Consider the following 72089-nt stretch of genomic DNA (forward strand, 5'->3'; position numbering starts at 1 on the left):
AGTTTATGTCTGTTTGCCAGCAAAGAGACATTAGCGCGCTTGGCCTCCCCTATACCGGTCCCTCAAAGGAACAGTGGAAGAGGCAGGATGTAGCAAGAGCGGTGCTTTTATTTGGGCAGTGATGTCACAGGAAGTCCCCATTTATCCCGTTTCCTCCTTGTGCTGGAAGTCGGTTAAATGCAATTTATTTTGAAAGTTCCAGAAAAGTTTGTATGTTGAAATCCATGGCTGTGGGTCCCAACAGTCAGAAGGCGCAAAGGGTATGCTTATGCATTTTATTTTGTATGAAAGTTTTAATGTGGTTGTAAATGTTAATTAGCTAACATGTGTTTATATTGTGTATTCAGTATAGTTTTTCACGTTGTTTGCTGGCAAAAGAAGATTAAAGCTGGTTAAACATCAGTTGGAGCGTGGCTTTATTCTGCACCAGACAAAAAACCCTTGGGAGCAGTTATAGTGAAAAACGTAGCCTGTTAACGAGCGAGCTGTTTAAACCCTGCACGCCATGCTTCGAGGTCGGCAGCCCGGACCGAAGAAGGAGGCAAGGCTATGGCGTCACATTCCTGCCAAAAATCAGAGGAGCGTATTACGCAGCACATCTTTTAATCGAGAGAGCGCATAGCTCTGATCGCGGGCATGCACCTTTATTCGAGAGCCTTTGAACGCAGCACGGCGAGCAGTAAAGCACGCCTCTGCACCCATCTGTTCGTTCTCGCGGAAGAACTACGCTCTCTCGCTCGGTTAAGTATTTGTCAGTTGGGGGCAGAAACTCTTCTGATTGATCTGATTGGCCGGATTTTCACCTCATATCCGGTCGCAGCCAGCACAGGACATTGCCTTATAGGAGAAGGAGAAGAGCAGGGAACGTGACGTGAATAAATAAGAAGGTAAGGAAAGGAAAAGCTGGTTGTTGATTGCAACACTTTTTTACCGGTGACATTTGTTTTATTTATATTTTTCAAGGGTGTCCTCTAAGGATGCTTATTTTTCTTTTTCTATGTGTTTTCTAAGTGTTTTAAATTTCTGACTGTATCCCATGTTGCATTCTGAGCCGGATGTCTCAGCAAAATTTTATTATGGTCTCATAATGACAGTAAAGATTCTTTAATGATTATTGATTACTTTATTAGCAATCAGTTAGTTGTGGATATGTTAAATTAATTAGCCTGAGACAGTTTCTAATTGTAGATGTCAAAATCTCAACACTAATAGTATGTCTCTGAGAGGAGGTTTTCTCTAAACTCTGGATGCTGATTATAATAACCGTTTTATTAACATTGTTTGATACAGTTGAGGACAGCATTGAAGAGTTCATTTTGTGAGATGTCAGAGGAAGTGAGTCTCACACCACTCTTAACATCTGTAAGAATCTTGATTTTTTTTTGTATAAATGTTACTGGTAAAAAAACCAATTAAAAACCAACTTTTCCTTTCCTTACCTTCTTATTTATTCCTCGATTTCTTCAACGCTTTGAATAACGCCATTGAAGAGACTTACCCAGACTATCGATCTCCTTCCTGGTACGTCTCCCCCTAGGGGACGTCTCTATTCTTTGTCTGGGCCCAAACAGCAAGCCATGAAAAAGTATGTAGAAGACTCCCTTAAAGCTGGGATTATCCGAACCTCTTCCTCTCCAGCTGGGGCCGGTTTATTTTTTGTGGGGAAAAAGGATGGGTCCCTAAGACAGTGTATTGACTACAGGGGTTTAAATGACATCACTGTAAAGAATCGTTACCCCCTTCCTCTCATGAATACAGCTTTTGACCACATACAGGGTGCCAATATTTTCACTAAATTAGATTTGAGTGGAAGACTGCTTTTAACACCCCACTGGTCACTATGAATATCAAGTCATGCCTTTTGGATTGACCAATGCACCTGCTGTTTTCCAGTCTTTGGTGAATGATGTGCTGAGGGACATGGTGGGACAGTTTGTTTTCATTTACCTCGATGACATCCTGATCTATTCCCAAGATCTAGGAACCCATAGGAGTCATGTCCGAGCCGTCCTCCTCCGCCTCCTCCAAAACCACTTCTTTGTCAAAGCGGAGAAGTGTGAATTTCACACTACCCCTACTTCGTTTCTCGGGTTCATCATCTCCCCTAACCAAGTAATCGTGGATCCCTCCAAAGTTAAAGCTGTTGTGGAGTGGCCCTCTCCTGCAGACCGTAAGCAGTTACAGAGATTTGTGGGGTTTGCAAGTTTCTATCGGCGCTTTATCCGGAACTATAGCCAAGTTGCAGCTCCTCTTAACGCTTCACATCTTCCAGAGTAAGGTTTGTCTGGGATGAGGTGGCCGAGAAAGCCTTCACCAGGCTCAAGACTATGTTTACTTCTGCTCCAGTTCTACGGTCCCCCGACCCCGATAGACAATTTATTGTGGAGGTTGACACCTCTAGCATGGGGATCGGTGCTGTCCTGAGCCAGAGGAGCCCCGAGGGTCGTGTTCACCCTTGTGCCTTTTGTTCCAAGACATTATCACAGGTGGAGCGCCACTATGATGTGGGGGACTGAGAACTCCTGGCCGTCAAGATGGCCCTAGAGGAGTGGAGGCACTGGCTGGAGGGGGACCGTTTCTTGGAACCGTTTCTTGTCTGGACGGATCATAAGAACCTGGAGTATCTGAAGTCGGCTAAACGCCTTAACCCCCGGCAGGCCAGGTGGGCTCTGTTTTTTGGACGGTTTAATTTCACACTGTCTTTCAGGCCTGGAACCAAGAATGGCAAACTGTATGCCCTGTCCAGGATGCAGGAGCCTTCTGAGTCTGTGACCAATGGCGAGGATGAGTTTATTCTCCCGGAGTCCGTCAGGCTGTCCTTAACTATGTTGGAGTTTGAAGGAGAGGTTAGAGATGCCACCAAGGATCTTCCTGCCCCGGCTTCATGTCCCCCCGACTGGTGCTTTGTCCCGGAGCGCCTCGTGCCCAAGGTACTAGGGTTCTGTCATAACTCTCGCCTTGTTTGTCACCCTGGAGTCAGCAGGACGCTGAGGCTGGTTCGGGCCCACTTCTGGTGCTCCTCTTTGACCAAAGACGTTACGGATTACGTCACCACCTGTTCCCAATGCTGCCAGGCTAAGTCGTCATGCCGCTCGTCCGCTGGGTTGTTGCTGCCTTTGCCAATCCCATCATCCTTGGTCTCACATTGCCATGGATTTTGTGACAGGTTTGCCTACCTCTAGTGGTTTCATGGTCCTGCTGTTATCGACAGGTTCTACAAGATGGTCCATCTGGTCCCCCTGAAGAAGATGCCTTTGGCTAAGGAGATGGGGGAGGTCTTGGCATGAGAGGTCTTTTGTCTCCATGGGCTGCCCACGGACATAGTGTCCAACAGAGGACCACAGTTTGTTTCTCGTTTCTGGAAGGAAGTCTGCTCCATGCTGGGGATTTACATTAGTTTGTCCTCCGGATTTCATCCGCAGTCCGATGGCCAGACCGAAAGAGCTAATCAAGAAGTGGAGACCAAACTTCGCATTCTTTGTAAGTCTGACCCCACTACCTGGTCTCACAATTTACCTCGGGTTGAACATGCCATTAATACCCTTCTGTCTAGTGCTACTGGTCTTTCCCCTTTCCATGTTGTGTTTGGGTTTCAGCCACCGTTGTTCACCATCCAGGAAAAGGATGCAGAAGTACCCTCGGCTCATGCTGCGGCCTTAAGGTGCCAGCGGGTCTGGAGGAAGGCTAGGAGGTCCTTAATCAGGATGTCGGAGGTGCAGTCCTAGACGGCCAACTGCAGGCGAACTCCTGCACCGGACTAACAGGTGGGCCAAAAGGTTTGGCTGTCTTATAAAGACCTTCCCCTACAGGTGGAGTACCGCAAGTTGGCACCTCGTTTTGTTGTTCCTTTTCCCATCTCCAAGGTTATAAACCCAGTCGCTGTTCGCCTCCAGTTACCTCGATCCATGAGGGTTCACCCTACCTTTCACGTGTCTCGGATCAAGCCCTATGTGATGTCCCGTCTTGGGCCCGCCTCCAGGCCCCCGCCTGGTTCCTGGCTGGGGATCCTGTCTACACTGTCCGCTGTATTCTCCGGTCTAGGCGACAGGGACATGGTTTTCACTACCTGGTGGACTGGGAGAGCTACGGTCTCGAGGAGCGGTCCTGGATTCCGGAACGCTTCATCTTGGACAGGACCCTCATCCGGGATTTTCACCGCCTCCATCCTGATCAGCCTCGGGGTCCGTCTGGAGCCTTACTTTAAAGGGGGGGGACTGTTATGATCCTGGCTCGTCTGCCTGCTCTGCTCCGCTCTGCCCTGCTCTCCTGCATGTAATCAACTCATCTGCTTTACCGGTATGCCGCTGCGCTGCAGCGTAATCACTGTCATGCCACACACCTGTTGAACTGCAGTTAAATACAGCCTCTGACAGGCAGACAGTGCCAGATTTTTGAAAGGTTCACATTGAGTAGATATCCAGCGTTATTTCCTGCCTGATCTCGTTTCCTGACCAAGTCTTGTTTCTCGAATTTCTCCCTCCTGCCTGCCCCTTTACGGACGTCTCTAGCCCTGGATTTCGACTCTGTTTCTGCCCCTGGATTTATGCTTCTGCCCAGCCCGCGGATCGGTCTGCCTGAGCCTGTCTGCCTCTCCTTTTTGCCTGAAGTCTTAGTTTTGGATCAGTTGGCAGTCCGACATCAAACAGCTGCCCGCCACACACGGACATTATGTGTGACGGGGAGTGGCTTTTCCCACTGAGAAGCCACTTCCTTGTCCCCGTTCTCACACAGGATCCGAGAAGGTTAGTGGCTTTGCTGATTTTCAGATTTATCTGAATTCTTTCTAGCCTCTAATTCACTTCTCTGTTCCTATTGATTCCTGGAAGCTTATTGGTGGTTACCGGTGCGATTGTTTCCTGGATAAAAATAAATCTTTAACTTTTACCTGTGTCTGGCTGAAATTTTGGGTCCTCAGTCCTGGTTATAATATCCACTCAGAACAGAGGGCAAATTGAATGCATCTGCTGTAAGCAAGGACATTTCATCTATAAATGTGAGAGGTTTATAGCAAAGCCTCTTGAAGAAATTAAACAGTTCATTAAGGAACACAACATGTGCTTTGCTTGTCTTAGAGTTGGTTACATTTCCAAAAACTGTTGACAAAGCGTAACATGCAATGTGTGCAAACAAAAGAACCCTTCACCTCTCCATGAAGATGGTTCAGAGGGAGACAAGTCTGAAATCCCACAGGAGGAAAATGCAGCCACCCTCTCGTGTAGTGTGAAAATGGGAAACCGTGATCACACCTCAATGATTGTCCCAGTGTGGCTTTTATGTGCAACATCGAAGGAAGTGGAGATGTTGGATTATGCTTTGCTAGACACCCAGAGCAGTAACACTTTTATTGATCAAGACACATGAAAAAATGCAAGCAATTACAGAACCAGTTCAGTTAAAACTAACAACAATGACTGACAGAGGTTCAATCATGCCTAGTCAAAGGGTAAATTGACTAAGAGTAAGAGGGTACCAATCGCAAGAGTATATTGAGCTGCCACCTACATATACTCGAGAATACATTCCTCTGGAGAAAATAATATTCCAACACGAAAGACAGCAAATAAGTAGCCCCATCTTCTCAGCATTGCAAATGAGATGCTAGATCTCTTGGACTGTCCTGTAGCTCTCCTAATTGGTTATGACTGTGCAAGAGCTTTAAAACCAAGAGAAGTCATACCAGGGAATAATTATGATCCATATGCAATTGAAACGGACTTGAGGTGGAGTATTGTGCGATCTACTAAGCCCTGGACAAGTTCGATAGAGGTAGTGGGGATCTGCAATCGTATCACAGTGAAATAATTGCCATCAATCACACCTGCTTCTGTGATTAAAGCACTTGAAACTGATTTTCTGGACACAAATCCTAAAGAAGGAAACATATCTCAAGAGGACATTCAGTTTCTAGAGATGTTGAGGGAGGACATTCACTACAATGAAAAGGGTCATTTGGAAATGCCCCTACTTTTCAGACAACGTCCACAGCTACCAAATAACAAGCAGCTTGCAACAGCTCAACGAAAACATTTGAAAAGGAAAATGGATAAAAATCCCAAGTACAAAGATAATTACATAAAGTTTATGGAGAATGTTTTAAGGATGGTGATGCAGAAGAAGCAGATGGTCCACCAAAAGATGGTAATACATGGTACATTCCGCACCATGGTGTGTATCATCCCAGGAGGCCTGACAAAATTAAGAGTTGTTTTCAACTGCTAAACATGAAGGCACCTCCTTAAACTATCACTTTCTCACAACCCCAGACTTGACTAATACTCCGGCAGGGGTATTGTGTAGATTTCGAGAGCATCAAATTGCGATTATGTACGATGTTGAAAAAATGTTTCATCGGTACCATGTCAGCCCAAAGGATCAAGACTTCCTAATATTCCTGTGGTGGAATGACGGGAATACTAATACTGAGCCCAAGGAATATTGCATGCAAGTGCACATTTTTGGAGCAGCATCGTCACCAGGATGTGCTAACTACGGCATGAAATATCTTGCGAGTGAACATGAGAAAGACTACCCTTTGACAGCCAGCTTTATTCACAAAAATGTCTATGTGGATGATGGGCTAACCAGCATTAATTCAGTCAACAAAGCAAAGCAGCTGGTCTGTGAAGCACAAGAAGTGTGTGCTAAAAGGAAACTGTGCTTGCACAAATTTGTGTGCAACAATAAAGAGGTTTTGAGTGTTATCCCAGTAAAGGAACGAGTCACAAATGTGAAAGATGTAAACTTGAACAACTCTGAAATTCCAATACAGAGTGTATTGGGAGTAAAATGGAATGCTGAGATTGACGTGCTCTCATTCAGTGTAGCCCTTAAAGAAAGGCCAGCCACACGTCGAGGAATCCTGGCAACAGTTGCAAGTGTGTATGATCCGTTAGAATTTCTTTCACCCTACACTTTAACTGGTAAACAATTACTCCAGCAAATGTGCAAACATGGAGTAGGATGGGATGAACCTATTCCGCCGACATTGAAGACAAAATGGGAAGCATGGCTCCGTGAAGCGGAAAATCTACAAAGGGTTCAGATACCAAGATGCCTCATTCCTGAGAACCTCGGCGAAATCAAAAAAATTGAACTGCATCATTTCTCAGATGCTAGCAGCAGTGGCTATGGACAATGTTCATACATCAGGGTTGTTACTGATGAACAAGTGCACTGTGCACTAGTCATGGTAAAGCCAGAGTGGCTCCCACAAGAATAATTACTATTCCACGCCTTGAACTCACTGCAGCCTCTGTTTCTGTTAGTGTAAGCAACTTCCTCAAAGCAGAACTAGAGCTAAAAATTGACAAGGAGTTCCTCTGGACAGATTCTCAGGTGATACTTGGGTACATAAAAACTGAGGCTTGACGCTTTCAAGTTTTTGTCGCTAATCGAGTACAGAAAATAAGAGATATGACTGATCCAAAACAATGGTTTCATGTGGAAACTGATCAAAATCCAGCGGATCATGCGTCTAGGGGTCTCATGTTAGCAGATCTGATAGACTGAAACTGGCTCACTGGACCTCAATTCCTATGGGAAAGAGAAATTATCACAAATCAACATTAACCAGAGCGACTTGTTGGTGACCCAGAAGTAAAGGTCCTTAAAACAGATGCCACTGAGTCATAGCTTTCTTGAGAGGTTTTGAAGATTCTCTGATTGGAACACCGCCCTTAAAGTTGTAGCAAGGATCAAATGACTTGCAAGGAGAAACACGTCAGAGCTCATTAGTGTAGAGGAGAGACAAATGACTGCTTTTGCACTCAGTCAGGCTTCACAGAAGGAAGTTTTTAAAGAAGAGCTCAAATTGTTCAGTCAAAACTCAGCTAAACTTCCAAAAACTCATAAAATGTACCAACTTGATCCTTTCCTTGTGAAGGACCTGCTTAGAATTGGAGGATGGTTGAGAAAGTCATCAGCATCATTGGAACTAAGACATCCAATATTCCTTCCAAAGGAAGGCGTAGTCACAAAACTAATCCTTGACCGTTGTCATAAGAAAAGACAACATCAAGGCCGAGACCAAACTCTAAACGAACTCAGGGCCAATGGTTATTGGATAATAGGAGCCAGTAAGGTAGTGGCCAAGTATATTAAAGGGTGTGTCACTTGTAGAAAGGTGTGAAGACCAACTGAAGAACAGCGTATGGCTGATTTGCCATTTGATAGAGTAGATCCTTCACCACCTTTCACTTATACTGGACTTGATGTTTTTGGACCCTTCTATACGAAGCAAGGTCGAAAGGAATGTAAGAGATATGGCTTATTGTTGACATGTCTAAGCTCAAGAGCTATACACATTGAGATGTTGGAGGATCTCACCACTGACGCATTTATAAATGCATTGAGATGTTTCATTGTAATCAGGGGTACAGTAAGACAGATTCGTTCTGACCAAGGCACAAACTTTGTTGGAGCTAAGAACGAGTTTGAAAGGAGTTTACAGGAGCTGGATAAAGACAGAATTTCTACCTATCTAGCTAAAAACCAATGTGATTTCCAAACAAACATTCCTCAAGCTAGTCACAGGGGAGATGTTTGGGAACGCCAAATCCGGACAGTTAGGTATGTCATGAATACAGTCCTAGTACAAGCCACAGGATGATTGGATGACACCTCATTAAGAACTTTCTTTTATGAGGCTATGTCAATTGTGAACAATTGTCCACTGACTACAGATACAATCAATGATCCCAAAAGTGCTGAACCTTTGACGCCTAATCATTTGCTCACAATGAAAGAGTCAGTGCCACTCCCGCCTCTTGGTAGATTCATTAGAGAAGATTTGTATGCCAGGAAGAGGTGGCGTAAAGTGCAATATTTGACAGAGCAGTTCTGGAGCAGGGGTGCAAAGAATAATTAACCAACATCAGCTTAAGACAACAGTGGCATACAGCTAAAAGAAATGTACAGGCTGGGGATGTAGTGATTGTAAAAGAGGACAATATTCCTAGAAATTAATGGAAATTGGCAAAGGTAGTTGAAGCAAGTAAAGACGATGCTTTAGTGCGAAAGGTTAAAATCCAAGTAGGACAAACAGATTTGGGATGGAAAGGTGAACGTTTCAAACAACTATCTTTTCTTGAGAGACCAGTTCAGAAACTAGTGGTATTAGTTGAAAATGAGTAAAAGGTTAAAATGTTAACTCAAACATACAGGGGTTGGACAATGAAACTGAAACACCTGGTTTTAGACCACAATAATTTATTTAATATGGTGTAGTGCCTCATTTTGCGGCCAATACAGCGTCAATTTGTCTTGGGAATGACATATACAAGTCCTGCACAGTGGTCAGAGGGATTTTAAGCCTTTCTTCTTGCAGGATAGTGGCCAGGTCACTACGTGATACTGGTGGAGGAAAACGTTTCCTGACGGGAAGGGCCAGGACAGCGAAAAGGGAACCGGTCGGCGGAGTGAGAAACTTCGATCTGAAAACGTTGGTCTACTAAGAACCCCACAGTGGTAGAAATTATTTACTTTTGGAAGTGGCAGTAAAAGGCATAAACTGGTATGTGAATGGTTCAGAATGGATACACAGGAGGACAATATGGACTTTGATGAATGGACGCCAGTAAGTAGAGGGAGAGGACGCGGAAGAGGTAAAGCAGAAGAAGGGAAATTGTTAGACAGCCAAAGGAGTAAAAGAGAGCTGGAAGAAAACAGTTCTGAAGAAGAGAGAGTAGTTAGGAGGAAAATCGGAAGGGAAGAATGTAAAATAATATTAAAGATAAAAAATGAAGAAGAAAAAGAGAACCTGAGTCCTATTTCACTATCTAGAGAAATAAAAAAAAAGATAGGAGATGTTGAAATGGTGAAGGTCTTGAGAGATGGAAATATACTGGTGTTGTGTAAAACCGAAGAACAAAGAAGAAAGGCTTTACAAGTTGAAAACATTTGCAAGAAAACGGTGACAGAGAGGAAGATTATAGGAGAAGATAAAATCATTCGGGGGGTAATTTATGGCATTCCTCTGGAGGAAGATATAGACAAGTTAAAAAAAAGCATTGTTGGTGCAAAGGTAAAAAATCTCAAAAGACTGACAAAAAATGTAAATGGAGAAAGAGTAGGAAGCCTGTCAATTTTAATAGACTTTGAAGAAAAAGTGTTGCCGCAAAATGTTAAAATAGGATATTTGAGTTTTTCTGTGAGGCCCTTCATTCCTCCACCACTAAGATGTTTTAAATATCAGAGATATGGTCATATAGCAGCTGTCTGCAAAGGAAAACAAAGATGTCCAAAGTGTGGAGAAGATCACAGAATTGAAGATTGTGGGGAAGAAGTGCAGGAAAAATGTTGCAATTGTGGAGGGCAACATAGAGTCACATTCGGGGGATGTGAGGTAAGGAAGAAAGCAAAAGAAATCCAACAAATTAAAATGACTAAAAACATAAGCTATGCCGAAGCAGTCAAAAATGTACAGAAAGAAAGATCAAGGGATGAAGGTCAAATTAGGATTCCAGATTATCAACAAAGAAAAGTAGAATCAGAGGAAAATGTTACAATGTCTGTGGAAAAACTGATATTATTCATAGCTTATGTCATTAACTGCACTGAACAGGCTAAACACAAAACAGAAAAGATTAAAATAATAGTCAGAGGAGCAGAAAAGTTCTTAGGGTTTAAAGAAGGATCTTGGGAAAACATTAATAAAAAGTTGGAAACAGATGGAAGGCAAGGAGGAACCCCAGCTGATAGAAACATATTATAATATTACAGTGGAATGCAAGAAGTTTAATCGCTAATGGACAGGAATTTAAAGGGTATATAGATGGAATTGAAGAAAAACCAGAAATTATATGTATACAGGAGACGTGGTTAAAGCCAAACCTAGATTTTGTGTTTAAAGGGTACAATAGTATCAGAAGGGATAGACAAGAGGGAAGTGGAGGAGGATGTGGAATATTTATAAAAGAAGGGATACAATATCAGATATTAGGAAAAGGCAAAGAGTTAGAATACATAGTAGTTGAAATTTACAATAAAAAAGTAAAATGTAAAATAATAAATTTTTATAATCCATGTAAAATATTATCATTTGAGTTGATGGATGAATTAATGAGGTATTTAGAAGGAAAAGTAATCTGGTGTGGAGATTTCAATGCTAACAGCACATTATGGGGAAAATGTAATGATAAAAAATGGACATGTTATTGAAGAAATAATGGAAATAAAAAATTTGGTATGTATAAATGATGGAAGAGGAACAAGAATTAATGTAAAAACAGGTACAGAGTCTGTGATTGATTTAACATTTATATCAAATTGTTTAGCTAATAACTGTGAGTGGGACATTGACAAAGATACAACAGTAGGCAGTGATCATTACCCCATTAAAATCATAACAGGAATATTAATAAATAACAGGAATACAGGATTATATAAAAGATGGAACTTTAATAAGGCTGATTGGGAAAAATTTAAATATTTAAGTCAAAAGAAATTGGAAGAAATAGATGAGTCAATTGATATAAATAGTTTAAATATAAATATCTGTAAAACAATTTTACAGGCTGCAGAAGAATCAATAAAAAAAGGAGGAAGAAAGAACGATAAAAAAATTGTGCCATGGTGGACAAAAGATTGTAGTGAAGTAATAAAATTAAGAAATAAAGCATTTAAAATGTTAAAAAGTAACCCAATTTATCAGAATCTAATTGATTACAAAAGAAAGCAGGCAAAGGTAAGAAAGACCATTAAACATGCAAAAAGAGAATATTGGAGAAACTTTTGTAATACCGTAGGGAGAGAAACAAAAATTGATCAAATTTGGAAAACGATTAAAAGAATGAAGGGTATTAGAAAAGAATATGGATATCCTATATTAAAAATAGATAATATAACTATAACGGAAGATAAAGAAAAAGCAGAAATACTAGCTAAAACATTTAGTAAAATTCATAGTTCAAATAATATTAGTGAAGAGGGAAAGAAAGGTAGGGAAATCACAAAGATGAAATATAAAGAATTAATGCAAAATAATGTAGATACAAATAAATTAATAAATGAACCATTTACACAAGGAGAATTGAACTTTGTAACCAGGAAAACAAAAAATACATCACCTGGAAAAGATCAAATGTACTATATGATGATAAAACATCTTAATGACAAAGCAAAAGACAAAATATTAGAATTATACAATAAAGTCTGGGAGGAGGGAGAGCTGCCACAGAGCTGGAAGGAAGCAATAATTATTCCAATAGCTAAACCAGGAAAAGATAACACAAAACCAGAAAATTATAGACCGATCGCATTAACATCAAATATTTGTAAAATAATGGAAAAAATGATTAATAATAGATTAACATATTATTTAAATATTAATGGATATATATCTAGAAATCAAAATTGGTTTAGAAAAGGGAGAAGCACAAATGACTCTGCATTATGTTTAGAATATGAAATTAGGAGAGCACAAATAAACAAAGAAAATGTAGTAGCTGTATTTTTCGACATAGAAAAAGCATATGACATGATGTGGGTTGAAGGATTATTAATTAAATTACATAAAATGGGTATTACTGGAAAAATGTTTAACTGGATTAAAGATTTTTTATCAAATAGAACAATACAAGTAAGAATTGGTCAAGAATTGTCAGATAAATATATAATAGATAATGGTACTCCTCAAGGAAGTATTATAAGTCCGTTATTGTTTTCTATAATGATAAATGATGTATTTAAAAATATTGGTAAGGACATCGGTTGCTCACTATTTGCAGATGATGGAGCTACATGGAAAAGGGGTCGTAATATCAAATTTATTGAAAAGAAAATACAGGATGAGATTATTAGAATAGAACAATGGGCAAATCAATGGGGATTTAAGTTCTCAGTGGAAAAAACAAAAGTAATGGTGTTTACACGGAAAAGGAAAAGAGAAAATATAAAACTAAAATTATACAATCAAGTTTTAGAACAAGTAAAAAATATAAAATTTTTAGGTATATGGTTTGATGAAAAAATTATATGGAAAGTACATATAGAAAAAATCATAGATAAATGCAAAAAAATATTAAACATTATGAGATGTATGGCTGGTATTGATTGGGGAGCAGATCGAACATCATTAAAAATAATTTATACAGGATTAATTAGATCAAATATTGATTATGGAAGTATAATTTATGGATCAGCAGCAAACACTCATCTTATAAAATTAGACAATATACAACATCAAGCTTTAAGAATTTGTACAGGAGCAATCAAAACCAGTCCAATAGCAGCACTTCAGGTAGAGATGGGAGAGATGCCATTAGATCTAAGAAGGAAACAGTTAGCAATAAATTACTGGATAAACTTACAAAGCAATAATCCGGATCATCCCACACGTGATATTTTAAAACCATGCTGGGAAAAAAAACAAGTTAAGAGTTTTGGTTGGATTATCAATAATATAGCAGAAGAATTTCAAATATATGAAAAAGAAATAAGTTTAATGTTGCCTTTGTCAGTGCCACCGTGGCTGTTACCAGAAGCAGTGGTAGATATGGCATTGATGGAAAAGAAAAAGGATCCAAAATGTATTTTAGATTCAAGTATGATACAAGAATATATAAACAATTACCATTAATATGTTCAGATTTACACAGACGCATCAAAAACAGATGAACAAATAGGAGTAGCATTTGTAATACCAGAATTTAAAATAAAAGTAGGAAAAAGAATTACAGATGGATTATCAGTATATTCAGGAGAATTATTAGCCATATTGTTAGCAGTGCAGTGGGTGGAGGATATAAAACCATTAAAAACAATAATTTGTTCAGATTCAAATTCAGCATTATTAAGTTTAAAACATAATCATTCAGAGGGTAGACCAGACATTTTGTTGGAAATAAAACATACTTTATTTAGACTACAAAGAATGGGATTAATATTAGTGTTTTTATGGGTACCAGCACATGTAGGAGTTGGAGGGAATGAGAAGGCGGACAGGATAGCAAAGAAGGCAACACAAAACAACATTAGCTTTAAAATAAATATTAGTAGGTCAGAGGCAAGAAATATAATTAAACAGAGAATCAGGAAAGAGTGGCGAAAAAGGTGGGATGAAGAAAAGAAAGGAAGATGGTTTTACAGAATCAACAAGATAGTAGGAGAAGTAAGAACAGGAAGAAGGAGTAGAAAAGAGGAAAGATTAATTACAAGATTAAGAATAGGACATACAGGACTTAATTCTACATTGTTCAAGATAAAGAAACATAATACAGGAAAATGTGATTATTGTGGAGAGGAGGAAACAATAGAACATGTAATATTGAAGTGTCAGAAATATGAACAAGAAAGAACAATTTTAAGGAGAGAATTTGTAGGTATTAAAGAAAATTTTATTTTGAGAGATACTTTGCAAAGAAGTTTAGGTAGCAAACATATTCAAATTATAATTAGATTTTTCAAAAGCACTAAATTAATAAATAGAATTTGATTGTTGTAATAGTAAATAAGATTTAAAACCATGAAGAACCACACTCCATACCAGTCGGTGGCGGTAATGCACATCTTCAAGTTATTTGCCAACTGCCAAAAAATAACACAGAAGAAGAAGAAGAAGAACGTTTCCTGACTCGCTCCTCCAAAACACCCCAAAGTGGCTCAATAATATTTAGATCTGGTGACATGGGAGATGTTCAACTTCACTTTCATGTTCATCAAACCAATCTTTCACCAGTCTTGCTGTGTGTATTGGTACGTTGTCATCCTGATACACAGCACCGCCTTCAGGAAACAATGTTTGGATCATTGGATGCACATGGTCCTCAAGAATGGTTCGGTAGTCCTTGGCAGTGACGCGCCCATCTAGCACAAGTATTGGGCCAAGGGAATGCCATGATATGGCAGCCCAAACCATCACTGATCCACCCCCATGCTTCACTCTGGTCATGCAACAGTCTGGGTGGTACGCTTCTTTGGGGCTTCTCCACACCGTAACTCTCCCGGATGTGGGGAAAACAGTAAAGGTGGACTCATCAGAGAACAATACATGTTTCACATTGTCCACAGCCCAAGATTTGCGCTCCTTGCACCATTGAAACCGATGTTTGGCATTGGCAAGAGTGACCAAAGGTATGGCTATAGCAGCCCAGCTGTGTATATTGACCCTGTGGAGCTCCCGACAGACAGTTTTGGTGGAAACAGGAGAGTTGAGGTGCACATTTAATTCTGCCGTGATTTGGGCAGCTGTGGTTTCATGTTTTTTGGATATAATCCGGGTTAGCACCCAAATATCCCTTTCAGACAGCTTCCTCTTGCGTCCACAGTTAATCCTGTTGGATGTGGTTTGTCCTTCTTGGTGGTATGCTAACATTACCCTGGATACCGTGGCTCTTGATACATCACAAAGACTTGCTGTCTTGGTCACAGATGCACCAGCAAGACGTGCACCAACAATTTGTCCTCTTTTGAACTCTGGTATGTCACCCATAATGTTGTGTGCATTTCAATATTTTGACCAAAACTGTGCTCTTACCCTGCTAATTGAACCTTCACACTCTGCTCTTACTGGTGCAATGTGCAATCAATGAAGACTGGCTACCAGGCTGGTCCAATTTAGCCATGAAACCTCCCACACTAAAATGACAGGTGTTTCAGTTTCATTGTCCAACCCCTGTATATGTGAGATCTTTAAGATTAAAAGTTAGCAATTTTATTTTGTGATACAGTATAAAGGTTGATTGTCATTTTGGAAAATTACTAGATTTAATTTCATCCTGTATATTGTGAATATAAATCTATTGTTATTTTGGTGGCAGTGTAGCTGTGGCAGAAAGAAATTGTGCTTGTTTGTTTAGATGTGATTTAATTTCCTTGGTAAATACTAAGAAATCACTTTAACTTGTGTCGTATTGCTGACATCTGTTGGTGAAATTGTGTATTTTACCAAGACATGATTACGCGCTGAGCACATGACCAGTAGAGAGATGCATTTTGCTGGTAGATACCGAAGACACTCAGAAAACAAGTTACTTTGGACTTTTTTTTTTTTGGCTTAAAACAGAAGAAATGGACAATTACATCTCCTAAATGTTTGGTCAGAAGGCACACACGGTATGCTTATGCATTTTATTTTGTATATAAGTTTTAATCTGGTTGTAAATGTTAATTAGCTAACACGTGTTTATATTGTGTATTCAATATAGTTTTTTCACATTGTTTGCTGGCAAAAGAAGATTAAAGCTGGTTAAACATCAGTTGGAGCGTGGCTTTATTCTGCACCAGACGAAAAACCCTTGGGAGCAGTTATACTGCAGTAAGCGCATCCTGACAACTGGCTTCGCTGTAACTCCAAGTGTATTTATGGCCCTATTCTGTGGTAACAGATACTGAGACGAATTGATCTGACACTGCTGTTTTTAACCATCTCAGTGCTGAACTATTTTTAGGTGAAAACTTGGGGGTGGACTTCACATGCAAACCTTTGACTGCCCGTTACTGCCTGGTTGGCTTATAGAGATTTATATATTTATATTTTTTTCAACACCCTTTTATTAAACATATCTTATTTTAGTCTCAAACCGAGGGTTAACAGCAACTGAGAGTCTCCACCAGCTGACCAAATAGAACAGGAGAATGCTGCCGTTGAACCGATAACTTTCTCATCACAAGTACTCTACCCACCGTTCCACAGCCGAGATGAAAGTGTCTTGTTGCAAAATGCGGTATTCAGTTCCTGAACAAATGCAAAAGACCTTGTGAAGATGTTAGCTAAAGTTCATAAGGGAGTATCATTATCCACAGGGAAAACTGACTTGTTTACCAATATTGACCACAGTTACATTTAGAGGAAAAAGAGGGAAGCTTGCAAGCCTGTGAACACCATCCCGACTGCGAAGTATGGAGGGTGGCAGTATCATGCTGTGTGGGTGTTTTGCTGCAGGTAGGACTGGTGCACTTAATAGTGTTATGATTATGAATATATTATTTAATATGAATACTTTTAATATTTTATTAAATAATATTTTGGTCTGTTAAGGGTTGTCCTGTGAGTACCAGCCCAATAAGGCGGTGGTATTAGGACAAAATTGAAAGGGATGAGCCAAGCTCTGGCATTATTGAACACCAAAACTCTGCACAGAATGAATTCACACAATTTCTTAAAATACAAGAATTTATTGACAAAAATAAGTCAACTCAAAGTCAAACATATTTCAATCAACAAACTCTTTACTATGCTAAAACAACCCAACTAAACTACCAAGCGCAATGAAAGAATAATGAAGACTAATGGGCTATGTAAACAAGTGAATCAAAGATGGTTGAAAACCATGACCAAAAGAGTGATGCAACATTACCATGCAATTTTATTAATGTTTGAGAACCAAGGATTATCTTGAAGAATCTAGAAATGAATTAAAGTTAGTCTTGGAACCAACTTAGGCTATAATTGGTATACCTTTAAACAATCATTCACAATGCACGATCAGATAAAACATTATTTTAATACAATAACATTTTGAAGAATGCTTTGCTGAATAAAACCAACCTTCTGGATGACCAATTCTCAATGGTGTATAATTAGTTGCCTTTATTTATTAAAGTAATATTTAACAAAACATTATTAAGGAAAGATCTCAGTGCTGCATTTGATGCAGTCGACCATAATATTCTCTTAGAAAGGCTGAAATATGCTGTAGGGATCAGGGGAACAACGCTAGGCTGGTTTAAATTTTATCTGTCTGACAGATTCCAGTTTGTTCATGTAAATGATAAATCATCTTTAAACTCCAGGGTTAATTGTGGAGTACCACAGGGTTCAGTACTTGGGCCAATTCTCTTTACTATATATATGCTTCCAATAGGTCAAATTATCAGGCAGCATAGGATAAATTTTCACTGTTACGCTGATGATACTCAGCTTTACTTATCCATAAATCCTGATGAACCCAACCAGTTAGATACACTACAAGCATGTCTTGAAGACATAAAAACTTGGATGACTTTAAATTTTTTGCTTCTAAATTCAGACAAGATAGAAGTTGTCGTCTTTGGACCGGAGTCTTTAAAAAAGAAACTGCTTAGTCAATCACTTAACCTGGATGGCATTAAATTGACCTCCGGTAATAAAGTAAAAAACCTTGGTGTTACTTTTGACCAGGACATGTCATTTAATTCCCACATTAAACAGGTTTCTAGGATTTCCTTCTTTCACCTCCGGAACATTGCCAAAATTAGAAATATCTTGTCCAGGAGTGACGCTGAAAAACTAGTCCATGCATTTGTTACTTCAAGCCTGGACTATTGTAATTCTTTACTATCAGGATGTCCGCAAAATGCAGTTAAAAGTCTTCAGCTGATTCAAAATACTGCAGCAAGAGTTCTAATGAAAATTAAAAAGAGAGATCATATTTCTTCTATTTTAGCTTCCCTTCATTGGCTCCCTGTTAAATCCAGAATAGAATTTAAAATTATCTTCCTCACATATAAAGCCCTTAATGATTTAGCTCCATCATACATCAGAGATCTGATTGTTCCATATATTCCTAACAGAGCACTTCGTTCTCAGACTGCAGGCTTACTGGTGGTTCCTAGAGTCTCTAGAAGTAGAATGGGAGGCAGATCCTTTAGTTATCAGGCTCCTCTCCTGTGGAACCAGCTCCCGGTTTTGGTCCGTGAGGCAGACACTCTGTCTACTTTTAAGGCTAGGCTTAAAACTTTTCTTTTTGATAAAGCTTATAGTTAGAGTGGCTTAGGTTATCATGGAGGGAGCCTTCCTCCCTCCCTGTTGGATGGAGTAAGGGGGAGTCAGGTTTAGCCTAAACCGGCTCAGTTATGGTTGAGGTGCAAACACACCCTCCATTTCTGCTAGCTGTATGACCCCTTCTCTTTTCCAATGGTTATAATCAGTCTGACAGAGGGAGGTATCCCAAGCCTTGTGGTTTTTAGTATAACAATGACCATCAGTAGGACCCTTTGTGGGGTTCCTTAAGACGACATTGTTGAAAATGAGCGCCGTTTAACTAAATCATCTGAACTGAAACTTTCTGTGTAGTTATGCTGCTATAGGCTAAGGCTGCTGAAGGACATAATGACCACTTTCACCCTGTTCGCTACATTCTCATACTACTCTCCAATTTTGCATTATTTGCTGTTATTTCAGCTTTTAACTTTGTTCTCTCTTTTCTCTTCCTAGAAGCTACACCTGGCCTGGCTCTATGTCTACCTGTGACACCTTTCTGGAGAGGGGCATTGTCCGAGCTTTTGCTGGCAACAACTTAATGCTCACCCTCTACCGATGATCCACATGGACCTGTCTTTCAGTGTTTAACCCTTTCTCTCTCCTAGACATGGCTATTGACTGAGCTTTACTGTGACTAACTCTATGTGCTCTCTTTCAGACTCTAACCTTGAAAACTGGCTGAGTTTATCTGTTCTTTCTTTCTAGATGAAACGACTAAAGGAGCTACATCCACTAACATTTACTTTTCCTTCCCATAGAAAGTACTCCTGGATCAGTGCTTCTTTGTTCTCTTTGTGTCTCTGCTCTGTTCGCTCAAACCACCAGTTGGTCGTGGCAGATGGCCGCTCACACTGAGCCTGGTTCTGCTGGAAGTTTCTTCCTGTTAAAAGGGAGCTTTTCCTCTCCACTGTTGCTACATGCATGCTCAGTATGAGGGATTGCTGCAAAGTCAACACCAGTGACTGTCCACTGTCTCTACATGCTCATCCGGGAGGAGGGAATGCTGCAAGTCACTGACTGGATGCAATCTGCTGGGTTTCCTTAGACAGAAAAACATTTTATCCAATTTGAATAAATAAATAACTCTGACTGAACTGTTCAATGGACTAATTGGAATGTATGAACCTGACTTTTGTGAAGTGCCTTGAGACAACATGTGTTGTGAATTGGCGCTATATAAATAAAACTGAAAATAAAACTGAATTGAAAATATTAAAATAATATTTAAGGAAATATTATTTTGAATAAGGACCAAACCTTTTGGATAAATGGGTCTTAATGGTGTTTAATTAGTTATAACGTTTAGTCAAATAATATTTAAGGAAATATAACTTCCTAGATTGGAAACTAACAACCTTTCTGGGTAAATGATCTTCAGATGACTCATAAAGTGGGCGAGCACGTGTTCTTAGCCGTTAGCGGTTGGAGCTAAAAAAGGAAGCCTGTAGCTGGTTACCTGAATCAAACACATACCTTTAAACTACCACTAATAAAAAAAGGTTGAAATGCATAAGCATCGATGGCGCTTTATGGCCGGTCTGTGTTTAAAAACCACCCTTTAAATAAAGTGTGTCTTAACTTAAAAAAAACAACACAGAACACATCTTTAGTTGAACACTAGTCTGCTAGCACTTACTGTAGCTGAATTTCTCAACACAAACAAAAACAAATGTCATTAAACAAACATTTTGATTATTTAACTCTAAACTAATCTTCTCTGCCCAAACACTACCTCTTACGTGTACCGTGCTGAGGAGAAGTTGTCCGGGGCGACAAAGTTGAGGAAAGCATCCACGGTAAACAAAGTGTTAATTTGCAACTAACCTCCGTAGCTGTAGGAAATGGGCGGCTCATTCCGGGCCGAACTGCATGCACAGCGGCGTGTTGTATTGCGGTACATTTGTCCTTCCTTCAGACCGGGAAAACTGCTCCACTCTGCGTTGTATAGGCAGGGTCTCTGCTGGGAACTCTCTGGAACACAGTTTGCTTCTGTAGACCTCAGAAAGAAAAGTCAAGCCACGTTTGCACCTTAATTACCCCGTTCATGAATAGATACCAGATACACAAACAGCAATTAATTCCTACTTAACTGTGGAGGTAAATTTGTCTCAATATTATTCAATCAAACAAAAAACTAATCCCAATCAAAAAAATAAATTGTGGTCAAAATTTTTGGAATATTCAATCAAAAAAAAAAAGCTAATCTCAATCAAAAAATATTAAGTTGTGATTAAAACTTTCAGAGTTGTAAAATTTTTTTTTTTTTTTTTATGGAATATTTTATTTTGGGAAGGAAAAAAATTGTTTGAAAAAAACTTTTTTTTGATTAAAATGACTAATTTTTTCTCATGAACAGAAAAAAGTTATTTGCAAAACATAAAACTTTATTTGCGCATGTCAAAAATCTTTGGTTAGGACTCGCTCATTTGGTGTTGACACGCTCTGCTTTTGGTTGAACACAAAGAATTTTGAGTGCTGGGAACATGAACATCCTGGGCGGGGCCTAAAGACGAACAATATAAGACATTTCCCTATTGGTTAGCGCTGACTAAAGCAGCAGACTCTGATCCCCCGCATCTCTGAACTTCTGCTCGAACTGCAGGGCTTGTTGTACAGAAGACAACTGCAGTTAAGTGAGCCGACAGTCAGAAATACGCGGTCACGCCAGCCGACGCTAGCTCTCTCTTAAAGATTAGCGTCGCGCATATAAGGTTCATTACAGTAATGGAGCAGAAAGGACGCTGATCCTGGCAACGGTTGAGAAAATAAGAGGAAAACAGAAAAGGAACCCACAGAACATTTATATTAATTACATTTTTACAACTTTCACATTCATGTTTTATGTAAAATAATAAATATTTAATATTTTATTGTACAGTTTTGGAGAAATATCTTGTCAAAGTACCTCGAAATGCTCAACCATTATATGCATTTGTCCCACTTTCAGGAATTTATTTCTCCAAAACCAAGAGAGGCGACAACACAATCTCTTCAGATTATATTAGAGGGTCATCTATATTATAACCAGAATTAGTATTTCATAATTTCACTGTAGATTTCTGGAGAAATACACAACTACCCCAACAAAGTACGACAAACGCTTCTTTTTGGTGAGGTCGATGAGGTCCTGTGGGAAGTGGTCTGGACAGCTTAAAGTGCAAGAGCCTCCAGATCTCCTCTGACCTCTCCTGGACCAGAAACGTCCCTCGCCTGTTGAAGAAGGTACAACAACAGCTCTTCTTCATCAAGAAATAAAAACAGACTGGTCTCTCTCCTCAGCTGCTTACAAATGTCTACAGGGCCACGGTGGAAAGGACTCTGTGTCTCAGCATGACAGTGTGGTGTGGGAACTGCACAGGAGAGGAAGGAAGTATCACAGGTTGTGAGGACAACACACCGAATTATGGGATGCCTTCTGCCTGACATGGACTCTGTTTTATACTACACTTGGGGTAGTTGTGTATTTCTCCAAACCTTTACAGTAAAATTATGAAATATTAATTCTGGTTATTCAAATTCAAAAATACTTTATTAATCCTAAAGGGAAATGAAATGTTGTTATAGCTCATATTATGAAAGTTTCCTCAAAGAGTCGTTGTAGATGCTGATGGCTGTGGGCAGGAAGGATCTCCTTTAGCGCTCCGTCTTACAGCAGATCTGAAGAAGCCTCTGACTGAAGACACTCTGTTGTTGTAGGACAGTCTCATGAAGAGGATGCTCAGGGTTCTCCATAATGTTCTTCATTTTATGAAGAATCCTTCTTTGCACAATGATCTCCAGAGGTTCCAGACGAGTCCCCAGAACAGAGGCAGCCTTTTTTATCAGCTTGTTGAGCTTTTTTAAGTCCCTGGCTCTGATGCTGCTTCCCCAGCAGATGGTGGTAGAAGAGATCACACTTTCCACAACAGACTTATAGAAGATATGCAGCATCTTGCTGCAAACACCAAAGGACCTAACCTTCCTCAAGAAGTACAGTCTGCTCTGTCCCTTCTTGTAGATGGCTTCACAGTTGCATCTCCACTCTAGTCTGTTGTCCAGACTAGAGAGACTAGAGTGAACACCGAGGTATTTATACTCCTCCACCACCTCCACTTCTTCTCCCATGATATAAATAGTTTTTGACTTATTTCTGTTTCTCTTAAAATCTACAATCATCTCCTTGGTTTTAGTCACGTTCAAAATGAGATGATTGTTTCCACACCAAGCCACAAAGCGGTCCACCACCTTCCTGTACTCAGCTTCTTGTCCATCTCTGATCCACCCACGACTGCAGAATCATCCGAGTATTTCTGCAGATGACGAGAGTCTGTCTTGTACTGGAAGTCTGAGCTGTACAGAGTGAAAAGGAATGGTGTATAATTATATATATAATACTATATAATTTATATATAATATAATATATGTATAATATAGATAACCCTCTAATAAAATCTGAAGAGATTGTGTTGTCACCTCTCATGGTTTTGGAGAAATAAATTCCTCAAAGTTAGGCAAAAGCATATGCTGGTTAAGCATTTTGAGGTAGTTTGACAAGGTATTTTTCCAAAACTGTACAGTAAAATATTAAATATTTATTATTTTACATAAAAGATGAATGTGAAAGTTGTAAAAATGTAATTAATATAAATGTTCTGTAGGTTACTTTTCTGTTTTCCTCTTATTTTCTCAACCGTTGCCAGGATCGACGTCCTTTCTGCTCCATTACCGTAATGCACCTTGTATGCGCGACGCTAATCTTTAAGAGAGAGCTAGTGTCGGCTGACGTCACCGCGTATTTCTGACTGTCGGCTCTCTTAACTGCAGTTTTCTTCTGTACATTTGATGTCTCCTCACTGAGGCGACACTGCAAGCCTTGCAGTTCGAGCGGAAGATCAGAGGTGCGGCGGATCAGAGTCTGCGGCTTTAGTCAGCGCTAACCAATAGGAAAACGTCTTATATCGTTCGTCTTTAGGCCCCGCCCAGGATGTTCATGTTCCCAGAACTCAAAATTCGTTGAGTTCAACCAAAAACAGAGAGCATCCAAACCAAAAGAGCGAGTCGTAACCAAAGATTTTTGACATGCGCAAATAAAAGTTTATGTTTGCAAATAACTTTTTGCTCTTCGTGAGAAAAAATTAGTCATTTTAATCAAAAAAGTTTTTTCAAACATTTTTTCTCTCCCCAAAATAAAATATTCCATAAAAAAAAAAAATTGTTACAACTCTGAAAGTTTTGATCACAACTCAATATTTTTTGATTAAGATTAGTTTTTTTTTTTGATTGAATAATATTGAGACAAATTTACCTCCATACTTAACTTAGTGCATATAATCGTGTGATCGTATGCCACTCTTGGATCCAGTTTGAAGAGTTATGTCTGTTTGCCAGCAAAGAGACATGAGCGCTGTGTCCCTCCGTCCAGTTCCGCTGGGGACCTACGTGGAAGAGATCTGTCTGTTCAAACGCGGGGTTTTTATTCAAACAGTGATGTCACGGGAAGTCCGCTGTTATCCCTCTTGTTCCTGTTCCAGCAACATCTCACAATATTACCAAGAAAGGGAACAAATGGGCCTTCCAAATGGACATTGACCCTGACCATATCACCAAATTGGTTATAAAGTGTCTTAAGGTTCGCAAAGTTTGATAAGCCATTGATCTGTGACATTGATAGTGCTCCCCTTATTTAGATATTTTGGGATATGTCTAGGTATTTTTTTATTCTTAGTTCATATATCTAAAAAGTTATATTGACCAACTGAAGCTCGGATCTTTTGCTTATTTTTATCATACTTGTTGGCATTTAGTAAATGGATAGACATTTATGTGTATATTCAAACAATCAAAAGAAAAACCCAACTATTATCCTCTTTTTTTATTTAAGATACACAATGCTTTCTCATACATGGCCAAACAATTGCACTGAATTCAAATTAATAAACTGTCTGAAAGAAAAATATTAACATGATTTCTGCATAAAAGGGACTTGAAAACAACAAAAATGCACCTCTTTGCACTTCTCTTTGATTTTAATGCCATGTAATGTGTTCTCACTGTCCCCTAATGGTTAATAATGGAAATTCTCTATTATTTAGAGCAATGTGGCAGAAAATACAGACAACTATCCAAGAAGATATGTATATAAGCCATTGTTAAACATATTTAAAACAAAGATAAAAAAAATGTACATAGCACCAAGTTGACATACAGTATTTGTTTTGGAAAAGGTGGATGTCAGGTGTCCTTGTCAGCAGAAACCTGTAGCAGCATTTTCTCTTCTGTTAGCATTTCTCCATAAAAACATTTTAATGGTATCATCATGCAGTCACTTCACATAATTTAAAAGGATAGAACGATAAACAATCATAATCAAGAAAAAAACAAACAAACAAATGCCCTATAAAATAAACAGTTATTGAAATATTATTGAAATATTTTTGCCAGGTTATACAACCACAGAGAAATCTTCTTCCCTTTCCTTGCTATACTTAGTTGTTCCGGAGGCACTGGAAATAGAAGCTTATGGGAGATAACTTTCGCCATTTGCGTTCATTTGCATCTGTGCAAATATTGTTTAAACAAGAGAGGCAGAAGCAAAATATTAGGCACCTGGACCTAGTCAGAAGCACACATATAGTGAGTCTTTCTTACAATAACTATAGCTTAAATGCTAATGGTCGTCGTTTTGATTAGGGACATCCTTGGATGCAAAGTCTTGGACTTTGCTTTTCAGGTCACCTAGCTGCTCTGAATGAGTGATTAGCGTACCGTTAACATGGCTCAGGATGGCGGCAGAGTGTTTCTCCAGCTCTGCCCTGATCCTTTCCAGGTTCTCTGCAAGCTCCCCAAGGCTGCTACACTGGCTCTCAACCTGGCTTACCCTGCTGTCAACGACCTTTACCTCTTTCTGCACCTCCATTGCTGTGCTGCGGCAGCCCTGTAGCCCCCCTGACAGCTGTCTCTTCAGGGCTGCAAGCTCACCTCTAAGCTCTGCTAGTCGCCTCTCACTAGCTCCAAGAAGGTAAGCCTGATGGCCCATGAGTTTGGTGATGCCTTGCACCTGGTTGACGATTTGATTCTCCCGCTGCTCCCATGAGGAGTTAGCATGGCCCACTTCAGTTGCAATAAAGGTAATGGAGTCCTTTAGCCCTTTCAGAGTGCGGTTCACAGAGTTAATGTTCACCTTTAGCAGGGTGATCTCTCCCTGAACAGAACCCTCTGTTTCCTCCTGAGCAATGCGGAGTATCAGGTTATTCAATGTGTTGTTAAGGCGGTCCAGCTGGTTAGAATGGGAGTCTAGACGGTCTGTCATCTTCTTACCTATTCCTTTACATTCCTCATCTATTAAGGTGTCCCCGACATCCCCTTCTTGTGGGGTGGGCTGTTTGCAAGTGGAGGTACAAAGGAGTTCCAGGTCTAATAGCTGTTTCTGAATTCCACTTAGGTCTCCTTCTACTCTCCTCCTCACAGACTCAATCTCTGTCTCCAGTGCAGGAACCACCTGACCCTCCAGAAGAGCCGGAGTTGTAGCATTATTTAGTTCTTCCACTGCCTCAGACACTCTCTCCTCTAGAGTCTTTAACTTGTCTTCAAGCAATGTTTTGAATCCATCCAGACCACCGGGAAGCCCCTCAACCTCACCATGTCCACCACTGGTGGCATTGAGTCTGCCTTCCATGTCCACCAGGCGTGTCTCGACTAGGGTCTCTATGTGAGTGGATTGGTCAGCGAGGGCCGTCTGCAGCTGTCTCTGAGATTCTGTTAACTCCTTTACAGATTCTTCCAGCAGCAACATGCGCTCCGACAGGCTGTTTACCTGTAATAATGAACATTATCTTCCATTAGCTCCTCAATGAACCATCAGTTGCACATTATTAAATTATTGAAGTCAGTCATACCTGTCCACAGCAGCTTTCAGTCAGAGTTAGACCCTGAATCTGAGCTTGTAAGGAGCCCAACTCTTCTCTGAGCCCAGTTTCTCTGCCATCCAGAGACTGCTGCATCTGCTCCTGGCCATCCAAGTGCTCCCTTTGGCACTGCCGCTGCACTTCCCCAATCTTGTCATCACAATGGTTCTCCATACCAGTGAGACGGCGTTCAAAGCCGTCGAGGATCTCAGTTCTCACACCAGCTAGCTTTACATCTAAGATCTCGTCCAGATAAGAGGTTGAGCCTCGACCAGGGATGGGTTTGCCGATGGCTCCTTCCAACAGCTTCTTCAGCTGGCCATCGTGACCTAGAACCATACCCTAATGACAATGGTACATATAAAAAGTATAAAATTGTTGATAAAAGTTTTAAAAGAGCTAAGACTGATGTGATCTTTATACTGGAGACAGGGTAAAGACAGGGTAAAGACAGGGTACCTGAATTTCCTCCAAAATGTGAGTCTTGGCTCGCAGCTCATCCCTCACTTCAGTCACCCTTCCTGCTAAGTCTCCAAATCCAGGGATGGTCCCACCTCCTTCCAATCCATCAAGAGACCCATCAGGGATCACCCCGAATCCCACGGTGGAGTCTGGCCCTCTTGGGGGGTTGGGCAGCAGTGACACCAGGAACTTATTGGTTTCTTCACGAAGGGATGTTCGAAGTCGGTCCTCGAGGCCAGCCACCACCCTATTAAGGGATTCTAGACTCTGAGTGAGGAGACGCAGGTCTTGCTCCATGCGGTCCAAACGTTCACCTGCAACTCCTGAAAAGCCAAATTGTTACTTGGAATTTTAGGAAAAGACTTGGTGGACAGGACATGTCTACAAGACAACCATGGAATGCATTCTTACCATAGTTAGGTTTTCCATCTCCCCCAGGTAGTTGTCCTGAGTCTATACCAGGGAAGAACTTGCCTGGATCCAGCGGAGCTCCTCCAGGCTTCTGGTCCACTGGGGGTCTAGGCCCAAGAGGGACCCCTTTAATACCTGGACGATGGGGACCTATGATGTCAGGCAACGATGTGGGCCCATCATGGCAAGCTTCACCAGAGTAACCAGGACAACATCTCCATTCGAGTTCAGTCACAGTCTTATACCCCACCTTGTATGTTGGCCTGTGAAATGTTCTGTACCTGAATGGATAAGGACAAAAATAGACTGCCTTCTGTCAGTGTAAATAGAAATGTTTCAGCTAAATAAAATGCTTTTGTTTGTTAAATAATTCAGCTTGGAGCATATATTTGAGGTGAACAGATAAAAAGTGCTGAGAAAAAAACTGCAGGAAGTTGTTTCCATTGGGATTAAACATGGATTAAAGAACGATTAGGAGATTAAGATCAATTCTGGTGTAAATTGTGTGGCATCACAGGATTGGGTCCAGGTCATCACCAAACTTTAACATTATCTTGGTTTAAATCAAACTCATCTCTCTTCCTTTACAACACTCTCTCACAGGTTTACCTTCATTTTTGAAAATAGAGTTCTGTTCAGTTTTTCTCTGTGTTGGTTTTTAAAATGCATATTACATAATAGAGAAGATACATTACCATTTTCAACACCTGTTACAAAAACATTAAGATATTACTCAACAATCTACTGTAATTGTACACTGTTAACTGACAGCTTATTTATAGTTTGGTAAACATAAAAAAGTAGCAACAGAGCCAAATCTAAACTGAAAAGTTATCAGAAAATTAAGATCAGTTTTCCCACATTTTCCCTGTAAACAGTCAGAAAAAACCTTGGACACAAAAACGTAAAACCTCTAGCTGTAAAACATAATATGATTTGGTCACTAGAGGGCAGCACCTGCATTGAGTATATTAGGGAACTGTTGGCTTCGTAATGCCGTTTTTTTTTAAACCTAAAGTCATAATTGCACATTTGAAACATTACAGTAAGCATAGTGAACTGAGACTGACTTCTACTAGTTTAAGATCTGTTTGAAATACTTGCATTTTGTTGATTAGACTGATTAACGTACATGACTACAGGACATTTTTGACCCCAGATGCACTTGGTGGTGTATTCAGCCTTCACATAGGTTTCCACTCCATCTTGCAGGATGCAGGTGATGTTTTTCTGGACCATGTAAGCGCAGTGGTTTCTGTGGGTATAAAAGAATTACGTCAGAGCTGAATGATCACCACTGAAGTACAAAGATAGGTTAGACACCATCTACTCCATTTAAGATCTCAAGCTGTATCCTCTACATCCTCAGGTTAAAATGGGAATTGTACATACTAAATTTAGGTTAATCACCAGCAGTAGTCACTTCAGTAAACCAAGCAACTGTAATATAGGCATGGGAAAAAATCCATCAGGTTTTGCGAATTAACACACAGATAAAACTGATTTTCCAAAAGTTTGATTGCATTGCACAAATCTGTTTCTCTGTTAGAGCTCTGGTTGCCCTAAGCTGTTTGAATGCTTCATCAATCCTACTGCCTTCTTTTTCAAATTAGATCCAACTTTCTGTGCAGAATAATAATAGTATTCACAGAAACAAATGCATAAACAAAACACAACATTCAAAACAATGATTCCTGACTAGACCAGTAGATGTGTTAAAGTGTGTTCATGCATTCCAAATTATTTTAGAACTGGAAATCTCAACCAAAACATCAGCACACAAAAAAGTATAATTTTGTATTCTTGGAGTATATTTGTTTCTAATAGAGATTCTTGTGTTTATTTATTACAAACAAAATAAAATAGACATGCCTTTTTTTACATAAATTGTTCTTTTTCATCATCACAGTGTTGCCACCACTCTCACTGAGCTTCTTGATCTTGGTCCCTAAGATCCACAGTTGAAACCCGGTATTATCATACACTGTACAAGTAGAAACATTACATTTTTCCTCTCACTGTCTGACCTTAAATCAGGAAAAAAAAAAAAAAACTATTTTAGGCGGATTACCAACATTATTTCTATTAGTTAATCCAACTAATTATTTCTATTTACTAAATGCCAGACCAATGAGAGATACCTTTCTACAAATTAAAAAAGCACACATGTTCTTAGTATTTACTAGGATTGGCCTTTAAATTGTATGACTTGGGTTATCCATGGCATCCTTTCACAAGCTTCTCACAATAGTTTGCTGGACTTATGGCCAATTCCTCATGACAGAACTGGTGGTACGGATTCAGGTTGGTAGAAAGTGACTTTGTTGTCCTTAAGCCACTCTGCAACTAATGTAGTTGTATCCTCAGGGTTATTTTCAATTTGGAAAACTCATTTGTGCCACTAAATTAAACTCTCTGGCTGATATATTGAGATGCTGTTTAATATTTCTACGAAATGTTCATGGCTCATGATGCCATCTATTTTGTCAAGTGCAATAATTCCTACTGCAGCAAAACACCCCCACAACATGATGCCACCCCTGTACTTTACAGCTGAATGGTACTGTCAGGCTTTGCAAATGTTCAGTCATTATGGCCAAATACTTCTATACATGTCTCCATGAATTAGTGTGAATAGTTCTGTAATGACTTCTTCCTCAATAAGTTGTCAAACCATGTCGATACAGGACTAGTTTCATTGTTGATATTGCACATGGAGGCATTAAAAATCATGGGATGGCACACCAAAATCAAAACCAATGACTGACTTTGAAAAATGCTGTGATGTTGTACCATTACCAAACAACAGGAACTGTCTTTTGTTTTTACTAATGTATATTTCAGACTGACTGGAAAAGAGCATTTAAAGTTTCACCTCCTACAAGCATTTTCAGTATTTTATTCTTTAAAATAAAAGGATTTCTTTTCTTTTTCCACAATAAAAAACATTACAAAATGATTTAAAATGTATACACTAAAAATAATAATCTTTATGTAAAGTATTTATCAAACACAGGGTAACAATAACAGATTTCAGGAACACTGTTAAAGTTAGTTTAAATGTATATATTGCAGACTTTTAAAAGTACTGCTACATGAACAAATAATGCAGTTGGTTAGAGGAAAAGGTCAAGAGTGTTTGCTGATGCGTGGACAACTCAGCTTTAGTCTCTAAACCAACAACTTATCACATCTGATTGACTTACTGGGGTGGCCAATGTCATTCCAGGGTGGAAAGCATGCCCCCCCTGCCATACCATACATACTAAATTTGGTAATCCCAACTGATTTAAACTGAGAAAGGTTTATTTAAAATTTTAAATCAGTGACAGTAACAAACGAAGGCGCTGTGTCCTTTTTATACAGAGTATGTGATCATGTGGTTTTAGCTGCTCATCAGTTGTGGGAATAGAAGATGGTAAAAGTAAATCCATGTGGCTAAAGATATGATTGGATAGCAAAGTTTGTTGCAAGGCACCTTAAATATTATAGTGTACAAAAAGTGCATCTAAGCAGTATTTTGTGTTTGTGTTATTTAAAATGTTGATCTTGTGATGATTATTTGATTTGATATACAGGATTGCGCAGCTCTAGTTTCTGAAATACTTTTCTTAAGTGTTGCAATTGTGTTTTCTCCTTTGCTGTTTTGTTATTTGGACCAAATATAGAAGAGTGACCAAGTGATTTATTATGTATTTATACATTTTATCCATTATCTCTGGGGTTAGAGGTTTTGTCAGGCCTGTTCAAAGAAAGAAAAGTATGCTGAGACATATACTGAACCCCCCTGAAGGACACCATACAAATGTGTGATTTCTTCTCTCAAAAATGTCAGTTTCACTTTAAACAAGCACAAAGATGCTGAGAAAACTGTTCACATCCAAGGTTATGTAACTGTGAAACCATTTCCCTACCCTGAGCAAAAGGATGGGAATGTTTTTGCCAGAAAGAAATGGTGGATGAAGATGAAGCTTATCTTCAGTTCTGATTGTGTTTCCATGTAGATCCAATTATGTGTACGGCTTCTGCTCAATGTAAGCATTTCGATTGGGGAATTGTAATATGTAATCATCCACGAATAAAGCATAAGTTTAAAGACAGCACTTGTATGAGTAAGAAAGAATAACTGTGTTTTGGAACGCATTTGGCAATCCTGCACCAAGATAGTTTTCGAAGAGTGGTTTCAATCCCACAAGTCTTCAAATGGACTCAGAATCCAACACATAACTTGACTGTAACTACGTGTTGCATCGTGCTGGAGTTGGGCCTCCTCGGTCCCCTCCTCACTCTTCCCTGCCAGCGCAGCTATAGCAACTGTTCCCCTGGACTCGATGCAACTCAGGAAATGAGGATCCAAGCTCTTCAGGCTCACATGTGAAGAATTATTTTGCATTCAGAGGGGAGCATTTAGCAGCACATGTGGTACTTAACATCACTTCACAGCTGTTTTAGGATAAATAGTCATGCTAGGTGTAACAGGGAGGGATGGGGGTCTGAGGAGGGTCGAGGTAGCAGGTTCAGGGAACTCAACCAATTTAAAATCTGAGAGAAAACAGCTCTGCTGCAAATCTCAGACTGCATGGACAGAGTTTGTTTGTAGTGCCACCACTCTGAAAGTGTTGACGTATGTTAATGGCAGCGAAAGGGAAAGAGCAGGCGCTAGAATAAGAGAGCTCCTTTCATACCAACCTGACAACCTGGTGCCAGGCCTTGCTTTCCTAAGGAGGCAGGAGTTATAACCTAGGCTGCTGTGCTATGATGGTGGCTTTATTAGCTCTTTAAACTCACACATGCAGCTGCAGTTGGTTGCTGCATATGACTTTCTTGGTACAACAGAACAAAACAAGCAGATTTATTTGGCAGTGAATATTACAGAACTGCTAATTGTTTGCTTTTCCTCTGGACCCCACTTGGAGGCTCTTTTTACGATCACTGAGAAAGCTGAACACTGATCACTCCCTGTGTTTTTTATTTGTTGCATAGTTCACTTAGACAAACATGCAGAATATTATGATCTAAGTCAGACTATATGGCTAAGGGTTATCTAATGGATTGAGGAGCATTTCTGTTTGTTTTTGAGAGTGTGAAAGCTGAGATAAATAGTCACAAGTACTTGTAACAGCTGAGAAAAAGCAGTGTAGTGTGTGTGTGAATAGATCACAGGAGGTGTGTGACCCTGTTCTTACACACACGTATGGAGTGCTACTCATTGGAGTGAAAACGGATCATGTTCACCAAGTTGGGAAAATAAACTTGACTCTCTCACATTTCTCATCACTGTTTTCACAGTTTGTAGTTATCAGTGTCATTTGGATCCATTTCTGTGTAATATTTTATCCTTAGTGTCTCAAAGAACGACACCAGGGAGAATAAAGTGATGGCAAACAGTTCCTCACAAAAGCATTCATACTTCTCGAACTCTTTCACCTTTCCATCATATATTATATATATATATATATATATATATATATATAATATATATATATATAATTTTATATATATAATTTTTCCCCTTAGTTTTTAATGTAACATTAAACTGAAAGTGAAAATTCATTGTAACCCAAACATAACTTGTCCTGTAAACTTGGTTAAAAGTTTTTTTTTTAAACCACACTTTGGTAACTTTTAGGTTAGGGCCAGATTTTAGAAAACCCAACATACTAAGCGAGGTAAAACCCTTTTTATTTAGTTAACCCATGGCTCGAACGGTCTATATTTGACCAACTGGGTTGTTTTTAACCCAGCAGTTTTTGGAGTGTGTGTTATTAAAAACTCCCTTGCTGTCTTTTTAAAATCTGCATGAAAACACAACCAAAATGTGGGGAAAAAACAGATGTCCAGTGTTTGCACACCGTTGATGTACCATCCAGTGGTAACCTATCCAACTAATCCCTCTGTAACCTAGGCTTTATTCCTCCTCAAGAGACTGTAGTCATCAGAACCGTTGTCACTTTCACACAACACAACATTATCGTTTTACCTTTGCTGGGAGATTGGATTTCTGCTCCAACAGTAAAAAGTTCCAGCAAATCTTAACAGTTTTACAGCATCCCAGGAAAAAGTAGAATTCCCATCAAAGACTCTCAGACAAAGATTACATCTCCACCCTCCTTAGGCTCAATCCAACTCACTGTTCAACTTTCCTTCTCAAACTTTGCTTACTTTTTTTATTTTAAAATGTAAAAACTGCAGGTAATTCCTGGTCAGCAATCTAGGCATATCAATCATGTCTTGGCCCATGTCCCTGATACTGTATTATTTATATTGGTTGAGATTCCACAAGCCTCCATGTGTTGCTCCATCACCTTCCCTTTCTACTTGTTTTGATACTGTGACACTCAGTGGCTCATCTTCCTGCTCTCACCTGCAGGGGTCCCTGTCTGTTTGAACCCAGGCCACCGCTGTTGTCTCAGACAGATTTACGACTGGATGGGGACTGATAGCAACCCATGCAGTCTTTTATAAGGCCTTCAACAGCTGTGTCTATAGGTTAACAGATCTCCTCCAGGGCCCATCTCTTTTCATAAATGCTTTTAATGATGCCAGCTGGCATATCTTCAGGCTCCATGGTCTGGTTGACTGAGGCTACTCCTGGCTAATGATTGGGGACAAACATATTCCCAGCTCCAACACCTTGGGGGATCAATCTGGCATGCAGAGAAACATGTCAGCTAAGTAACTTACCATCATTACGCTTCAAAAATATGTGTTTTTCATTTAAACTCCTAACTGTTATCTTTGTTAACGTAAGCTTGTGCGTTTTAGACAGTTTATTTTTGTTGAGCAGGAAAAGGCTGAGATGACCAAGGAGAAATAAAATCATCTTCACTTATACCTAGGCTTTAGTTTTTGTGCCTGTGGAAGAAAATGTGTTCAAACAGTAGTGTTAGATTAGTTAGACTCACTGCAGGTACTGTGTAGAATATAACCCCATCTGAAGTCACTGAATAAAATGCTTGAAAACAACAGCTGCGTACATATTACAGCTCAAGGACAGATCTGCATGAACCGAACCTTTCATTGAAAACCACAACCAAAAATAGGAATCGCAATTCACTCATTTTTGCCTTTTAATTTGTCAACCGTGCAAATTTAACACAAAAACTGAAAAAATACAATTTGACATTTTAAGAAACAGAGCTGAGTTTTCTTGTTATTGTGATTAGGAGATATGTTTGGTGTTAATAAAACAAATCAAAAATATGAAGCAATTCCTTGTAGAAAATGTATATTTAAAGAAAAAAAATCATTCAGTTTTGCCATGCTTATAAAACTGATTATTACAAATTTTTTGTGCTTGACAGTAGCCCTATGGCTAATTCCTTAATGTGGATACCATATGTGCGGATGTGCTGACAGTAACCAAATATGTATGCCTGATGCCAAAAATAATTACATCTTAATTTCCAGGCTAATCAGCTAAACCTTCAGAGACAATATCCACTGGCATTTTGCAACTCACACGCTGGCAGGGACAGGCTGTTGTGAATGGGAAACAGATCCAGGCAGGGATGCCTATAAACCAAACTATTAATACACACATTCTGAGAAAAAAAGTTTACAGTTTGCAAGAAGATTTGGTACATTTCTAAAAAAATTAAGATACAACGCATCAATAATTTGACTACATTAATAAGGGGAAACATGATAGACCATGGTGAGGTGTGCTACCGATTCCTGTCTGAGCAGAAGGACACTTCTCTACAGGTCCTTCTCAAAATATTAGCATATTGTGATAAAGTTCATTATTTTCCATAATGTCATGATGAAAATTTAACATTCATATATTTTAGATTCATTGCACACTAACTGAAATATTTCAGGTCTTTTATTGTCTTAATACGGATGATTGTGGCATACAGCTCATGAAAACCCAGAATTCCTATCCCACAAAATTAGCATATTTCATCCGACCAATAAAAGAAAAGTGTTTTTAATACAAAAAACGTCAACCTTCAAATAATCATGTACAGTTATGCACTCAATACTTGGTCGGGAATCCTTTTGCAGAAATGACTGCTTCAATGCGGCGTGGCATGGAGGCAATCAGCCTGTGGCACTGCTGAGGTCTTATGGAGGCCCAGGATGCTTCGATAGCGGCCTTTAGCTCATCCAGAGTGTTGGGTTTTGAGTCTCTCAACGTTCTCTTCACAATATCCCACAGATTCTCTATGGGGTTCAGGTCAGGAGAGTTGGCAGGCCAATTGAGCACAGTGATACCATGGTCAGTAAACCATTCACCAGTGGTTTTGGCACTGTGAGCAGGTGCCAGGTCGTGCTGAAAAATGAAATCTTCATCTCCATAAAGCTTTTCAGCAGATGGAAGCATGAAGTGCTCCAAAATCTCCTGATAGCTAGCTGCATTGACCCTGCCCTTGATAAAACACAGTGGACCAACACCAGCAGCTGACACGGCACCCCAGACCATCACTGACTGTGGGTACTTGACACTGGACTTCTGGCATTTTGGCATTTCCTTCTCCCCAGTCTTCCTCCAGACTCTGGCACCTTGATTTCCGAATGACATGCAGAATTTGCTTTCATCCGAAAAAAGTACTTTGGACCACTGAGCAACAGTCCAGTGCTGCTTCTCTGTAGCCCAGGTCAGGTGCTTCTGCCGCTGTTTCTGGTTCAAAAGTGGCTTGACCTGGGGAATGCGGCACCTGTAGCCCATTTCCTGCACACGCCTGTGCACGGTGGCTCTGGATATTTCTACTCCAGACTCAGTCCACTGCTTCCGCAGGTCCCCTAAGGTCTGGAATCGGCCCTTCTCCACAATCTTCCTCAGGGTCCGGTCACCTCTTCTCGTTGTGCAGCGTTTTCTGCCGCACTTTTTCCTTCCCACAGACTTCCCACTGAGGTGCCTTGATACAGCACTCTGGGAATAGCCTATTAGTTCAGAAATTTCTTTCTGTGTCTTACCCTCTTGCTTGAGGGTGTCAATAGTGGCCTTCTGGACAGCAGTCAGGTCGGCAGTCTTACCCATGATTGGGGTTTTGAGTGATGAACCAGGCTGGGAGTTTTAAAGGCCTCAGGAATCTTTTGCAGGTGTTTAGAGTTAACTCGTTGATTCAGATGATTAGGTTCATAGCTCGTTTAGAGACCCTTTTAATGATATGCTAATTTTGTGAGATAGGAATTTTGGGTTTTCATGAGCTGTAAGCCAAAATCATCTGTATTAAGACAATAAAATACCTGAAATATTTCAGTTAGTGTGCAATGAATCTAAAATATATGAATGTTAAATTTTCATCATGACATTATGGAAAATAATGAACTTTATCACAATATGCTAATATTTTGAGAAGGACCTGTATTCTTAAAAATGACTTGAAGGCTCATCTCAAAATACCTATCCTCTAAAACAAAACTACATTTTTTATAAACAAAATACGTCTTCTTGAATTAACTTGCAAACTGAAAGACAAAGATTGCACATGAACAATTAGTGCTCAGTAAAACTTTACAGTGCTGCTGTCAAACTTTAATTTGATTTGATGTATTTATGTATGTATTTTAAAAAATCAAAGTGGTCCAAATTCAATTAAGAGCAGTCCAGTCCAGTCAAATCACCACAATCATATCTAATTATATGGAGTGACTGTGGCTTGATAGGGGTGTAGTTCTCTTGCTATGGAACAGTTGTAGGTTTGATTCCAGCTTCCTCCTGCCATATGCCAATGTGCCTCTGGAGAAGACACTTCCCTACCATTCTGTATCAGTGTATGAAAATATGGAAGTCTGTGAGTGCGGCTGGGTGAATGTGCCATTCGAGTGGTCATTATAACTAGAAAAGCTCTTTTAAAATCAGTCCATTTAAAATTCAGTTCACTTATATGCAGTCTAATTTGATCCAGTTACAGCGCAATACAGTCAAAGGCAGTTGATCATATGTTGCCAATTGTATGTTGTCTGTCAAAGGAAGCCAAGCTGATTGCATCCAGTCATTGACTTTTCAGCAATCCCTCATCTCAAAAGAGCAACTCCCTTTTATGAAGGAACCTCTATCAGAAACTGGCTCTGAGTGGCTATCGAATGCGACCAGCTGCACCTGGCTCTATCAAACGACAGCGCCCTAGTTAACTGGTCTTGATATGAGGCAAAATGACGTTGACAATATGACACTTCAGAGACACCTTAAAACCCTAGGCTTGAAAAAGTTGTGATTCCTCCCTTTCATCCACTCCCAATCGTTTTTACAAACTCTTACACAAAGCCTGTATTATTGATGGCACCTTATGTGTTCACACCAGAATAAATACCATGTGCAACCACTAAAACCACACAAAACCTCCATCAGTGGAAGTAGAGTTGTTTCTTCCATGGTAAAATCACAGATATCCTCAACAGTCCCATCATCTTATGTTTACTGAGAGGTAAAACAGAATGAAAAATGATCCCCATCTCTTTTATGGGCTGAAAGCCTTTCAGTTACACCAACTAAAGCATGAGGTTTGATGAATAACTTGGTTAAAAGAAAGCTTGGGAGTTAACTGCTCAGTCTTTGTAACTCTTAGCAGGAGACTGGCTCCATTCCTGTCCTCCACTGGGCACTCAACCCAAACTTCCAAGAGCAACCTCTAACCTCTATCAGCTTGCTGACCTTCGCCTCTTGATCTCTGCCCCATACATCACCAAAAAACCCACAGATATAACTCAAATCCAATCAGCGATTATGCATGACATCTGACAACTGCAAGGGTTCAAGATGATTTAGGGAAATTTTTTTTTCAAAGGATGAATGTGTTGCTTCTATGTGGTTATCCTTCCACTGTTGTACAGTAGAGAAAATGAGAGTTTTAAAATGCAATTAGTCAAAATGTAACTTTACAAAGAAGCAAAAGGAGAAGTACAATTTTCTAATATAAGGACAAAACATTTGCTGTAAAGTTGGGACAAGTACAGTGTCTCTGCCGTCTAAGATGTCACTTTCCGAAGCTACAGGACCATAAATTGTCTCACAGCAGCAAGTGGTTGCATTGAATGAAATAAATGACTGTGAAATCAAATCACTCGCTTTGCTGCCAAAACATAGATGATAATTCAAAGTGACGACAAACTGAGCTGAGAATTCTCAAATACTTCACCAGCAGGAATGTGTCATAGTTTTGACCTTGAGTTCAGTGAGAAATAAAAGTTTGAACTTGGAGATTTCCTCCACAAAACACAAATCTACAGACATACAAATATGTACAAGCTTGGCAATACTGTTGTATACAAGTCAGAGCTCAATTGGAATTTTTAAGTCCATATTTCCCTCGAAATGTCAGGAAGACAGGATCTGAGCTCATCTAACAGAAGTGTTGGTTGGACACTTACACGTCCCTGGGGACTGCTGTTTCCAACAAGGTTATCAGCTTTTGGTAACCACTGTTGTTGAATTCACAAACACAAGTGTGGAGAAAGATTAACGCCTATTAGTAATCAAGAAAGGAAGGACTACATTTACTTGTAGGACACACTAAAGCACCTGGTTAATCAGCTTATACAAAGATACGGCATGAAATTGTTTCCAAGCTAGATAGATTTGACACTATGATCAGAAATACTTGATGGATGCTCCTGTCTTATGACACCAGCATGCTGCAGATGTATGAGGTGATGTTTAAAATACCCAAAGGTCAATGGGGTCAAAAAGAAATGATCGTGTAACGACTGTTAGATTCTCATTTTTGATTAATTAAAAGGCTGACTTTAAACCAATGAAATTTTAATGTTTTGCAACGTTAGTTCCAGGTTTATTGAGTCAACGTTGAAACTAAATGCTTGCTTGCTATTTATGTCAGAAACAAGTACTGAAAAGCAGCTTCCTATGAGGTGATGAAAGCCAAGATGCAGAGCTTACAGTAAAGTCCTAGGAGCGCCCAGAGTGCAATATGAAAACTGCTGCTTTTACAAGTTGGGTGAAAATCTGTCCTTTAGCCATCTTGCAAATTGTTGTTACTGGTGCTTTGGCAGATCTAAGAATATTATATTATATCAAATTCAGAGCTGCTGAGTGTGTGAACCCTGTCACTTTATAACAGCTTGCACTCAGTTCTGAGAGGCTGAATGTTGGTCCCCACTTAAATAAAAGCTGAATGCTTACACGTGTTGGGTAATGTAGAGTATGTGTGTGTGATGCTGTTTAAAAGCTCCCATGACAAAGCTTTGTTTGGATAATAACTCCATGAGCAATGGGTTTACTTATTTTTCCCAATTATTGTTAATACAAACATGATGACCATTCTGTTTTTCTTTCGGGGCATCCACTATACTAAATTATGAGGTTTTCTTTGAATAAAAATTTTAGTTATTGTGAGAAAACCGGTTTTCAGTCAATCAAGTTTCGTTGTTATATGAAAAATATAAAGGAGAAAAGTAAATGCTCAATTAAAAGGGATTTTTTGTAGAGAGGTTCATAAATTTTTTACCTGCAATAGATCATTCTCTTTGCACCTTCATTTGGTATTACTCCAGATTTATTGTCTATGGAGGCTGAAGCTAACAGGTAGTGTAAGAGTGCTCAAGACCGAAGCAGACTTCTACTGTCTTTAAAACATCTTTAACCTCAAAAATGCAGTTCACCCAAACAATGTTTAATTAGCTTTACTGACTATTTACATAGGAAATAATGTTAAGAGGCAGTGCACCACCAATGACCTTCCTGTTTGAAACACGAACTGGACAGTACATGTAAAGCATTCATCCATCCATCCATCCATCCATCCATCAACCATCCATCCATCCATCCATCCATCCATCCATCCATCCATCCATCCATCCATCCATCCATCCATCCATCCATCCATCCATCCATCCATCCATCCATCCATCCATCCATCCATTGGAGGGTCATGAAAGGGCTGGTGTCTAGCTGTTATTGGGCAAGAGGCAGGGTAAACCCTGGTCAGGTTGCCAGTCTCCTAACTTCATTTCCTGTGTAAATAATCATTAGCTTTTTTGTAAATAATCACACAGTGCAGACGTAGAGTAGGTTTTAAGGTTGCTCAATATTTTTACATGAACTGCTAAAACATTTTGGAGGTTTAAGTTGTTTTAAGAAGGTAGAAGTATGCTTTGGCCGCTTTCACACTACCCATAAACTTTAGCCCCAGCATCAGCTAATCTGGATTTATACTAAATGAAGGTGCAGAGAGAGCTACTTTTCCCTTTTATTGTTTTCACATAACAACAAAACTCGATTTGCTTCTCACAATAACTTGATATTTTTACTCAATGAAACATCATAAGTTAGTATAGTGCAAGTCCCAAAAGAAAAAGAGAATGGCCATCATGTTTGTATTAACATTAACGTGGAAAACTAAGTAAATAAATTGCTTATGATGTTATTATCCAACCACCGCTCTATCACAGGAGCTTTTAAACAGCACTACACCCAGATTAAAATTCTTTAGAGCTTGTAGAAGTCTGCTTTGGTTTCTCTTTTAAACTGTTAGCTTCAACCTCAGAGATGAATAAATCTGGATTTATGCTGAATAAAGAAACCAAGAGAGTAATCTACTAAAGGTATGACATGATCCGCTTTAACCTTTTAACAGAATCTCACTTCAGAAATCCTGAACTTTTTCCTTTACTGGTACAGGATGTTGAGTGGCATAGTTAATGTAGGAGAGCCACCAAAGTAAGGCTGGGCAATCATTGGTCTCCTGGGGCATTTTGAGTGGAGCAGCAGGTAGCTGGGGAGCTGTCCAAAGACATAACAGTTCTGATGGGAAGCCAAGCACAAAAAGAAAAGGGCGGGAGAAGTAAAGAGGAAGAAAAACCTAAAAAGCTCCACAGGTCAAACAGTTGCCTCTATAAAAACAAATATATACACAAACTTTAATTACTCTCACCTTCATTCAATTTCATCTGATACCTTGGTGCAGGTATTGATCTCAAGTGTTTATTTGTCAAGTTTGCAATTCATCAAATATGACTGAATAATGACAACTCATGTAATTGTGTGGATAGTGGATAGTGGAACCTTCTGGCATGAACCCACACTGTTATTGTTTTAATATTGACTGGAAATCCTTTGTGCTACTCCCTTTTGCCAGCAAGTACCCTGTGATGTCAGTCTTTGCTCTCCCGCCTCCCTCTTACAGTTCACATTCACTGTAAGGGATCCCAACCCTTGTCATTCACTCCGCTGCATCATAATGGTGGCTTTGTTTCTGTAACGCAGCATGTATATTGTTGCTTTTACCCCCAGTCTCAAACTGTTTGGGTCTGAACCATAGAAGTGTCAATGAAACACTAACTAAAGCCATATTTCTGCAACTCTCTGGTGACATGGCTTTGTCAGGGATTGTAGAGTATGGGTTGGGTCTAGGTTGTAGTCTAGGCGCATGTTTAAACATCTTGGAGTGGAAAATAAATGGTGCATTAGTAACTGTAATCAACACTTACTTGTGGCGGGTCATAGGCTTGTTTGGTGAGTAATGAGGGTTGAGTCCAGCTTTGTAGAGGTTGTATCTATTTCCATAGAAAGGGTTGATGTGACCACCATAAAAAGTTCCTTTGCTGTCCACCACAGAGAGCATCACTCCCAAGAAAAAGACCTGTGCAGAAAGCTGGCACAATTTGGTCCACATTCTCTTGATTTGTAAAAAACCTGATTAATTCCAGAGTCTCAAAAATGCAAGTGCCTGATGATGAAAGCAAATTCAAAAAGCCTTATTTCCTCAAGGCATACAGTCATCCCCTGCCACAAGTGGTGTCTTGTTTTCTTTAGTAGACCTTGAGGGAGACATGGAGCCCAGACTGCTATAGCATCTTGTCCGGTGTGCACTTTCAATTTTCAAAGTAATGCAAAAAAAGTCCAAGCACACAGAACATGTAAGTCAGATAGGTAGAGAGGAGGAAGAGGGAAAGGGAAGGAAATAAGGCAAGGAAAAAACACAAAGGTGTTCTGCAGGAAGGGAGAGGAGGAGGAGAGCAGGAGAAAAAAAGAGTATAAGGGAAGAAAGCGTGACTGCGTCTAAAATTCAAGCTACATATACACACACGTACAAGAGTGTTCGAGACCTGCCGACAAGGCTCGACCCTCCCAGCAATCTGCTCTCTGCACGGGTGAGGGTGTGTGTGTGAGTATAAGAAGCAGCGTGCTGCTCTGCAGCCTCTGAAGGGGCAGGCAGACAGACAGATGGTATTTGCATATCCCGCCCTAACTTCAGCCTGGTCGAGCTGCCTGTTGAGGGAAAAGACTGGCAGTATGATTTGAGAACTACTTTCCTTGTTTGTTTTGTATGCATCCATACAGAGTCAATTCAGATAAAAAAAAATATGATTTTTTTGTTTAGTTGCTCTCTATCCCACCCACTGCCCTGCTTTTCTTTCTTCTATCAAAAACAATTTTAACCTCTTAACTTTCTTAAAGATTTTGTGTCTGCCCAGATTTTTACTCCATCTCCCACAGTAGCAGCTGTGCCTGACAAAAATCCCAGTGTGCAATCGTTGAGACGCTGCAGAGCTGGACACAATGGACCTCCTCCTTGCTTCACTGCAGTTAGTCATTAAATACCCCAAGATCTTCAATCAACCTGCAAGCCATGGCCCCCCTGCATGCATTTTACTGCTTTGCCATTTGATTTTTAAATGTATGCTTTACCGCTGAGATTAGTGTTGTTTCTGAAAAAGGTGAGCACTAGTGTTTGATTGAAGGGCTTTGTTGTTCTAAGGACTTTAATGTTTAGAAATTTTTTTTATAATTTATTTGATATTTATTTCAAGAAAGGTAGTGAAAAAACACAAAAATGGTTCTTTATAGCCCTCAACAAGGTGTTTGAAGGGATAAACTGAAAATTAAACTGAAACGTTGACCTAAAATTAACAAAGGCCAGAATGAAGTGCATGCAAAAATATGTATACCCCATGAACTTTTTCCACATTTTGTCATGTTACAACCCCACCGGTTGTGTATTTATATGGTTTCATAATTTTTTACCAAGGGAAATCTGAAAGTGTGGCCACCATATCTATTCACACACATTTAATCCAGTACCTCCAGTTTAAAATTCACTTACAAACATACCAAGCTTTAAATGCCTCATAGTTAAATCCATCACCTGAATGTGGAAACAGTGTGGCACAGCTGTAAATTTATCAAGACATGGATGTCCATCTTACCTGTGCAAGGAGAGAAGCAGCCAAAATGCCCATGGTATCTCTATTTTTCACTATTATTCACTACTTTGTGTTGGTCTATCACTTAAATTACTATAAAATATATTGAAGTTTGTGGTTGTAATTTGACGGCATGCAAACAAACTATCCACTGAGATCAGATTTGAAGCAACGTTTTAAATTTCAAAACTGAATTGTGAAAAGATGATCAGATGGAAATTATTTTCAATGCAACATTGAGAGGACACACTCAGAAAAAGTAGCAGCAATCTAATTTTCCCCTTAGTTAAACGACTGCTTTGCAACATCTTTCTGCCCTTTGTGCTGACTATGCATCATTGAACCTGGTATTTGTTCACTTCATTTGCAGGTCAATGTGAAAGAGAAACATAGTTTCACTGTTTGCAAGACACACATCACACAAGTGGTCGATTTCCTGAATATATGACAGACCAACGGCCACTCAAACTCAAACAGGGAGAGATTGTGGATTCAGGTTTTAAAACTGATGAAAGGTTGAACCAAAAATGATCAAAAGCCTTGAACAGGAGTTTGATTGATAGACCCTTCAAATTCCTTTATGTTATTCCAAGGTATGCACTGCAGTGTGAAATCATGCCCTGGTTTCTTTTATCTACTCATGCAGCAAAGACATAGATATATATTTTGTAAACCTGAAGTGTTCTTTTAGAAGGAATAATCCGATTATTTCAGAGACTGTCACCTCGAAAAAGCTGAGAGACAGCTGAAAAGGAAACTATTCAAAACTTGTCCGGTTTGGCAAGCAGTGGCTTACCAAAACACTATTTTTCAAAGAAAAGGATGGACGGATTTTACAGAGGTCTGTGCAAACAGATTGTCCAGATGGGTGAGAAAAAGTTGTAATTTATATCTAGGTGCAGTATCTGTGTATCAGATGTTTCATTTAGTTTATGTTTAAAGAAATGTGGGGAGTTTATAAGGGGATATTACTTTAGATACCGACACAAAAAAAGTCTAAACAAAGAAACTTTACTGTAGTAATACTGAAATGTACACAGTGGTTAATTTCAGAACAAAAACTGAATCGGTAAATCTGGGAGTTTTTTTGCAATGTTTTTTTTAGGTTAATTATCCCAGTCCTGGCTGAGTATTCTCTGTGCCACAGCTGTGAGTAGTTTTAGTAAAGTATCCTCATCTGCTCTACATATCCTGAGTTAAAACACCACAACAAATATATTAAACTTTTCTGGAGCCTTTGATCACTCGTTAATGGTAAACATATATTCGAGTATTAGTTAACCAGTAACAATAACAGCACAGAATGTATTTTCTTCTTTACAAATCATATTTTATTTTCTATGTGACACAGTGTTTCTGAATGAGACATTAATCCTGCATGTAATCTTTGCACGTAGTCCTGCAGCGTTGAGAGACAAATTTAATGAGTCAACGTTGGCAAAACAGGACACAACTCAATTAGTTTCATTCATCTGACCCTTAAATGAACTGTTCCCACCATTTGCCAACAGTTCTTTTCTATTTTTTTACATAACAATCTTTGGACAAGATTTGGACAAATAAAAAAAATGTAAACCGTGATGCAGAATTCAAATTCCTTGTATGTGCACACAATCATGGCTTTTAAAGCTGATTGTAATTCTGAAAAAGTGCAGAAAATGAACAGAGTCCATTTCAATGACTTTAACTATTTAACAATCGATACAGTTTTAATTTATTTTTCAACTCTGCACTCTGCCAACTTTATGAATCAGTTTTTATTTAAATCATAGAATTAGATATAGGAAAATCTTGGGGCAGTGTGTGTTTTCAAAACTGAACCAAAAGCTGGTATTGTGGAATCAAAGGGTTGTGGCCTATAACTAGGCAGCATTCACCTGAGCAACATAAATAAAATGGGTTTTAGGCATTTCCCATATAGGGAACATATCTAGCAAAGGTCTGTGTTGCAATCCTCATGCTATCTGTTCAAATGCATTCAGTGCTTTAATTACAGTCATGTAAAAGAAATAGGACACCCTATGAAATGTTTTTTCTGTTGATGTATTTTAACATATGGATATTTACTATCAGTTATAACAGTATTGCTAGATATTAGTAATATTCTAGAAGAAAATCTAGTAATAAACAAAAAAGACAGAAGAAAATGTAATAAAAAAATTCAAAATGTAATTAAATTCTTTTTTTTATTTAAAATGAAATGAAAAAAAAACTTCTTGTGAGAAATAGATTACAACCCCCCTCAATTATTCCTACTTAAAATGGAAGACCTTCACAGAATATTTATCATATTTAAAATAAATAAAATTACACAAAGGCACATAATATCAGGAGCACATGATTAGAACATGGTTAGTCAACATTTGGAAGGAAGTTTGCCCTCTTTTATAGATTAGGGCCTGTATTTACAAAGATTCTCAAAGTCCTCTCTAGGGGCTCCTATCTTAGCCTACAAGTTCCTGGCAAGGACTCCTTAGGAGTGATTCAGTTCGCTGCTGAGAGCAATTCTGAGCAAGGAGACAATAGAGATTTCTATCATAGTGTGGAGGTGTGATTGACACCGTTGCTAGGTGTGACGCTGTCTTCTAAGAGCTGTGATTGGTAGTTAAAAGAAACAACAACAAAAGAAAGCGCTCCTAGTGATCAAAGGAGAAAAATTAAAGGTTGATAGAATTTAGACTGGATTCAGAAATGTGTAAATCATGATGATGACTTAGCAAGACTAAATAAATTGTCGCACAGCATCCATATATTTTAAGGTAGTTTATTGACATGCTCGTCATTGTTTTGATTTGCTTAATATTATGTTTTCTCACCATGCTGGTTGTTTTCATACTGCATCTATTTCATATTGATTAACTTCATATTAATATTAAAATTCAGCATTTTACTGTGATTGTGTTCTTTTATGATGAGGTTTAGTTTGGTAAAATTACCAAAACAAATTGGAGAAAAAAAGGTGGAGAAAACCGAACTGAACCGAGCAGCAGAGCCTGAAGAGAGGAGTGTTGAAAGGTAGATTTGGTCCTGGGTTCACGGTGCAGACACACAGGCATTCCTGAGCATATCAATGCATCATTCCCTGTGATTTCAGCACCAGTCTGAGCATTTTATGGTCTGTAAATATTTAAATAATTCTCTACGATACTGTTTGTAATTTTGTTTGATTTTATTCATGGTTATTTATTGTTGTTGCTATTATTTATGCCTAATATTACCTTACTAGAGGTGAACCATTAATCTTTCTTGCAACTATTTAATTTCGCCCAAGGGCGGTGATAAAGTTAATCTTATCTCTATATTAATTAATGCATGATTGTTATAGAAGTTTATGTGCTCATTTCCTAGATTATTAAGGGGGTGGATTCCTGCGCAATCGAGCCGGTAGGGTTTTATTAATTCATTGTTCGGTGAATAACTCTCCTTTCGCTCCGTCTATCCGCCATCTTCTCTGCTTAAGACACTCTTAAAGCTCACTAAAAGATCTCCTCACTACTCTTAACATTTCCTCACGTTAGGAGCCTAAGGCCTAAGATGTTTCGTGAATAACTTTTATCTTACCAAGAGAAAATTCTAAGAAAAAACTTGAGAAAAATGTTAGAAAGTCTAACAATTTTCTTAGAATGACATAACTACGAGCTACTTTTAGTCTTAGGATTCTTTGTGAATACGGGCCCAGTTATTTAGTGTGGTGTGCTCCAAACTGTTAAAGTGAGAGTGAACATGGTGAGATTGAAAGAGGTGTCTGAGGCATTCAGATAAGATTGTAGCAGATTATGAGCCTGTTAAGCGGTTTAAGGAGGTCTCAAAATAATTTAAAGTCAGCAAGTCCACTATCCGTAAAAGAATATTAGAAGTAGAGGACATTAAAAACAACTGCCAACATGTTCAGGTCTCACAATCCAAGATTTTTCCTGAAGGCAGACCGCAAGATGCCACAAGTCTCCAATCGACATAAACTGTGATCATGGTACCTACAGGGACTGCACAAGTTTAACATTCATTGCTGGTGTGCAAGGAAGAAACCCTTTCTTTGTAAAAAGCATAAATTAAAGTTGGTCAGAGAAAAGGAAGACAAAGAACATGACTTCAGGAATATGGTTCTTTGGACAGATGAGTCTAAAAGTGTATTATTTGCACATCAAAACAGAGGACATGTTTGGCGTAAATCAAACATAACAGAGCAGCAAAAGAAGACCTTGTGAAGTGTGGAGCATGGAGCTGGAAATGCCCTAGTTTGGGGATACAGGATCCAGCCAGCTCACCACCATAGAATCCAACATGAATTATGCTGTGCATCAGAGGGAGCTTGAGGAAAAAGTGAGATCACCTGTAAAATAATTTTAAGCTGAAGCAGTACCAGAACCTGCAACATGACAATTGCCCCAAAAATACCTACAGTAATGAAAAAAATAACATAAATCTTTGTTGTTTAAATGTAACTAAATCACTTTCTTCTCCAGAGATAAAAAGATTAGAGTAGACATTGAATGTAAATGTTTTTAGGAAAAGAAAAGAATATTTAATGTAGTGTCCTAATTGTTTTTATTGACAGTACAAGCTGTTGCACACCATCCCATGTTATTAGGTGCATCAGATTCTTTGGATCTTTCTTCTCTTTTCCTGGCTGTGCTTTAGTTTCTTAGTATTGTTCATGTTCTGTACGTTATGTTTTCCCGATTAGTTTTGTATCTTTGGATTTCTGTTTTGACCAGTTATGGTTTGTTTCTTTCTGTATCTGTCAACCTGTAATCAGCTTCATTCAGTCCACCTGAATCATGTAATCAGTCTCCTCATTGCACCTGTATCACACTCCATATATACTCAATCATGCTGTTCACTTATCGCGAAAACGTTACCATTCCTGTTTGTCCTCCATGCCTGTCAATGTTTTGTTCCTGCCTCTTTGTGAGAGAGTTCAAAATAAACCGTTTTACTTATGGTTAATGCCATGCCAGTATGGTCTAGAAGAAGCTTCAAGCATTAAATAATTACTTTATGACCAAAAAGATGAAAAGAACAAATTAAACACTTCTGTTTTTACTTATTTTTTAATTAGTAAAGAATGGAGCAGTGTATTTCATTGCTTTATTACATGCTTGTAATATGTTTTTTTCCCCTCTAAAGTGGAGATAGGCCTGAAGAGACTGAGAACCACTATCTTAGGCCCTTTTTACACTACAGTGTTTTCTGATGAATGGGACATTTCTTACGTGGAAGCCCTGCTTCATGCGCAGTAGGACTGAAATCAGTAAACATGTATGTGCACATGCACAACATAATGACTGCTGATCAGTTAAAAACCTACAGAAGACAAAGATATCAACAATAACAATGATAGATTTTAGAGTACTTACTTGTGCTGCTGTCTCTTTTGAATCTAATGACATTTCTTCAACAAAGTGCAAATTGTTTCCCCTGTTTTGTAAGCAGGAAGTGTCTGCGCATATTGTTGAGGTTCGAAGAACATACTGCTAACTAGTGGCGTGAGAAGGCAATTAAACCATCTTCATGTCTCGGATTGTTGTTTTATAAACCTTAGAGGGATCTGACTAATGAAGAATTGCCTGGCCAAAATCAGCACCTTCAAGCATGACTTAAATTTGCAGCATGGACAAGCCAAATGTCTTCAAAGATTAATGGTCAGACAAGGCAAAGACTGAGCCATTAGGCAACAATGACAATAACAATCTTTGAAAGAATTAAAACAAAGTACAATGTCATGCATGGTGGTGATAGCATCATGCTGATGGTGTGTTTTGCTAGAACTGGAACTGATGCATTGCATAAAGTGGGTGGAAAAATGAAGATGTATAATGACCTACACATTATTGAAGTTTAAATCAAAATCAGATGATAGAAACATAGATGTGTGCTCCAATAGGACAATGATCAAGCCTGGTTTTGAAATAAACAAAGTACACTAACAATAATTACCTGGAAAAGCCCCAATATCAGAACGTTATTAGTTTACTTTGTTTTAAATGAACTCAATTAATTTTGCAAAGAAGAGTGGCCAAATGTCCATCCAGACGTATACCTAAACCTTGTGCATGGCTACAAAAGGTACATGGTTGATGTGCAGCTTGCTGAATGACATTTCTACATATATTAATGTGGCTGTAGGCAGCCAGTTCTTGTTTCTATATATAATTGAAAATGTAAGTTGTTTAATGATTTCTCTGTAGAAAAAGAACAGATAAAATGCTTGAATTAATTCCAAAAATTGATTTGACATTGACAATAAGTGTAAGTAAACTTCGGACTTTAACTGGATGGTTAGCATTGACTGAATAACAAAGAAACAAACTGAGCTCTTCATACACTCAGCATTCACACACAATTTCACTGTTTTCACAGGGGTCAAATGGTTCTTCTCAAACTATTTATCTTTCCACAATAGGACCTTAAGGATATGAAGTCATAAAGAGGCAGGTGTGGGAATCTAACAACATTTCACAGTGTTTGCGCTGACACACACAAAGAACACTTACTCCCCTTCTGTCTCACCCCTCTTGTTCTTCCTTGGTTTGCATAGATATTTACTGACAATAAAGGTCTTGAAACAATAACGAAAGGCCATCTGTGCTAGAAACAGAGCAACACTTCTATTAGACTGAAGACTTAGAAGCACAGTCTTGTCAGAGTGAAATGAACATTGTTTACAAAATGTGAAATTTCCTCATCAACGGATGAGTGAGCTGGTTAATATATGCTAATGCATGTGCTTCTGTTTTATAATCAGAAAGCTGTAAGTCACTTTGTAATTTCCGATTTTTACAACAGAAAAAGTAAGAAATGAAAATGTATCTCCCCATTTTGCTATAAGTGTTAACACCACATGGGGTGCACGGTAGCACAGTTGGTAGCACTGTTGCCTTGCAGCAAGAAATGTCCTGGGTTCGATTCCTGCCCTGCGGTTGGTTATCCTGTGTATCTCGGTGTTGCCATGTGATGGACTTGCAACCTGTCCAGGGTGTACACTGCCTCCTGCCCATTGACCACTGAAGAAAAGCACTGGCCTCCCACCACCCAGAATGGACAAGTGGGTATATGCAATGGATGAATGGATGACAAACTGACAAATGTCAACAACTGGAGGAGTCAGTTTCACCTAAATCCACCAGCTTAATTTTATGAGAATAGCTCCTCAGACAGCTTGTAGAGTTGCACTGCATTTCTTCCATCAGTTCCTGTAAAAGCTGGCCAATAAGGATGTTCTTTATTTTTTTGTCACAAAGGCAACCAGACCAGCAACCGCAGCCATTGTTTTGTTATTGCTTTAGAGTACCTTGCAAAATATTAATTCTCTTTGAACTTCTTTATATTTTGCTATACTACAACCACAAACTCCATTGTATTTTAAAGAAACTTTACGTGATACACCAAGACAAAGCGGTTTATAATTGTGAAGTGGAAAGAAAATGTATACAGTTTTTAAATTTGAAAATTAAAAAGTCTGGCTGTCATTTATATTTATTCAATACTTTGCAGAACCACATTTTGCTGCAGTTGCAGCTGTAAGTCTTCCGAAGTATATCTCTACCAGCGTAGCACATCTAGGGCATTTTTGCCAGTCCTTATTTGCAAAATAGCTTCCTTGTACCACCGAAAGAAAAGCATCCACAGCCCGATGCTGCTACCACCATGTTTCACTGTTGGGATGGCGTTTTGTGGGTGACTGGTTTTCTACCATACATGGTGAGATCTCATCTGACCAGAGAACCTTTGTCAACATTATTGCTGTGAAGCCTACATAACTTCAGGCAGACAGGACGTCTTGTAGCATTCTCAGCAACTTATTGCACGCCACTCATTTATAATGGCTAGGGTTGTGGAGCACACAAGTAGTAGTTTTCATTTTGATAGATACTCTCACCTGAGCTGTGGATTTTTGTATGTCCTTCACAGTAGTCATGGGTCTGTTGGCTGCTTCTCTGATTAATGCTTTCCTTGCCTGGCCTGTCAGTTTAGGTTGATGGCCATGTCTTGGTAGCTTTGCAGTAGTGCCAGACTCTTTCTCTTTGCAAATTATTGATTGAAGACTGCGCCTTGAGATGTTCAAAGTTGGGAACATTGTTTTATAACCTAACCATGCTTTAAACATCTCCACAACTTTTTTTCCCTGGTCTGTTTGCTGTGTTCCTTGGTCTTCATGATGAGGTTTGTTCTCTGATGATCTCTTAAGACCTCTGAGACCTTCACAGAACAGTTGTTGTTTGCAAGACACTGTATTCCGGGGTTGTTTCTAAAGCTGCAAATATTTATGAAAGAAAATACTAACACAAAACAATTCAGACATGTTGGTTCTGTGTTCTTTTTTCATATTTGTCCATTAGGTATTTAGTAGTGATATCCTTTGCATATTCATTAATAACCTAGTACTGCAGCTTGCTCAATGTCAGAACAGTTATAAATGCTGTACATTGAAGCCCTCATCCTTCCAGGCACAGTTATTTACATTTGCACTGGTTATAAATTGATGATTTATAACAAGGGTCATCCAGAATACCTGATAATTATAGAAAAAGAAAATAAAGCAGAATGATTTGCAGTTTTCTGCCAGACGTCCAGGCAGTGTATCATTGTCAGTGACTCCCTGGTAGAAGATGAAGCTACTTTTCTACTGGATCTTGTTTGACAAGTGCCTCATGATATATTGTAACATTTCTATACTTGTTACTAATATTTATGTTAACTGGCAAAGCTGATCCTGTATAAGCTTGAACATTATGATGTTGGGAGGGTCTGTTGCTCTTGCTTCCAATATAAACTAATGTTGTATACAAGTAAATTACAATGTAAACATAACTGTAACCCATAGCAACTCAATCACATAAATGTTGTTTTGTGCAATCAAGCTCAAGAACACTTAGATTTATTTTAACATATAAATCGAGGGATTATTTTTTCCTGCAACCAAGTGTTTCTACTTTGGCCTGAAAATAAAGCAATGCAATGCATAAGACAAATACAGAATGTATACTTCATCAGGCCTGCTCCATCAGGTCATAAGTAACAGATGAATTCTGATTAACACATAATAATTCTTCTCCACTGGATGCTAGGGAAATAGCCATTGTAATGTCCAGTTTATCAGACAGGATTTAGTTGCCATGGAGAGCAATGATGTCAGAGCACAGTCTCAAAATATAAGCTGTAGATCCACTGAGCAGACTCTCGCAATGCCATTTTATTCATTTAATCTTTGCCTGTTTTTTTTCAGTTGAAATCATCTGACCACTTGAATGACTCTTTTCTTTCAGCAGCGTTTCCTGCAGTCTAAGAGAAAACACATCATTTGCAAGGGAATGGCATCTGGATTGTTGCAAACACAGTGCACATTGTGCACATAAATATCTGTACTGTAAGAAGCTTCATCAGATGAATGCAATGTTCTGAATCAAGCAGAAATGCTTTATTAAATTAAGCAAATTCTTATATAGTGACACAAGAATGACATTAAGTGTTTCAGGGGCAGTTGTCAGGTAGTTTTTCTCAGAAACAAATCTCACCATCATTTCTTCAAACTAATCTGTAACACAATTGAATGTTTACAAAAGTAACACCTGGTTTTAGACTACAATAATTTATTAGTATGGTGTAGGGCCTCCTTTTGCGGCCAATACAGCGTCAATTCGTCTTGGGAATGACATATACAAGTCCTGCACAGTGGTCAGAGGGATTTTAAGCCATTTTTCTGGCAGGATAGTAGCCAGGTCACTACGTGATACTGGTGGAGGAAAACGTTTCTTGACTTGCTCCTCCAAAACACCCCTAAATGGCTCAATAATATTTAGATCTGGTGACTGTGCAGGCCATGGGAGCTGTTCAACTTCACTTTCATGTTCATCAGACCAATCTTTCACCAGTCTTGCTGTGTGTATTGGTGCATTGTCATCCTGATACACGGCACCACCTTCAGGATATAATGTTTGAACCATTGGATGCACATGGTCCTCAAGAATGGTTCGGTAGTCCTTGGCACAAGTATTGGGCCAAGGGAATGCCATGATATGGCAGCCCAAACAATCACTGATCCACCCCCATGCTTCATTCTTGGCATGCAACAGTCTGGGTGGTACGCTTCTTTGGGGCTTCTCCACACCGTAACTCTCCCGGATGTGGGGAAAACAGTAAAGGTGGACTCATCAGAGAACAATACATGTTTCACATTGTCCACAGCCCAAGATTTGCACTCCTTGCACCATTGAAACCGACGTTTGGCATTGGCAAGAGTGACCAAAGGTTTGGCTATAGGAGCCCGGCCGTGTATATTGACCCTGTGGAGCTCCCGACGGACAGTTCTGGTGGAAACAGGAGAGTTGAGGTGCACATTTAATTCTGCTGTGATTTGGGCAGCTGTGGTTTCATGTTTTTTGGATACAATCTGGGTTAGCACCTGAACATCCCTTTCAGACAGCTTCCTCTTGTGTCCACAGTTAATCCTGTTGGATGTGGTTCATCCTTCTTGGTGGTATGCTGACATTACCCTGGATACCGTGGCTTTTGATACATCACAAAGACTTGCTGTCTTGGTCACAGATGCGCCAGTAAGACGCGCACCAACAATTTGTCCTCTTTTGAACTCTGATATGTCACCCATAATGTTGTGTGCATTTCAATATTTTGAGCAAAACTGTGCTCTTACTCTACTAATTAAACCTTCACACTCTGCTCTTGCTGGTGCAATGTGCAATCAATGAAGACTGGCTACCAGGCTGGTCCAATTTAGCCATGAAACCTCCCACACTAAAATGACAGGTGTTTCAGTTTCATTGTCCAACCCCTGTATATTGCAAGCCACCTTCTGATTCCAGCGGCTCGGTCGGCCATCAGAGTGCTTTGCTCTTCTCTTCCTTTTTCCAGAACTTCTGCACGGTCACAAATTGCCGGGCTTTCCGCTCCAGTCTCCTTTCTAACTGGAACGGTATCTCTTTCTCTTCCAGTGTCGCCGTTCGATTGGCTGACTCGTCTTAAGTTTTACAGTCTGTAGCATCCCGGTCTAAAAGATGGTCTCTCAGCAGATGGTTCACAATCCTTTGGTTCAAAGAGCCTTGCATGTGATCACATTGCAAGATCTAAGGATATGCAGAATGCAATGCCTTTTAATAACTCAATCTTTATGCTGCTTTTAACCTCTTTGCCTAATTACCTTACCATAAAAGATTTATTTATCTTTAATTATTACAACCCTTTCGCCCTTGACAATCTTTCCCTTGAGTGCTTTTACCCAGTTTTGCCATATATTTATGAAACATCTCACCTCCCTATATTTCCCAGTGCCATGAAATGATATAAAATATATATTTCAACTGTCTGTGACTTTACTTAGTTGATGATATCGAACCTAATAAACTTTCGTATTGCGATTAAGCGTGCACAACGTACTAAGAATATTGGCACCCTCTAATAATGTAACTTGGTATTCGCATGTCAAATAAGCTCAGCATATGATCTTGCTGCAGTCCTTCTCTTCTGTTTGTCTTCCATTTGTAAAGAGTTTTTAAGGAAGAGGCTGTGTTCTTCTCTGTGACTCAACAAAAAGGAAATTGTACTTGAGCGACAAATCTTTGTCCTTGACGCAGCTTTTAATATGTAAGCACTTTTTTTTTTTTGGCCGGAAGCAGCCAGATTTTTAATTGACGAGATAGGCTCGTCTTAATGGTCTTATTCCCAAAAGGATTTGAGAGTCCTTTTATTAGCAGAGTTCAGCTATAAATTTATTTAGGTGTTTATCATCTGAGTAACACGTTGAGATTCGGTGAGGCCATGGAGAAGGACTACCGGTTGGCCCCGAAGCGATTCTGGCAAATCGTCCGGCGCCTCGGGAGGGGGAAGCAGTGCTTTGCCAACACTGTTTATAGTGGGGGTGGGGAGCTGCTGACCTCAACTGGGGACATTATCGGCCGGTGGAAGGAGTACTTCGAGGATCTCTTCAATCCTGCCATCACGCATTCCCTGGTGGAAACAGAGGCTGGGGACTCGGGGTTGGACTCTTTCATCACCCAGGCTGAAGTCACCGAGGTGGTTAAAAAGCTCCGTGGTGGCAAGGCTTCGGGGTTGGATGAGATCCGCCCTGAGTACCTCAAGTCTTTGGATGTTGTGGGGCTGTCATGGTTGACACGCCTCTTCAACATTGCGTGGCAGACGGGGACAGTGCCTTTGGATTGGCAGACTGGGGTGGTGGTCCCCCTTCATAAGAAGGGTGACCGGAGGGTGTGTTCCAACTACAGGGGGATCACACTCCTCGGCCTCCCTGGTAAGGCCTACACCAGGGTATTGGAGAGGAGAGTCCGGCCGATAGTCGAACCCCAGCTTCAGCAGGAGCAGTGTGGTTTTCGTCCCGGCTGTGGGACACTGGACCAGCTCTATACCCTCTACAGGGTACTCGAGGGTTCATGGGAGTTTGCCCAACCGGTCCACATGTGTTTTGTGGACCTGGAGAAAGCATTCGACTGTGTCCCTCGTGATGCCCTGTGGGGGGTGTTCCAGGAGTATGGAATTGGTGGCTCTTTACTAGGGGCCATCCGGTCCCTGTACAAGCGGAGCAGGAGTTTGGTTCGCATTGCCGGCACTAAGTCGGACCTGTTCCCGGTGCATGTTGGACTCCGGCAGGGCTGCCTTTGTCACCGGTCCTGTTCATAACTTTTATGGACAGGATTTCTAGACGCAACCAAGGGCCAGAGGGGGTCTGGTTTGGGGACCAGAGGATTTCGCGTCTTCTTTTTGCAGATGACGTGGTCCTGCTGGCCCCATCTAGCCAAGACCTACGGCATGCACTGGGGTGGTTCGCAGCCGAGTGTGAAGCGGCTGGGATGAAGATCAGCTCCTCCAAGTCCGAGGACATGGTTCTCGACCGGAAAAGGGTGGCTTGTCCTCTTCAGGTTGGAGGGGAGTTTCTGCCTCAAGTGGAGGAGTTTAAGTATCTCGGGGTCTTGTTCACGAGTGAGGGAAGAATGGAGCGGGAGATCGACAGACGGATCGTTGCGGCTGCCACAGTAATGGGGGCGCTGTGCCGGTCCGTTGTGGTGAAGAGAGAGCTGAGCCGAAAAGCAAAGCTCTCGATTTACCGGTCGGTCTACATTCCTACCCTCACCTATGGCCATGAGCTTTGGGTCATGACCGAAAGAACGAGATCCCGGATACAAGCGGCTGAATTGAGCTTCCTCCGTAGGATGGCCGGGCACTCCCTTAGAGATAAGGTGAGGAGCTTGGCCATCCGGGAGGGGCTCGTAGTAGAGCCGCTGCTTCTCCACATCGAGAGGAGCCAGTTGAGGTGGCTCGGGCATCTATACCGGATGCCTCCTGGACGCGTTCCTCGGGAGGTGTTCCAGGCACGTCCCACCGGGAGGTGGCCCAGGGGATGGCCCAGGATATGCTGGAGGGACTATGTCTCTCGGCAAGCCTGGGAACGCCTTGGGCTCCCCCCGGAGGAGCTGGAAGAGGTGTCTAGGGAGAGGGACGTCTGGGCGTCTCTGCTGGAGTCTGCTGCCCCCGCGACCCGGTCCCGGATAAAGCGGAAGACGACGAGTACGAGTACGAGTACGAGGACAATGACCCTAAACACACCTTCAGGCTGTGTAAGGGCTATTTGACCAAGAAGGAGAATGATGGGGTGCTGCGCCAGATGACCTGGCCTCCACAGTCACCGGACCCGAACCCAATCGAGATGGTTTGTGGTGAGCTGGACCGCAGAGTGAAGGCAAAAGGGCCAACAAGTGCTAAGCATCTCTGGGAACTCCTTCAAGACTGTTGGAAAACCATTTCAGGTGACTACCTCTTGAAGCTCATCAACAGAATGCCAAGAGTGTGTGGAGCAGTAATCAAAGCAAAAGGTGGCTACTTTGAAGATCCTAGAATATAAGACATATTTTCAGTTGCTTCACACTTTTTTGTTCAGTATATAATTCCACATGTGTTAATTAATAGTTTTGATGCCTTCAGTGTGAAGCTACAATATTCATAGTCATGACAATAAAGACAACTCTTTGAATGAGAAGGTGTGTCCAAACTTTTTGTCTGTACTGTATATATATATATATATATATATATATATATATGTATATATATATACACTGTATATACATATTATATGTATATATATTTGCACACACAGGGCACTTTTACCCTCAAGCTGGTATGAAAGTCTGCATTTAGACCACATCTGGTTTACATCATAGGCAGACCACCACAAGAGCCCGAAGCTATCGTGCAACACACACAATTGTCTCTATCCCTTCTTTTAAATAACGTCATGCAAAGCGTTCAGGATAAATCACAGAAACATAATGTTTTACATCCCACAACAAGTAAATGAAAGATACTTTAATCCCTGTTGTTTGAAAGTAATAAAATACAGCCCTACTGTTGGGGAAAAAAAATGCATACAGAGATGCAAGCAGGCGTTTTAGGATTATCTGTAAGTGAGTGTGCATACAAACATTTTAATTGCTGGCTTTGTGTTTTATTGTGAATGTTGCCAGGGGTCAGTGGTCTGCAGAAAATATTAGGTGTGTTGAGATGAACACAGACTCACAATGAGCCCCTTGTTTCCACTGCAATGTGTTCTCAGTTGCAAAGCAATTAAAGACTAGTTTACTGGCAAACCCTGCTCTTTGCTCCATGCGTGTGACGCAATCCTCTGGGTTTGCCCAGCTGTACACTGACTGATGGGCACACACACACATGCATAATCACATGTGCAGGGTGCGCACGCATACGCACATGCATCATTTTGGCTCAGCCAGAGTTCCCTGAAGAAAAACACTTCACATCAGCAGCAGTACAAGGGTTACACTGTATGAGGTTTTCACTTTAACAACAATACAATAAATTTAGATGAGTGACAGAAACGTCACGTGAATTTAGAGTCATTAACATGTTGGCCTAGCAGAATACAGACGTTAAAACCATTAAGTCTAATGCAACTTTGGAGGTGTTTGATCATAATGTTGACTATTTTGTTAATAAAAATTGTAATATTCAAGAACTTTCATTTTTTAGTTTACTGCAACTTTTCCACAATATGTTGAGACGTGATTTATAAGTCTTTTAAACTAAATAAATTAGAAAAAGACAGAACTCTTGTGCATGTTTTATTTCTTTTGAAATGATGCATAGACTGTTACCTTGCAGCAAGAAGGTCCTGGGTTCGATTCCCAGCCTGGGGTTTTTCTGCATGGAGTTTGCATGTTCTCCCCGTGCATGCGTGGGTTCTCACCGGGTACTCCAGCTTCCTCCCACAGTCCAAAGACATGCCTGTTAGGTTAATTGGTCACTCTAAATTGCCCTTAGGTGTATGAATGAGTGTGTGCATGGTTGTCTATGTGTTGCCCTGCGATGGACTGGCGACCTGTCCAGGGTGTACCCTGCCTCTCGCCCATAGACTGCAGGAGTAAGGCACCAGCTCCCCTGCAACCCACTATGGAATAAGTGGTAGAAAATGACTGACTGATTCATAGACTGCAAATTAGAGTAAAATTTGAGTCTGATCTGTCCAAAAGCCCTGACTTTGCCTTTTGACATCATAAATACAGTGCCCTTTCAAAAGTAAGTAAACACCTTTTCACATTTTGTCAATTTGTAACCACAAACTTTAATGTATTTTAATACAATTTTATTTGACAGACCAAGTCTCTAAGAAGTTTGAGTGCTCGAATGATCCTAGAGGCTATGTTGTCTGAGGCTTCAGTGCCTCTGGTAGGGTCTCCAATGGCCAACAGGCTTTGGGTGGTGGGTCACGCGTAGCGTGGACTCAGGAACCCAGCTCCTCAAGAAAGGCTGGACTCTCTTCTACTCTGGAGTGGCCTGTTCATAATTTTCCTGGAATGGATTTCTAGGTGCAGCCAAGGGCCGGAGGGAGTCTGGTTTGGGGACCAGTGGATTTCATCTCTTCTTTTTGCACATGACGTGGTCCTGCTGGCCCCCTCTTGCTAAGACCTACAGCATGCACTGGGGTGGTTCGCAGCCGAGTGTGAAGCAGCTGGGATCAGGATCAGCTACTCCAAGTCTGATGCCTTAGTTCTCGACAGGAAAAGGGTGGTTGTGGCTGTGACATCTCAGCTGGCCTGACAACGCCTTGGGCTCCCCTCAGAGGAGCTGGAGGAGATGTCTGGGGAGATGGAATTCTGCAGCCCCGGCAACCAGGTTCCAGATAAAGCAGGAGACAACGAGTACGAATATGCCTAACCTGAGTTTTAACATTTCTTTCAAAGTGATTTCATGTCATTTTAATGTATATTTGCAGTTTTTTATGTTTTTTAATGTGTCTTATCACTAGTGGCCTTTAGCTTACAGTATACAGGTCCTTCTCAAAATATTAGCATATTGTGATGAAGTTCATTATTTTCCATAATGTAATGATGAAAATTTAACATTCATATATTTTAGATTCATTGCACACTAACTGAAATATTTCAGGTCTTTTATTGTCTTAATACGGATGATTTTGGCATACAGCTCATGAAAACCCAAAATTCCTATCTCACAAAATTAGCATATTTCATCCGACCAAAAAAAAAAAAGTGTCTTTAATACAAAAAACATCAACCTTCAAATAATCATGTACAGTTATGCACTCAATACTTGGTCGGGAATCCTTTGGCAGAAATGACTGCTTCAATGCGGCGTTGCATGGAGGCAATCAGCCTGTGGCACTGCTGAGGTCTTATGGAGGCCCAGGATGCTTCGATAGCGGCCTTTAGCTCATCCAGAAGGTTGGGTCTTGAGTCTCTCAACGTTCTCTTCACAATATCCCACAGATTCTCTATGGGGTTCAGGTCAGGAGAGTTGGCAGGCCAATTGAGCACAGTGATACCATGGTCAGTAAACCATTTACCAGTGGTTTTGGCACTGTGAGCAGGTGCCAGGTCGTGCTGAAAAATGAAATCTTCATCTCCATAAAGCTTTTCAGCAGATGGAAGCATGAAGTGCTCCAAAATCTCCTGATAGCTAGCTGTATTGACCCTGCCCTTGATAAAACACAGTGGACCAACACCAGCAGCTGACACGGCACCCCAGACCATCACTGACTGTGGGTACTTGACACTGGACTTCTGGCATTTTGGCATTTCCTTCTCCCCAGTCTTCCTCCAGACTCTGGCACCTTGATTTCCGAATGACATGCAGAATTTGCTTTCATCCGAAAAAAGTACTTTGGACCACTGGGCAACAGTCCAGTGCTGCTTCTCTGTAGCCCAGGTCAGGCGCTTCTGCCGCTGTTTCTGGTTCAAAAGTGGTTTGACCTGGGGAATGCGGCACCTGTAGCCCATTTCCTGCACACGCCTGTGCACGGTGGCTCTGGATGTTTCTACTCCAGACTCAGTCCACTGCTTCCGCAGGTCCCCTAAGGTCTGGAATCGGCCCTTCTCCACAATCTTTCTCAGGGTCCCCTCTTCTCGTTGTGCAGCGTTTTCTGCCACACTTTTTCCTTCCCACAGACTTCCCAGCACTCTGGGAACAGCCTATTCATTCAGAAATTTCTTTCTGTGTCTTACCCTCTTGCTTGAGGGTGTCAATAGTGGCCTTCTGGACAGCAGTCAGGTCGGCAGTCTTACCCATGATTGGGGTTTTGAGTGATGAACCAGGCTGGGAGTTTTAAAGGCCTCAGGAATCTTTTGCAGGTGTTTAGAGTTAACTCGTTGATTCAGATGATTAGGTTCATAGCTCGTTTAGAGACCCTTTTAATGATATGCTAATTTTGTGAGATAGGAATTTTGGGTTTTCATGAGCTGTATGCCAAAATCATCCGTATTAAGACAATAAAAGACCGGAAATATTTCAGTTAGTGTGCAATGAATCTAAAATATACGAATGTTAAATTTTCATCATGACATTATGGAAAATAATGAACTTTATCACAATATGCTAATATTTTGAGAAGGACCTGTATAAAGGGAAAATGGGCAGAGAGAGAAGGGGGAAAGACATGCAGGAAAGGTCCCAGGGTTGGGAATTGAACTCTGGATAGCTACGCTGAGGACTCATAGCCTCAGTATATATATAACATGCACACTCTACCTCTACACCACACAACATGTAAAATCTGTCTTTTCTATGCAAAAATCTTGCCTTGCTTTGTGTTTCCTGATTAAACTTTATGAGCAATAATATTGCATATTAGATTTTGCTAGTTTACCATTGTGCAGGAGTTTCTTTTATGGTATCTTTTCTGGGTTTGACCTATGCTTCCATATGCAGTTGTGCCACAATCTATTTTCAGATGATAAATTTAACAAGGCTTTGTGAGGTTTTCAAAGCCTAAGATAATGTTTTATAATTTAACTCCACATGCCATGGAGGTTAATTTTGTGTTCTCTAGCTTCCTCCTACTGCCCGAAAACATGGTTGTGAGATTAATTGCCCTCAATTATGAGGGTTTGCATGGTTGTGTTGCCAGTGATGGGCACAGAGTGTACCCTGCCTCTAGGTTATTGACCACCGGGCTCTGTGCAATCCTGCAAAAGTTGGATAGATGACTCTTGAATCACAGTTTTTTTCCATAATTCACAAAAACATGTCAGATCTCAGTTCTGGAAATATAGAGTATTAAACAAAAAAAGTGATATTTTGCTCAGATTAAAATTAAACATATTTTAATGTATTTGTTATTCTCTGACCCTAAAGAATAAGATGTTGAGGCAAAATGCTGAGTGTTATGATATTGTGCGGTCAAATATTATTTCTGCTCAGTCAGGCGTTTTCCATAGCTCATACTGGTATGTACTGTACAGGTTGTGTGTTTTCACAGAGGGACCACCGCACCAGTCTGACGTGTTTCATGTCAGCACTGCTTGGGAATGGGAACAGTCGTAACTTTCTCCATGTGTGTCAAACACAATCTTTACTTTCTTTTCTCCCCTTGTTCCTTCTGAAATCTCTCCAACTGCAAAAGAGAGATGATGAGGAAGGATTACTGTTATTTAAACAAGGTCCCTCTCACTCAAGGTCAGCGGGTTTGGGATTCTTACTGTGGTTTCAGTGGGGTGTTGGGATGGAAGCAGGTATGAGGACTGGTGTTGCTCCCTCACTCAAGACTGTCTCGCTAAAATAAATAAATCAAATATATTGGCCTCAGTTCCTGTTCCCCTTTCCTTATCTGTGGTAGAAGCTGGTTCACAGTGGAGGCTTTGTGTTTTTTGTTGGTTCTCTTTCCTGCAGTTTGGGGTTAAAAACAACAGAAATAGACCAATCACTCTTAAAAGGTTGTGGAGTCAGCTGCTGTTTGTATGTTTTCCCCATATGCACACTGGGATGCTCCGATAGTGTCAGCTCTCATAGGGGCCATAAACCCACAGTAATAAAGCTCCTTTTTGTTTTCCAAATTCTTTGATCATCATTTTTCTTTCTTTAAAAGATACCTTCTATCCCAGGACTGTTTTTAAATGTTACATTTATTTCTTGCACAGTAGCGATTAAATCGTGGAGGTGCAGCTTGGCTCGCTTTCAAAGCTGATTCTGTGCAGTAACCTCAGTAGCTGTTCAGATGGAATCACTCCAAAACCACAATTTCTAATCAGTCAGTGTAAGATGAAAAACAATTTTAAACTTCTCAACAGATTATCAGATGACTTCATTATGATATATTTGTATTCTTTTGAGGAAAAAGAAGCCACCCAAACAAACCATCCTCTTTAACATTTCAAAAATAATTTAGGATTTAAATCCAAACTGATTTAAGATGGTATCAGCCTTTTAGGTCTGGTAAGAGGTTCAAAGAGGTTTCAAATCAGGCCTTACATGGTACAGAAATAGTCTACATGTAGAGAACAATTCAAAACAACCACCAGCATACCCAGGTCTGGATGATGTCCAATCAAGTTCACCCTAAAGCAGACCACTAGATGCTAAAAAAGATTGTAAAATGTAATAATGGGACCTACAGAGTCTGTACTACTTTAACTTGAGACACACTGCAGGTTCTTGCTGCTAAGGTAAAAATGCATCCCTCTGCAATAAAAAGGAGACTGCACAATGTACCTTCCCTCGCAGCTGTGAGACATGAGGGCAAAACTGAGGTTCATCAGTGGGAACGTGTATATGTATCAGGAAATTCGGATAATGGCTTTTGGACACATGGGCCTGAAACTAAATCATTCAAACACCAAAACAGAGGACATGTTTAGTGTAAACTAAAGACAGTAATCCTGGAAAAGAAGCTAATACCAACTGTCAAACATTATTAAGTGTCAGGAAATTACTTTATTTTTCAGGGATGACTAAAGAATAAGATTTACCATCAATATGTGAAAAATTCCTAATAAAGAACTGAATGTTTAGTGGGGTGTTCTATATTTTCACAGTATAATGTTCTTACAACGCATTGCCTAAAATGACCATAGCTTTATCATTTGTTTTTGAAGGTATAGCTGGCACAACAATCTTCAATAAACTCACATCCTACTCCTGCTAATTTGCTAATGTTAGCATGTTGTCTCTTATTTGATATGACTGACTGCTGATTCGGCTCCTGACATATTTAATAAACTCAAGTTAATTGTGTGCAGACAAAATTTATAGAAAAAAGTTGTTTTCCTGCTTTAGAAATATAGAAATTTGTTAAGTCATAAAATTCAGTGACAGCATTTAGGCTGTGCTGTGCACTGCCTCATCTGCTACATGAGAGCTTAGAGACTGTCAAATTGCATGTATCCCTCTCGTGGACTGGTGGGCTGGGGCTGCTGGCGCTGTCTGAGGGGGTTGGGCGGGCTTGGAGGGACCGGGGCGGTGGGCTGGGGGGGTGGCGTGGAGGGGCTGCAGCCTGTGGGGTGGAGGGGTTGTGTCCACTTCTAGGGCGTGGGGTCACCGGCGTTTGGATCGGCTGGGCGGTGATGTTGGAGTTGAGCTGGATAGTGTTTCTCCCTGGGCGGTCATTGCAGTGGCAGTGATGTAGTGTTTTTTGTGGCTGAGGGGGGCGTGGTGGAGGACAATGGCCCCGGGTGCCTGCCGCTGGCCGGGGACCTCTTGGTGGATGAGTTTGTCCCGTCATGGTGCGGGGTCGGGGGTCTTGTTGTGGGTGTGGTGCTCGGTGTGGTCTTCCCTGTTGCGCCAGTGGGCAGGGGTGGCGTTGCGCAGGGCCTTTGCCTTGCCATTGCGGCGCGCTGTGTGGTGGGGGAGCGGGGTGCCCCAACAAGGACATCGGTGTCCTTGTTGGGGGTGGCCCTGTGGGGAGGTTCTTGTTTGGGTTCACTGTGGGTGGGACACTCATGGGGTTGGGATCGGAGCTCATTGGGGGGTCGGGACTGCTCCGTTCTGGGGCGGCTCCGGTTGGCGGGCTGCTTTGAGCCATGTGGACCCCTCTTTTGTACATAACCCCCTCTCCGGAGGTGGATGGGGGTTGTTGGAGACCAGGTTCGGGGCGGGGGGGCTGTGGTAAAATGGATGAACACCATTTGCCTAGCTCTGGCTAGTGATTTTACCACTTACCTGTGTTCAAGGAACTAAAGGAGGAGGTGCGGCCTAACTTCCTGTATTTGGAGGTTTCAGGGAAGTGATGTCACAGGAGGTACCAGGTGAAGAGGGGAGAAGAAACTATTAAAGTATTAAGTTAACTTTAGGGTTTGTTTGTTGGTTTTGATGTGTTAGAGTTAGGATATAATTGTTAAACCGTAAACACAGGGTTGTCGCTATATAGAAGTGGCTTTAGAGATTTGAGATTATTTCTCATGTTGGAATATACCTGCAAGATGGAAGATTCCATTTGAGTTAATTGTGTTTGAAAGGGAATGAAGGTATTTAAGCAGATCAGGAAAGAAGTTAAGGGGAGAGGACCAGGTCAGTGTAGTTGTGTGCACTTCACGTTAATTTTGGTTGGTTTGAGTATAGCTATGTTTATTTTGTCACTTTCAAGTTTAAGTCATTTTTGTACATATTTGTGGTTGTTCTTTTTGTAAATAAACCACCTGCTACACTGGAGAACATCAGTCTGCTGCCCTTCTTCAGCCACTTTGGCCACAATTTACCACAGGGGCGGGAGCCGGGCCAGGGTCACCCGGGTCTGGGCGGTGCCGGCGCTGTCTGCCTTTCTCTGCCCCAAGAGGGAAGGGGACTACCTCCTGGGTCCAGGGGCTAGTTGCCCCTAGGGGGTACCGGCGCCTAGACCTGGGAGTATAGAGTATGCATGGGGAGTGTGAGTGAGTGTATGACGTCCATTGTTGTTTGTCTTTACGTTGGGTGCGAGTGATTTTATGTGTATGCATGAGGGTGGGGGTGGGTGATTGTGACCGTGTGCCTGTTTTTTTGGGGGTTTTTTTGCAACAGGTTGGGTCTTGGACTGCTCCCTCTCCTGGATCAGGAGATATTATGGGGGGCCTATTTACTCCTCGCCACACTACCTGCCAGTGGTTGGAGTCTCTGCCCGCTGGTGTACTTGTGGTTCTCGGTGTCCGGGGCCGGTTGCTTTGGTGTGTGCTGGCTCACTCCCGATGGCTGCTTGCCGGGGCCTGGCCCCCTGGGCTCTGTCGGGCCTCTGCTTGGGGGGTGGTGTGTCCCGGGGTCTTGGGCCTCTGGGTCCATGGCTGGATCTGCTCGGCTGTGGACGGCTGCCGGCGGGGCCTGTGGACTTGTCGCTGCGGCTCCCTGGGGCTTCTGCACTGTCGCTGCTGGGTGGTTCCTTTGGGACTCTCCACTCCTCTTCTCTGGAGGGGTTGCGGTAGTCCCGGCGGTGGTTCTCCCGGGGTTCCTGTGCTTTGGGGGGCCTTTGGATGTCTGTGGCTCGGATCTCCTCAGTGTCTGTCCAGGGACCATGGGGCAGGTCTGTGGGTCCTGACACTCGTTATTGCATATTTTTGTGGAGAAACCCTGTATACAAAAGCGTGTCCACACTCATACTCACAGGTGTTACGCTTCAGGTGTTGACAGATACACAGATGTTCTATATTGGGCTGCACCTCTCACTAACTATACGTGTACTATTTTGTTAAAAAAAAACAAACAGCTGCAGGTGTATAAGCAAGCAGGGTATAATCTTGTATTCTCTTCATCCTTTCTCTCCTCCACTCTTTCATCATTTTCTCCCCTTTTTCCCTTTTGCCCCATCTCTCTCTTTTTTGAGCTTCTTTTTTCTTTTTCATTTCAATCTCCGTGTCCGTAACAATTGAAATATTCCCAAAGAAGTTTATAATAAAGTTTATTTCATAAATATCAAGCAGAGCTTTAAAACATTAGCTGTGATGCTCTGCTTGTGAAAGTAAATCTGTTGGGCAATTTCTTGGCACTCAGACAACAACTCTGAGCGCTACTCTCCTGGACAGGACATGATAAAAAAAAAAAAAAAAAAAAAAAAAAAAAAAAAAGAGACTGTCAAATTGTGAAGGTCAGGGCAATAACACCTGTCAGCCTTTTTTCAGTATGGAATATTTTAAAAAACATAATTTTATTATGAACACATTAAATACTAATTTAGGAACAGTGGGATATTTTACCTGAGCTGAAGGTCTTGAAACATCTCAGGATCTGTACCTTCTGCTCATGCTTATTATTGGATAGTGTTAAATTCCACATCAGTGTTTGAAGGCCCTGAGTGGTCTGTGTTCAGCCACTGGGTTGGCTGGGATGACCAGAGGGAGAAGGGGAATATTCAGTGAGATCAGAAAAATACATCCTGGGAGTCTAGGTTGTCGCCTGGCTCATTATTAAATTTAGCTAAAGTACTGTATATGTAAATGTACAAGAGTGGAAATTATCATTCATATCCAGAAATTAATTTGTTAATTTTCATGATGGTAACTGGTTAAATGTGATGATAAGCCTGGGCTTCAATTCATTTAGGAAGATAATGTTTTTGAGACATTCTGGGTGCTGATGAATTAAAAGGAAGTTGGATGTTACCGTTGCTGTTCATGCAACACAGTGCTAGCAACATCTGACATATGGCGGAAATTTCATTTCCCTCGTGGCTGAATGATCTTCGACTGTTTTATTGCTGTCTGTCATTGTTCTTACAGCACATTATCCATGGAATAATCTACAAATCATGCAGGGGTTATTTCTAACCATGGTCGACCAAGTCAAAAGCACAACAAAACATCAGTCAAGTATTTTGGGCTAAATATGTTCATCCCCACCACACCACCTCTTGGCAGAACCCAGCCCCACCTGCCCCCATCACCCTCTGTGACTCCACAATTGACACTGTGGAATCTTTCCGCTTCCTGGGAACCATCATCTCCCAGGATCTCAAGTGGGAGCCAAACATCAGCTCCCTCATCAAGAAAGCCCAGCAGAGGATGTTCTTCCTGCGGCAGCTGAAGAAATTCAACCTGCCAAAGACTATGATGGTGCACTTCTACACAGCCATCATTGAGTCCATCCTCACCTCCTCCATCACCATCTGGTACGCCGCTGCTACAGCCAAGGATAAGGGCAGGCTGCAGCGTGTCATTCGGTCTGCTGAGAAGGTGATTGGCTGCAGTCTACTGTCGCTCCAGGAACTGTACACCTCCAGGGCCCTGAAGCGGGCAGGGAAGATTCTGGCTGATCCCTCCCACCCCGGTCACAGACTCTTTGAGACTCTCCCCTCTGGCAGGAGGCTGCGGTCCATCCGGACCAAAACCTCACGCCACAAGAACAGTTTTTTCCCATCTGCCACCAGCCTGGTTAACAAAGCCCGGAAACCACCCTGACACTGTCCCTTTCCCCCACACCCCCCCTTTTTTTGCTGACAGGACACTTGTAACTTGTAACTCTATGTGTTACATTAACGCTCAGCTTGGACTCCTGCTTTACTTGCACTGCTTTACTTGCACAATGATCACCTGCACTGTTGTATTGCTCTTGCATCTTATACTGCTCTATATTTACTCTCACTCACTTAAAACTGTGCACATATATTTATATTATATTGTAGATATGTTTATACTGTTTAATTTGTACTGTATTGCACCGACTACGCCAAAACAAATTCCTTGTATGTCCAAAAACGTACTTGGCAATAAAGCTTTTCTGATTCTGATTCTTTGTCATTTTCTAGCTGACTTGCAACACTGACTTGTGTCTTACTTCTTTCCCCATTATCTGTTCAGGCTGGATCTGTCCCAGTTTTGTTGTATGCTTGCATGAGTAGATCCTGCTATCCATCCCACTCATGAGGAAACCTTGTACATGGTCCTTGTTTGTTGTTTTATCCCTCCTAAATTCATATTGTGAAGTCATATTGATTGATACCCAACTGTTTTATTTGTAGTTTCTTTGTCAATGTTCTCCTCTCAAATGGATAATGGAGAGGGGAAACCAGAGAGTTTGGACTTGGTCCTGGTCCTGTCAGAGTTGTTGTTTCAGATGCTGTTACGTAGTAAAAATGGAGCCTGTTGAGAGCTGTCCTCTTGACCTGTTTGATGTTATTTTGACAATGTGCGTGTGCTAGATTTGTTTCATACATTTGTAACGTGAATCATCGGTTTTCTTGGGGTCCTACACAGTACTAAATTCTGTGGAAGATTTTTCCATCTTTCCACAGTTGAACAATCTTCATTAGTCATGACTAACAAAAGTGGAATCAAACACTACAAATTAAAGTGATTCAATAACTCCTTCAGTGAAATAGTTTGTGTTCATCTTTGCCAACTTTACGATCACATAGGTGCTTAAGTCCATTTCAGGAGTCTTTGGCCAGAAGGAAGATAACGCCATTTAACGTTGTTTAACACTCCTCTCTGCAGCTTCTGTACTGCTACCCACCCATTACCCTATTAAGACAGTGTCTCGCCCACGGCCAAAATTGAATAGATAAAAAAATAATCTAAAACGAGGAAATCAGGAAAATCTAATAAAAATAAACATAACTCAGACTAAAAAGAAAAATAAAACAATTAAATGTGGCTTAAGATCTCTCTCTTCAAAGACTTTGTTAATTAGTGACCTGATTTGTGACAATCAGATTGATTTATTTTGCCTCACAGAAACCTGGCTGCAGCAAGAGGATTATGTTACTATAAATGAGTCAACTCCTACTAATTATTTAAATTTTCACATTCCTCGAAATACTGGCCGAGGAGGAGGAGTTGCAACCATCTTTCAGTCCAATTTATTGATTAGTCCCAGACCAATCAATAGCTACAACTCTGTTGAATCTTTAATCCTTAGTTTTCCTCATCCAAATTGCCAAGCACTAAAACCACTTCTGTTTGTTTGTTTGTACCGTCCACCAAGCCCTTACTCTCAATTTTTACATCAGTTTTCAGACCTTTTATCTGATTTACTGTTAAATACAGATAAGGTTATTATAATGAGGGATTTTAACATTCATGTTGACTCTGAAAGTGATAGCTTAAATATAGCCTTTAATGCTATCTTAGACTCAATTGGCTTTGGTCAAAACTTTAACAAACCTACCCACCTTTGTCTACATTCTCTGGAGCTTGTGCTGACATATGGCATTGAGTGTAAAGACATAACAATATTTTCTCATAACCCTGTTCTCTCTGACCATTTTTTAATAACCTTTGAGTTTAATTTAACCGAGTACTCCATACCTGAAAGAAAATTTCATTATAGTAGATCACTATCAGACAATGCTGTAACAACCTTTAAAGAATCTGTTCCACTTTTGATTTCCTCATTATCACAGAAAAACACAGTGGAGGGCAATAATTTTGTTTATTCCCTTTCACAAATTGATTCTCTTGTTCATAGTGTTACTTCATCATTGCATGGTGCACTAGACAATGCAGCCCCCTTGAAAAAGAAGATAATTTTTCATAGGAGGCTAGCTCCCTCGTTTAATTCAGAGCTACGTACTTTAAAGCACAATGTTATAAAATTGGAGAGAAAATGGTGCTTTACACACCTATAGGATTCCTACTTAATCTGGAAAAATAGCCTACTGTTGTATAAAAAGACACTTCACCAAGCTAGAACAGGTTATTTCTCATCATTAATAGAAGAGAACAAGAATAATCATAGGTTTCTCTTTAGTACAGTTGCTAAACGTGCACAGAGTCATAGCTCTGTTGAGTCATCTATTCCCTTAGCTCTCAGCAGTCATGACTTTATGGATTTCTTCCAAAATAAAATTGATTCTATTAAAAAGAAAATCTTTGACATACTCCCGAAGATGATTACTTCATCCTCAGCAAGTGAGACAACATTGGAAGTAACTGTAGAACCTGATCTATGTTTGGACTGCTTTGATCCTGTGGAGCTTCTTGAGTTATCAGGAATATTAGCTTCATCTAAACCTTCAACTTGTATGTTATACCCAATCCCAACCAAATTATTTAAGGAAGTGTTCCCTCTGATTGCCAGCCCTGTTTTAGATATGATTAATTTATCCTTAGTAAATGGATATGTACCACAAGCTTTTAAGGTAGCTGTAACTAAACCTTTGCTTAAGAAACCTTCGCTTGTTCGAGATGACTTAATAAATTACAGACCTATATCCAATCTTCCATTCTTATCAAAAATTCTTAAGAAAATAGTTGCTAATCAAATGTGTGAGCATTCACACAGCAATGACCTGTTTGAAGAGTTTCAGTCAGGCTCACGAGCTCCTCATAGCACTGAAACAGCTCTGCTGAAAGTCACTAACGATATTCTTATGGCCTCAGATAATGGACTTATGTTTGTACTTGTCCTCTTAGATCTCAGTGCTGCATTTGATACAGTCGATCACAATATTCTCTTAGAAAGGCTGGAATATGCTGTAGGGATCAGGGGAACAGCGCTAGGCTGGTTTAAATCTTATTTGTCTGACAGATTCCGGTTTGTTCATGTAAATGAAAAATCATCTTTAAACTCTAGGGTTAATTGTGGAGTACCACAGGGTTCAGTACTTGGGCCAATTCTCTTTATTATATATATGCTTCCAATAGGTCAAATTATCAGGCAGCATAGAATAAATTTTCACTGTTACGCTGATGACACTCAGCTTTACTTATCCATGAATCCTGATGAGCCCAACCAGTTAGATAGACTAGAAGCATGTCTTGGATGACTTTTCTGCTTCTAAATTCAGACAAGACAGAAGTTGTTGTCTTAGGACCAGAGTCTTTAAAAAAGAAACTGCTTAGTCAATCACTTATCCTGGATGGCATTAAATAGACCTCGGATAAAAAAGTAAAAAACCTTGGTGTTATTTTTGACCAGGACATGTCATTTAAATCCCATATTACACAGGTTTCTAGGATTTCCTTCTTTCATCTCCGTAACATTGCCAAAATTAGTATAGTGACGCTGAAAAACTAGTCCATGCATTTGTTACTTCAAGGCTAGACTATTGTAATTCATTACTATCAGGATGTCCACAAAATGCAGTTAAAAGCCTTCAGCTCATTCAAAATGCTGCAGCAAGAGTTCTCATGAAAATTAAAAAGAGATCATATTTCCCCTACTTTAGCTTCCTTTCACTGGCTCCCTGTTAAATCCCGAATAGAATTTAAAATTCTCCACCTCACATATAAAGCCCTTAATGATTTAGCTCCATCATACATCAGAGATCTGATTGTTCCATACGTTCCTAACAGAGCACTTCGTTCTCAGACTGCAGGTTTACTGTTGGTTCCTAGAGTCTCTAGAAGTAGAATGGGAGGCAGATCCTTAGTTATCAG

General features: G+C 40.3%; 1 protein-coding gene and 1 long non-coding RNA gene across 4 annotated transcripts; one reads left to right on the top strand and one right to left on the bottom strand.

The window, feature by feature from the left end:
* Positions 1 to 214: 214 nt before the first annotated feature.
* On the top strand, positions 215 to 4884 carry LOC124874748. 3 transcript variants are annotated; one of them, XR_007039878.1, is made up of 4 exons: positions 215 to 260; positions 3212 to 3480; positions 3597 to 4296; positions 4509 to 4884. It is a non-coding gene; the product is annotated as an uncharacterized LOC124874748 (long non-coding RNA). The 3 variants fall into 3 exon arrangements; XR_007039880.1 differs by having other exon boundaries at positions 3597 to 3764; positions 3864 to 4884; XR_007039879.1 differs by having other exon boundaries at positions 3597 to 4884.
* A 19631-nt stretch (positions 4885 to 24515) lies between these two features.
* LOC124871728 (EMILIN-3) lies at positions 24516 to 42497 on the bottom strand. The gene is made up of 6 exons (XM_047371224.1): positions 41830 to 42497; positions 28568 to 28690; positions 27436 to 27716; positions 27022 to 27347; positions 26554 to 26904; positions 24516 to 26471 (listed from the first exon to the last, which is right to left on the bottom strand). The coding sequence occupies exons 1-6, from the start codon at positions 42012 to 42014 to the stop codon at positions 25326 to 25328; spliced, it is 2412 nt and encodes an 803-aa protein (XP_047227180.1). The 5' UTR covers positions 42015 to 42497; the 3' UTR covers positions 24516 to 25325.
* Between the last annotated feature and the right edge of the window lie 29592 nt (positions 42498 to 72089).

The sequence above is a fragment of the Girardinichthys multiradiatus genome, chromosome 1, assembly GCF_021462225.1.
Source record: "Girardinichthys multiradiatus isolate DD_20200921_A chromosome 1, DD_fGirMul_XY1, whole genome shotgun sequence".
Classification (NCBI taxonomy): Eukaryota; Metazoa; Chordata; class Actinopteri; order Cyprinodontiformes; family Goodeidae; genus Girardinichthys; species Girardinichthys multiradiatus.

Excerpts from the sequence above, each read along its gene's own strand:
- LOC124871728 (XM_047371224.1), bottom strand. The coding sequence starts at position 42,014 with ATGTGGACCAAATTGTGCCAGCTTTCTGCACAGGTCTTTTTCTTGGGA. Across the intron at positions 27,717-28,567 it reads CAAAAATGTCCTGTAGTCAT|GTACAGAACATTTCACAGGC; the intron begins GTACGTTAATCA and ends TTATCCATTCAG. Across the intron at positions 26,905-27,021 it reads ACATTTTGGAGGAAATTCAG|GGTATGGTTCTAGGTCACGA; the intron begins GTACCCTGTCTT and ends CATTGTCATTAG.